General features: G+C 50.0%; 1 protein-coding gene across 2 annotated transcripts; it reads right to left on the bottom strand.

Annotated features, from left to right (window-relative positions):
- Positions 1-9,409: 9,409 nt before the first annotated feature.
- On the bottom strand, positions 9,410-55,433 carry ABCB9 (ATP binding cassette subfamily B member 9). 2 transcript variants are annotated; one of them, XM_020970196.2, is made up of 13 exons: positions 55,268-55,433; positions 47,918-47,953; positions 46,228-46,925; positions 33,646-33,760; positions 32,070-32,200; positions 30,013-30,218; positions 21,663-21,860; positions 17,208-17,336; positions 16,321-16,509; positions 14,813-14,986; positions 14,244-14,403; positions 12,472-12,608; positions 9,410-10,955 (listed from the first exon to the last, which is right to left on the bottom strand). In XM_020970196.2, the coding sequence occupies exons 3-13, from the start codon at positions 46,826-46,828 to the stop codon at positions 10,644-10,646; spliced, it is 2,352 nt and encodes a 783-aa protein (XP_020825855.1). In that variant the 5' UTR covers positions 46,829-46,925; positions 47,918-47,953; positions 55,268-55,433; the 3' UTR covers positions 9,410-10,643. The 2 variants fall into 2 exon arrangements, with proteins under 2 accessions (XP_020825855.1, XP_020825854.1); XM_020970195.2 differs by lacking the exon at positions 47,918-47,953.
- Positions 55,434-56,773: the final 1,340 nt, after the last annotated feature.

Below are 56,773 nucleotides of genomic sequence, written 5' to 3'. Positions count from 1 at the left end.
AGTTTATTTTATAGAAGGGGGTAGAGGCAGCTAGGTGGCTCAGTGGATAGAGTACTGGTCCTAGAGTCAGGAGGACCTGAGTTCAAATCTGGCCTCAGACACATAACACATACTAGCTGTGTGACCCTGGGCAAGTCATTTAACCCTACTGCCTAGCCAAAAAAAAAAGTCAAATATTTTATAGAAGTGGGTTTATTGTTGAGTGGTTACAGTTGTGTCCAACTCTCTGTGATCCCATTTTTGGGGTTTTCTTGGCAGAGATAGAGTGGTTTGCTGTTTCCTTCTCCAGCTTATTTTACAGATGTAGAAACTGAGGCAGAGTTAAGTGACTTGCTCAGGGTCACCCAGCTAGGAAGCGTCTGAAGCTGGATTTGAGCTAAGATCCTCCTGATTCCAGGTCTGGCACTCTGTCCACTGCCCTATAGATATAGGACTGAGGCCTAGAAAAGTGAGATAATTTGCCTGAGGTGGAAGAGGCAGGAAGTGGAATTCAAACCCAGGTCTTCTGTTCCCAAATCTCTAGCTCTCTATCCCCATGTGACACTGAACTTGGAGCCAAAACAATTGGGCTGTTTGGGGGAGGGGCTTGTGACTGGGCTCTCTGCCCCTCTCTTGGGGCCCATCTTCCCCTTTCAAACATCCACTGAGGCAGAGCCCGAAGGAGAATTCCAGGGCAAGGGGACTGTGGTTTCTAGAACCGTCATAGAGAGAAAGCATGCCCCCTGCATGTTAGCACTTGGGCAAAGCCCAGACTGTCCCACCCTTGTTGCAGTCTGTATGAAGAACGTTTAGCTGAGTCTCCAAGTTCCTTCTGGCTCTAATTTTCTATTGTTTTAAGAGCACTGTCCTTTCTCCCTTCTGGGAAGAACAGATCTTATCAATAAATATAGACTTCTGTAGCTGGTGGCTATAGCCTAGCCCTCTCTTTCAAGTCCTCTGCTACTGGTAGGAGTAGAAACCTCAGTCCCTGCCCTTAGCCAATTGACAAGCATTTATTAAGTGTCTACTGTGTACCAGATAGTGTGCAGATACAGCTGGGGATGCATAGAAAAAGCAAAAACAGTTCCTGCCCCCAAGGAGCTTACGCTGCAGAGGAGACAACATCTATATGTCAGGATAGACCAGCTAAAAGCAAAGCCACTAGGAGGTGACCTTAGAAGCAGATAGCATCTGCAGCTGGGGAGACCAGGAGAGGCCTCTGGAGAACACCTTACTTAAGCTGAATCTTAAGGGAGAAGGATTTGCCTTATAGCCCTTGAACAAAATAACAAACATAGGCAGAAAATAATGACATGTGAAACTGTGAGTGGTATAGACTCTAAACCTCTAAAGAGGAAGACATGGATGAGGATTCTTACAATGCCTTGTTGAGTGGTTACAGTTGTGTCCAAGCACCCCCTTCCCGTTCCCCCAGCTGCTATTGCCTAATCAATTAATACATTTGAATAAAGATTAATGCTAATCTCTCCCAAAACAACTCTGAATTTATTTTGTACCTGCTTATATGGGTGTATGTTACCTCCCCAGATAGAATGTAAGTTCCTTCTGAGTAGGGATTACAATTCCATTTGTTTTGTTTTGGTTTTGTATCCCCAGCACCTCCCTTAGCGCCTGTCAGTCATAGGCATTTAAAATGCTTGTTGATTAACTAGAGTGGTTAGGAAAGGCATTGTGGCGACAGAGACTTATGCTGAGCAGAAGAAGAATATGGATGTAAGCTCAGCAGGGCAAGAGAAAAAGGAATACTGATTTCTGAGTTGCTTTAATCAACACTGGGCAATATATTTCTGGAAGCACATGAAACAACCACTTCCATTCTTGGGGAAGACACTGACATGGCTCGATTCTGTGAAAGATGAAAACTGAGGAATCAAGGGGACCAAAACAAGAAAGAATGGTAACATCCTGGGCAGCAGAAACCACCTGCATGTCTGTCCAAGGTAGGACGCTGAGCTTCCCGAGGCCACAGCTGGCTTTGCTATTGTTTGGCGTATGATGAATACCTCAGGGCTCTGGTTATCCTTGGAAGCAACCACTGTAACTCTTGGCTTCTAATCAGATCAGCTGCCTGGCCCTAGCCAGCATCTCTCTAGGGCATCTGGGGCAAGAGGTTTGGAAAAACACATCAAAACACATCTGCCATCCTGGCAAATCACTATTTAATGCACCAATCAAGCTCCCAGGGCTGCCCCAGGAGAGGGAAGGGGTGAAGAAAGCAGTGAAAGCAACTGGAAGCAGACTCTAAGAGAGGAGATGTGTCTTTGGAGAAAGCTTGGGGGATTCAGCTACAAAAAGGCAATTTAGCAAAGAGAACGAAAGATGGGACTAGTCAATGCTGGAGGGGCTGAAGGAAGAGGGGCACACCGATACGCTGTTGCTGGAGCTGCCAATTGGTCCGATCATTTTGGAAAACAACGAAAACAATTTGGAATTATGCTTAGAAAATAACTAAAATGTTCCAGACTCCACAGCATGGCATCATGGACAGAATGCTGGCTCTTGGAATCAGGAAGTCCTGGACTTTCTCAGATACTTGCTAGCTTAGTCAAGTCATTGTGATTCTCTGGGTGTCAGTTACTCATATGTAAAATGAGAGGATTGTACTAGAAGTCCTTTAGGGTCTCTTCCAGCTCAAAATCTATTATCTATGAATGAATAAGTGAATTTTAAAAGCATTTATTAAGCATTTACTCTATATTAAGCACCATAAATGCAAATAGAAAAATCAAAGACTTTGTTCTCAGGAAGCTCACATTCTAATTGGGGGAGACCTCTGCAGGGCAGATGGCAAAACCCAGAAGTCTTAAATGTGCATTTGTGGGTCATGTGGCAAGGCCGGAAGGTCTTTAGTTTATGTAAGTATATCAATAAGTACTTCTGTGACCCTCTGATCTATTGATCCCGTTGGTAGGCATGTACCTGAAAAAGATGGAAGACGGAAAGAAAGGCTCCATCTATACCAAAATAATCACCTAGTACTTTTTGCAAAGAACAGCAAATGAAACAGATGTACGTTGATTGTGGAACGGCTAAACAAATAGAAGTACATGAATGAAGTGGAAGATCGATGTGCCTTTAAGAATTGATGAATGTGAGGAATTTGTAGAAGCATGGGAAGACTAATACGAATTGACGTAAAGTGAAGGCAAAGTAAATAGAAAGAGCAATAAAATGAAAATGAGCACCATGAAATTACGAGCATGGCCCCAGAGAAGTTGGGAAAATGCAGCCCCCTCCCTTCTTTGTAGAGGTGAGTGGCTATAGGTGTGGAGTATTGTGTCTATAGTTCTTGTGTTGTTTGACTTTGCTGTACCCCCTCATTTTATTCTTTTTTGTTCTTTGCTACAAGGGATAGTTTATTGGAAGGGGAGGCAGGAGACATCCTCAAAAATAAATATGATATAACAAAAATGGCATTAATAAAAGTAAAATTTTAAAAAATGATCAGTCAATTTATTGGCCTCTGGGTGGTTTAGTAGATAGAATACAGGGCCTGGAGTCAAGAAGATTCGAATCCAGCCTTACATACTCACTAACTGTGTGTCCCTGGGTAAGTCACTTAACTTCTGTTTACCTTAATCTACCAGAGAAGGAAATGGCAAGCCACTCCAGTATCCTTGCCAAGAAAACCTCATGGACAGTATTGGTGCGCCATGGTCCACAAAGAGTCAGACATGACTAGATAACTGAACAACAACAACGAAGCATTTATTAAGCACCTACTGTGTGCCAGGTACTCTCATAAGGAGCCACTGAATTGTACGAGAGTAGAACCAAGGAAGGGTGTGTGTGTGTGTGTGTGTGTGTGTGTGTGTGTGGCGAGGGGAGTGTTCCACTACAACCAGACTGAGAACTCCTTAAGGACAGGCATCATGCCATACTTCTGTATAGTGGATACAATATCTGATTTTAATCAGGAAGACCTGAGTTCAAGAATTCTCCAGAGGAAGTGCATATTTTATGGAGAGACAGACAGTACAGTACAGTGGTAAGTGAATCAGATTTGGGGTCAGTGAACCCGAGTTTGAATCCCGGCTCTGCCCTGTGTGACCTTGGCAAACCCCTCAACTTCTCTGAATCCAAGATCCCTCCTCTGCAAAATAGGGTTGATACTAGCACATACCCCAAGGCTGTTGTGAGGTTCAAATGAAATAAGATAAATAGGGAGGTTTGAAAAAAACCTGAAAATGCCATAAAAACGTTCTTTGTTTTCGGTCTGGACCTGTGATTTTTATCACAGGGAAATTACAGGGAGGGAAATTCCAAGATGGAAACTTTCTCCCTAGATTCCAACCTCAAATTCTCTGTAATTTATAGTCTGAGAAAAATGGCTTCAGACCACAAGTGACTAGCCCCACAGCCATTCTGTGCCAGAGATAGAGACCTGAACCCAGATTATGGAAATACCAAGGCTGTCCCTTCACCCACCGAGAAGCCACCGTGCCACTCATATAAATGTCAGGCCCTACTCTATCCCTCCGTGGCACTGGGGATGGGCCTGGGAAAGGCAGTCTGGACTGAGACAAAAGACTTGGGTCTGAATCCGGACTCCACTGCATTGCTTGTTACCCTCCTGGAGCCCTAGTTTCCTCAGCTCTGAAACAGGGATGATGTAAAGGAAGCTGGATGTGATTCGAACCCCTCTCCTGGCTCAGTGCATACAGCCATAGCCACAGAATGTAGTCACAGGGGATGAGGTTTTTTTTTGTTGTTGTTATTTTGTTTGTTTTGGAGGTGGGGATGAAGTTTTGATGTGTTAGCAAGATGTAACTTGCTACGAAAAGTGTATGAACACCATTCTGGCTGAGGCGTCTCAACCCTGGACTATAGCCACAGCTTTCTGATTTTCTCCCCGCCTAATCCACTGTAATCAGTCCTCCACTCAGCTGTCAAGCTGATCTTCAAGTGCTGGTCTGACCACGTCACCCACTGCTCAGTAAACTCCAGTGGGTCCTCCGGAATCAAACATACAATTCCCTGTCTGGTGTTCGAAGCCCTTCAGAACCTGGACCCTTTTTGGATTAGATGGCTGGGCACAGAGTTAGGAAGACTTGAGTTAAAACTTGGCCCCAGATACTTGCTAGCTGTGTGGCCCTGGGCAAGTCACTTAACTTCTGCTTGCCTCAGTTTCCTCAGCTGTAAAATGGGGGGTAATAAGAGCACCTATCACCCAAGGTTGTTGTGAGGAACAAAGTGCCTGGCATGGTGCCTGGCACACAGCAGGTGCAGAGACTCTCCCTTTCTCTTCTTACCCTTCCAGTCTTCTTATACCTTCCTCCGTCAGCCAGGCACTACCTCACTGCCCTCGTGATTTGGTGATACAACATGCACAGCTGTACCATCTCCCAACCCGGGCACTTTCACTGACTGTCCTCCATGCCATGGAATGCTCTCCTTTCCCTCATCTCCTCTCGTTGGCTTCCTTCAGGACTCCGCTCCCATCTTATCAGAAGTCTTTCCTGACCCTTCCCCACTCCTTGGAGCTAATGTCTTCTGGTTTGTTCATACTTACCTGGATGTGGTCTTCCCCATTAGACCATAAGCTCCAGGTCCAGTCTTTCGCCTTTCCTTTTTGTATCTCCACGGTTTGGTACAGTACCTGCCACGTAGTAGGTGTTTTAATAATGAACATGCTTCTTGACTCGATAAGGGGATCGACTTAATCGGCTGAGCAAACCTTAGCAATACCACTGGAGGCTTTAAATAGCTAAGCCCAGGGTGAATTTCAGTAGGCGCACTTGCAAGCCAGAACCCGTCCCGGAAGGATCATAAGATCATAAATTCAGACCTGGCCTTAGGAGACAGATCCCTGCAGGGGGAAGGAATGAATTTCTTTCTTCTTCCCATCCCCCACTCCCTCCATTGGTCATATAACTTTGAAGGGGAGCTAATAGATCAATAAAAGACAATGTATCCAGTGAGGAGGCAGACACAGATACAGAGTGGCAAGGGAGGCAGCTGCTTCAAGGAGCATGATCCCTGGCAGCCTAAGAAAAGAGCCAGCTATGGAAACAACTAGTCTCTGGGAACCCAGATGAGCAACCAGCCCAGCAGAGGCACTGTACCCAAGAGGAAGTGCATGAGGACTCTGTGAAGAGAGAAAAGCCTTCCAGGCCTTGGTGTACCAGGAGTTGAATTTCCTTTGCCATGCACATAAACTATGTCTGTGATCCACTACTGTTATATTCTGTTTGCTATCACCCTTCCTATGGGGGAGTGTGCCCAGATTTATGGTGGTTAGGGATATTGGGAGGCAGCACGGGCCAGGCAAGTCAAACCACCATCACCACCTTGGTCACCGTCTCCCCTCAGAACCTGATGGGGACTGCCCAGGACCCTGAACCTAAGAGCCTTGAGAATGGCAATGCTTCCTGCCCAGTACCCTCAGCCATCATCCTGGGAAACAACTCTGGCAGAGACACAGCCTGGTGATTGCTCCTGCAGGTGCTACAGTCCCAGCTACTTTCAGCTGCTCAATCAGTAAACATTTATTAAGCACCTACTGGGTGCCAACCACTGTGCTAAGTGCTGGGGATACAAAGAGAGGCAAAAGATCTCTGCCCTCGAGGAGCTCCCAGTGGCGAAAGATCACACAGAAACAGACAGAAAAGGAACTCTTTGCCCCCAAAGTCCTTGATACTGTGAGACGGTTCTACATCAAAAACTAACACACTTTCATCAGTGGAAATGACAGAGATATTGACATCTACATCTTAAAGACTGTGGAACCTTTCCATCAGACTTGCTGCAGAAACCTTCCTTAAGTGCGGTCTTCTTCGCTATTAGAATGGGAGCTCTTTCGGGACTTTTCTATTCCTGGTGCTTTACACTTAATAAGTGCTTAGTAAATGCTTCATTCATGCATATATCATCTTAGTAAATGCCTTTGCTAAGAGTTGAGTTTACGGAACATTGTTAATGGGAAGCACACCGGTGGGGACCCCTCAGCTATAATGTTAGAAATAGCCATGTACAGGGTACCCTAGTATTCAAATCTGGCCTCAGACGCTGGACACTTACTAGCTGTGTGACCCTGGGCAAGTCACTTAACCCTGATTGCCTCACCAAAAAAAAAAAGAAAAAAGAGTTAGTACAATTGCCCTAATTGTTGCTGGAGGCTGGTCGGAAATGAGCTCACATTAAAGGGATCCCTTTGTAAATTGTAAAGAGCAATAGATTTGTCAACTGGCATTTTTACTATTGCTTCCTCATTAATGTAACTTGCATGGAAAACTCATTTGCAGAGGAGAATGTGGGAGAATTTATTGTGGAAGGGAAAACACTCAAATATAAATAGCCTCAGGTCTGTTAAAAGGAAACTGGCCCAATCCTATTTCTGTGACTTTGGGTGATTGCTTAATCTCCCATGGGGGCCACAGTTCAGCCTCGGTGATCACCAGTCATCTCTCCATTCCACTTTGGGGAAGCACTCCCTCCTTGGGCCTCAGTTTCCCCAAATGTAAAATCAGGAGGCTGCTCTATTAGGCTTCCGCCAGCTCTAGAATTCTGACAGTTGGCATGGCCGGGGGTGGGGGGCAGTGAAGGATGACGTCAGATTCCTGTTACCGAGCAGGAAACTCTCCTGCCCTCCCTTCCTTGGCTTGAACAGCACAAAGCACACAGTTGTCTGGCACAGGCACCAGCACACACACAGAGGGCCTCTCTCTTCCCTCCAAGCTAGTATCTAATTCCCTTTTGACTAGTCTGGAGCACCGGGGCTCAGCATAACCCACCCATGTTTGCTAAGGGAAGGTCTATTCCACTGGCCTTGGTCCCACCTTCCCTCCAGGGAAGAGTGAGTCCCTGTAGGTGAGGACACAGCTCAGCTCAGCCCTGGTACTTCTCAGGAGGAAGGCCTGCTGATTGCATGGATCACAAACCCACATCCTGCCCAGCTCAGCAGCCTCTGCCCAGAGACATCAAGGCAACAGAAGGAAATTAAAAGGGGATTGGGGGGTGAGGGAGCGGTCAGTGCTTCTAGCTCAGGGAAGCTAGAGGAGAGAATGTCTGGCCAAATTCCAGAAAAAGGTGAAAAGGGTGGTGGGGGTGAGGAGGAATCTCATTATGTGGTAAGACAGAGATGTTTGGATAGCCAAGCCAGAGTCCCTAAGTCACGGGTTATGGCAGCTAAGTGGTACAACAGGAATCAGAAAGACCTGGATTCAAATCCTGCCTTGGACACTTCCTTAGCTGTGTGATCCTGGGTAAGTCACTTCCCCCCTCAGACCCAGGTCACTCATCTGTAAAATGGGGACAAGAGCACCTAATTCACAAGGTCCTTGTGAGGAAAGCACTAGGTAAATGTTCGCTCCAGGTACCAGCTCTGGGATATAGGGAGAGCCAGAGGGACCGGGGATCCAGCCTCTGCTACATAGAAAAGCAGTGTGTGACCTGGAGTAGGTTACTTCCGCTCTGCAGGCTTGTTTCCTTGTGTATAAAACGAAGGGCCGTGGATGGACTTTACGGTCCCTTTCAAACAGCTGGTGTTGCCTTTGGCCTCTGTTTACTTATCTGGAAAACAGAGAGGATGAGAGCACCCACAGGAAGGGAAAGGGCAGGGAAAATAAGCATTTATGTGTGCCAAGCTTGTGCTAAGTGCTTCACAAACATTATCTTATTGGACCCTCACAACATTGCCGTGTTATTATCCCATTTTACAGCTGAGGAAACTGAGGCAAACAGGGTGTAAGCTCAGGATCACGTGGCTAGTTAGTGTCTGAAGCTGGATTTGAACTCAGGTCTTCCTGACTCCAGGTCCAGGGCTCTAACCATAGCACCACCTGACTTAGCATATGGTCCCTTGGGAGCCTGCCAGGCTGAGTGTGGCTGCCAGGAGAAAGGCCCGGGCACAGGAGAGGGCAAGGCTGATGTGAAGGTCGGAGAAGTCTTAGGAATCCAAGGGCGTTCCAGGAACACCAAAGGGAAGGGGGCGGGGAAAGCTCCATGAAAGTTCCCTGTTTTATTAACAAACCCGAGTCTCATAGAGGCAGGCAGACCCACACCATCACATACACAACTGGAGCTAAAATGATGGGGAAGCCGCCAGCTGGCAGGGCCCTACCCAGGAAAGGCAGGCCTGGCACAGGATGCAGAGCCGAGGGTCCAGGGCCCTGTTCTCCTCAGCTTCTGAAGCCTTTGGGGATGGAAATGCTGTGGAGAGAAGGGGCCGGGGCGCTTCATAATCTCGCTCACAATGGGAAGAAGAATATCCCACTATGGCTCAGATGCCCTTGAGCTCCCCAGCAGAGAGTGCCCAGGCGTGACTGCCTTAATTCCAGGGAAACACACGAGGCCAGGGCCCAGGAGGCACCTGTGGAGCCCAGGGGAGGGCTGCTGGCCCCATCAGCCACCCCTCCAATCAGGAACCTACAGGGTGGAGCCGAGGCAGACGCAGAAGGCAGCTGGTGGCTAGAGGAACAGAGGTGTACTTTATTGAGAGGAGGGCTCCTCCAAGGGTTTGGAAAAAGCCCGGAACCAGGCCCAGCCTCCCCTGACCCTCCCAGCAACCCGACAAACAGAGAACAGAACATCACCACCAAAAGACCAGCAAACAGAGGAGAGCGAAGGAGGAGGGGAGGCTGCCAGCTGGCAGGGACAGGGAGCCTGAAGTGCTGGAGATGGGTGCCAGCCATCAAGGCAGTGCCATGGCCTGCCGTCTGGCCCCTCACTCCCCAGGATTAAGGTTCATTGTGGTTCACAGTGAGACTGGCTTGGCTTCAGCGGCACGGAAGGGAGGAAGACACTAAGGATTTCCCCCTTACTCCAGCCTGGCCCGACCCTGTGGCCCACCTCCTCTGACCCTCCTCTCCTTCACTCAACAGGCAGGGGGTAAGGGCATAAAGGGAGTAGAGCTGGCCCTCCGACCCTGAGGCGCCTGGGAGGGATTCAGCTAGCTGGGCCTCCTCTGCCATTTGAGGGCGGGGGTGGGCAGGTGGCAGACGCTAACTCTCCACAGCTACCACCGGCCTGTTTCCCAGCGGGGAGGATGAGTCACTCTCAGCTCCCAGGGGGAATGGAGGTTTGGGGAATTTCTCATAGGACTGCCCCGAGTCTTTCCTAGCTATTCGATGGAGAAATGATTTTTTTTTTTGAAGAACAATCAGAAGCTGCATGGGGCTACACTCGGCTGGACCCAAGGATTGAACCCCGGGGACAGCTCTGCTTCAGAATGGGTCTCTGACTCCCCAGGAAGCGCCTGCGCAGAGGGACCCGCCAGTGCAGCACTAGGTGGGCCGCCAGGGCGGAACTACACGGACCTGCCTCCTCCCCCAGTGACCCTAGGACTCAGGCAGGGATGCGGGCCGGGCCAGAGAGAAGAGGGGGGTGGCACTGCCTGGTAAGGGAGGGAGCACACCTCCGGCTTTCTGCTAGGAGCCCAGCCTCGAGGAGCCAGGAGGAGGAGGGGGCCTGTCTTCTGTAGAGGTGGGGAGGGGAGCATGAAGCGGTAATGTGCTCAACTAGTAAACAGGCTTTGCCCTCCAGGGCATGGTCTTGAGCCTCTGTCTTCAAGTGAGACGCGCCCCAGGTCCCAGCAGGCTCTGGGCTGGGCTGCCCGGGGCCTCCCTCCGGGGCTTCTGCCAGCTCAGGCATTGCAGCCCCGTTCCCAGCCTAGGCTGGGGATGGGGGGAAGAAGGAAGAGGGCTTCACGCCTTGTGCACCTCGTCGTGCCCGTCCGGGGGCTCCTTGCGGCTGGAGGGGAAGGGTTTCATCTCCTGTTGGCTGCCCCCACCCCCTCCACTGTCATCCTCTGTGTCCATTTCCAGTCCGAGGATCTGCCGCTGAACCAGCTTGGCGTAGAGACCGCCCTGGGTCAGCAGCTGCTTGTGGGTCCCCTGTTGCACCACACGCCCCTTGTCCAACACAATGATGCTGTGCGCCTTCTCCACGGTGCTCAGGCGGTGGGCAATGATCAGGACTGTGTGCTTCTGAAGGTTGCCGTGGATTGCCTGCTGGATCTGCAGGACAGAGAAGGGGATGGCGGGATGGGGCAGGATGGTGGGCACAGTGGGCACAGAGCTGCGATCCTGGCCCCGAGTTCACAAGCCACAAGATTGGGTTCCCTTCCCTGGACCTCACATCCATCACCTCTTCTCCTGGACCCCAGAATCCCAGAATCTGAGAATGGGAAAGAATCTCGGTGGCCCATGAACCCAACCCATGTCCAAAGGGCTCCCCTCGCTGGGATGTCCCCAGGAGATTCTCGCCAGCCTCTGTCCGAAGGCTTCCCGGCAGGAGGAGCCCCCCCCCCCCGCCCCGGAGGCAGGTCAGATCACTCCTGGACGGCTCTGACCTCTAGGAAGTTCTTCCTGCCTCAGTCTGACTCTGCAACCTTCCAGCACTGGGCTGGTTGTGTCCCTTAGGGCCGAGCAGCACAAGGTGCCTCCCTGCTCATGACGGCCTTTCAGATGTGTCCCTCCCCAGCGTCCCTAATCACGCCCAGATCCTTTAACCAATCCTCTCAGGCCACGCACCCAAGGTGCCACCCTGCTGGCCGTCCTCCTCTGGATGCTCTCCATCTTAGCAATCTCTTTATTAAGCAGTGGGGCCCAGAACAGAACACTCCAGCTGAGGTCTGGCAAGGGCAGAGGACAGTCGGACTAACCCCCTGCCTATTCCTAAAAGCTGTGCTACTCCTAATGCAACCCAAGAATAGACTTGCTTTTGGCCAATACCACTGGTTCATCTTGAGCCTGTGGTCCACTTAGACCCCAAGATCTTCAGAACTCTGGCACATCATTTCTCCCTTGTCCTATGCTTATGAAGCTGATTTTTTTTGGACCCAAGTACAAGACTTTACATTTATCGTTACTGAATTTCGTCTTCTTATATTCGGTCCAATCATCTAGCCTGTCGGTATCTTTTTGGATTTTAACTATCATCTACCGTATTAGCTATCCTCCAGGCCATTAAATGCCCTGTATTTAGAGCTGGAAGGGACTTTAGAGATCTGGTCCAACCCCTTCATTGTACAGAAGGGGAAACTGAGTTTAAGGGAAGCTGGGTAACTTAGGAGCACGGATCATGGATCTAACACTGGAATAACCCTCAGAACCATTTAATCCCATCATTTAACTCCTGAGGAAAGTGAGGCTCTAAGAGGTGAATGATTTGCTGAAGATCACAGAGCCAGCTGCATGTCAGAGGCGGGACCTGTCACGGTGTCTTCCAGATGCCAAGTTCAGCATCTATCTAGCACACCGTGCTGCCTCTCTTAGTCCCAACCCCCCCCCATGCCAAGCTCAGCACCTATCTAGCACACCATGCCGCCTCTCTTAATCCCTACCCCCCCATTTCACAGTTTGGGGAAACTGAGGCTCAGAGAGGTGAGGGACTTGTTCAGAGTCTCAGAGCAAGTCAAGGACCATCTTCTTCCAGCCCATCTAATTGCTAAGTGTCCCCAGGCAGGAGGGCCCGCCCCAGAGCAGCCTTCCTCCTGCTGACCTCCCAGCCCCACCCCCTGCTCCCACCTACCAGGTATTCGCTTTCTGCATCCAGGGCACTGGTGGCTTCATCCAGGATGAGGACAGGCGGGTTCCGGACCAGGGCTCTGGCCATGGCGACTCGCTGCTTTTGACCGCCGGACAGCTGGGCTCCCTTTTCTCCAGTCTCTGTGGCAGGCAATAAAGTTGGCTCAAGATGCAGGGAACAGATCAGGGCTTTCCCCACGGGGCTGGAGCAAACAGTGAAATCCTGACAGTGGCTGAGGGGTGGCCCCCGCTGTCTCTGTGACTCTCCCCGCCCACCACCACAGGCAGCAGCCTCCAGGAGTCCCTTCCAGAGAAGAAAGTGGCAAGTTAAAGCACCTTGATGGTCCCCCCCACCCCCTGCTCCCCCTCCTCTTGGGTGTTCACAAGAGGTCTGTGATCCACCTGACTGGGGAAGGGCTGAGTACATATGGTCCATCACTATGTTACTGCTGTACATGAGGAATTCAGAGAAGCATGGGAAGACTTAGATGAACGGATGCAGAGTGAAGAGAGTAGAGCCAGGAGCAACGCAATGACTAAAAAACGTACATGGAAAGGGCAGCATAAAACAGAATTCTGCCTAATTATGATGACCCAGCTTGGCCCCAGTGAAGAAGTGAGAAGATTCACCTCCAAACTGGAAAGACTTCTATGAACAGATACAGAGTGAAGCGAGCAGAACCAAGAGGACAATGTATACTCTGAAAGACTGAAGGACTCTGATCAGTGCAGTGACTAGCCATGATTAAAAAGATGGAGGATGAAGCAGAGAAGTGATGGACGCAGGCTGGAGAATGAAACAAATCTGGGGATGTGTCCAATATGCGAATTTGTTTTACTTGACTATGAACGTTTGTCATGAGGGCTTTTGAAGAGGGTTAGGGAGAGGAGAGAAGGAAGGAGAGGCGGAGGAGGAGGAGGAGAAGGAGAAGGAGGAGAAGGGAGGAAAGAAGAGGAGAGGAAGGAAAAAAGAAAAGAAAGCGGAAGAGAGAAAATATATACTCACTAACTGCAAAAAATTATAAAATTTAAATTTAAAAAATGAACATAAAAGACCAACATAAACAGCCCCAAATAAAAAACTTCAGCCGCACCCCTTTGCAGCAGTGGGGGGAGTAGGGGGAGAGGTGGAGAACACGACATACACTGTCAGATTCAGCTGATGGGTGGGGTAATTTTGCAGAACTGTTTTCCCCTCCTTTCTTAATTTTTGTTACAAGTGATGACCAGCTGGGTAAGGGAAAGGGAAGGCTATGTTCAGAAATGGAGATAGCATGAAAAAAGCCATAAATAGAAAAGCCAAGAAAAGAATTTGGCAAGAATAAGCCCAGCTGACATCTCTATGCTGCTTCTGGACATTATTTTGTTGGGTCTTTGTGACAATCCTATGAGGCAAGTGCTACAGGGTTATCCCGATTCACTGACCAAGAAACTAAGGCTCCAAAAAGTCAATTCAATGCAATAAACACCTAGTAAGTGTCCAGTGTGTGCCAGAGCCTGCGCCATGTGCTGAAGAGACACAAAGAGGCCAAAGACCATCCCTGCCCGCAGGGAGCTCACAGTTTGATGGATTGAGTCAAAAGACTTGCTCCTAGTCACACAGCTGGTGAGTGTCCAGGGCAGGATGTGAATGCAGCCCATACTCAGAGAAGTTCTACTGGGGAATCTCCAGTGTCAGGAGGGAAAATATTCTTTAGGCATGAAGGCGTTCTCGGCATGCTTTGTGTATGTGCGTGCGTGTGTGTGTGTGGCCTTGCCACCCCTCACGGACCATACCTGTGCCATAGCCATCCTGCAGCTCCATAATGAAATCATGAGCATTGGCCTTCTGGGCGGCCTCTACCACCAGCTCGAAGGGTACCGAGGGCAGCCCGTAGGAGATGTTGTCCGTGATGGAGCGAGCAAACAGAACGGGCTCCTGACTCACCAGGGAGATCTGCATGGGGGGGCAAGGGGGCAGCAGAGGAAGAAGAGATGAGGATGACAGACAGCTGAGTTGGAATCCCTCCATCCTATTCCATCCGACCAAAAACCGACTCCGGGGAGCTTGGAAAGCTTATAAACTGTAAGTCAACTCAAGCTGTCCCTAGTCTAACGGTTACGCCAATACATTAATTAATCAATAAGCATGTATTAGGCACCTACGATGTACCAGCAGCCAGACATACAGCTCACTCAGCAATTTAAGCCCTGCTCTGCGTTAGGCACTACACTACGTACTGAGGCTGCAGCGCCATAAACAAATCGGTCCTTGCCATCAAGAAGCTTGCTTTCCATCGAGCATCGCAAGGCCAAGGTCCTAGCAGCCCCGTTGGCCACTGCCCAGAGGACCCCAGCCTACCTACCACTCTGTGCAGGTACTTGTGTTCGTAGGAGCTGATGGGCTGCCCGTCCAGCAGCACCCGACCCTCATCCACAGGGTAAAAGTTCTCCAGAATATTGACACAGGAGCTCTTCCCACTCCCTGAGGGCCCCACGAGGGCAGTCACCTTCCCCGGGGAGAGGGTGAAGGAAACATTCTGTAGGAGACAGAGACACAGTGCTCAGGCTCTCCCCCTGCCCACTCTGACAAGCGGTCTTCCTGAGACTTCCAGGGATGAGCCTTTCCCAACCCTGAGGCATCCTGAGGCACTTCGGGGCGGCTCCCACTGTGCTTCCTGGCACCCAGCCTGAACTGGACGCTTCCCAGGCCCCACCAGTTGCTCCTGGTTCAGCCCTCTGGGGCCAAGCAGAACACCATTAACCTCTCCAATGCTTGAAGACGACTCTTGTGCCCCGCCCCTCCCACACCTATGTAGCCCCTTCTCTACGCTCAATGTCCCAGTTCTTTCAACGGTTTCTCACGTGGCAGATGTGAGACCCTTCTCCATCTGACCGTCCCCTGAATATTCTCCAGCTCGCTGCCCTTCTTAAACCGTGATGGCCAGAACTGAACATGACTCTAGATCTGGTCTGACCAGAGCAGAGAACAGTAAAATCACTGCCTTCTTGGGCCTCTTCACCACGACCCTCTCAATGCAGCCTGACTACCATAGCACACAACTAACTGAAACTGAGTGTGCGGGCCACTAAAACCCTGGGATCTTTTTCAGACAAACTGCTACCTAACCATGCCTCCCCATCTTGAACTTCTGACATTGGTTTTTTAAATCCAAGCTGAAGACTTGACCTTGATACTTGGTGAATTTGATTCCACTGGTTTAAGCCCAACGGTATAGCCTGGCATCCAGGGATAGCTCTTCCCTCCCAGTGCTGGGTCACTTTTAGGACCCTCAGTGCTTAGGAAATCTGGGAGCCTCTCTCCCTACTTCCCAACATCCCCCTCTCCCCAGGCCAATGTTTCTGAGCCCCCAGGCTCTCTAAGGTCTTGAAGGCCCAGGCCTCTTCATCATCAGCCAGAGGGCCCTGCTTCTGCCTGGGCGACACTGCTCTCTTCTGACTCTGCCCATCTCCTTCCTAGACAGGGGTGGCCAAACCGTGCAAAGTGCCGGGGCTGGAAGAGACCTCAGAGATTGTCTGGGCCATCCCTGTCATTTTCTGGAGGAGGAAAAGACCATCCAAACCAAGAAGCGTGCATTAAACACCGACTGTGTGTAAGGTGCTGAACTAGCTGCTAGGGATACAAAGATAGAGGGACAGATGGTCTTGTCCTGCTGGGGAGGGAAAGGTTACAACACAAAACAGACGTGCGGGAGAATTTGAGGTTGTCTAGGAGGGAAAAGGAACGGAGGCCACTGAAGCCCCCAACTTTCTGGGCACCTGCGATTCAGCCTCTCTCCCCACCCACCAGAAGGCCTGCCTGCCACGGTTGGCCTCCAGCCGGAACATTGCTGCCCTGAGGTCTCCCGCTCACCTGCAGGACTTGGGTGTGAGGACGGGTGTGGTAGGTAAAGGTGACATTCTCAAAGTCCACTCGACCCTCCAGGTGATCAGGGGCCAGGGTCCCATCATACACCATGGTTGGCTGCCGGTCAATGAACTCAAACACCTTCTCGGCTGCTCCTACCCCCTGCATCAAGCCACTGTAGACAGAGCCGACTGACTGCAGAGACACAAAGCATCCCCACCATTCCCTCCAAATTACTACCTAGTAACTTGTGGGAATCTCCTCCCCATGGGCCAAGAGAATACAGAGGCTGAGCACAGAGGATGAGAAGGGAAGGTCTGCCTCCCATCCCCGACCCCCACCCTGCAGAGAGATGGCATAGAGGCAAGGACCTTCCCAAAGAGCCTGGGGCGATCTGCTTCCCAGCAAGAGACTGTGCCCCATCAGCGTCCCCACCGGCTCCATCCCCCTTTCCTCAGGCACATTCTGGCTTTTTTTTAGCCTTGGAGAGCTGGGAGGGTCCTCAGCAGCCATTTCCTTTAGCTGCTCCCTGAATGAGAACCCTCACTACCATCTCTCTGACAAGTGGTGCTGAGGCCCTGCGTAAAGGCCTCCAGGGAGGAAGGCCGGCCCACCCCACAGTGGGACAGCTGTCATTGCTAGGAAGCACTTCTTGACACCGAGCCTCCGTCTCCTCTGGGAGCCCAGTGGAATGAGGCTGGTGCCTCCTCCCCGTGACCGGCCTTCAAACTCTGGAACGTGGCTCTTGCGTCCCTCTCACCGCTCCCCAAGGCTTCTCTTCTTCGCACCGAACATGCCCAGTCTCTGCAGCCCCCTCCCCATCCTTGGGTCATTCTGCTGCTCCACCCTGCCCATGGTTGTGCCGCAGCCCACTCTCCTCACCCCATGCTCACCTCCATACAGTCTCCCAGAACAAACTCATAGATGATAAAAGAGATGAGGTTCCCGCTGGTCATCTGGCCTGAAATGACGAGGTGGCCCCCGTAGTAGAGGATGCTGACCTGCACCACCAGCAGGGTGAGCTAGAGGCCCAGGGGACAAAGGGAAGTGGGATTTGGGTCAAAAGGTCCTGATTCAGGCTGTGCCCCACTAGCCTGACAGGGGACAGAGATGGGGGAGGGGGTATGTCAAGGGAGTCAGCGGAGAAAAACTCAGATTTGGGCAGGAATCCGCCTCCTGCACTCCCACTGGATCCTGGGACCACCCTCCCCAACTCCTCAGAGGCCATCTGGTCCGGCTGCAGGCCCCTCATTTTACAAATGAGGAAAGTGGGCCCCAGAGAGTCCTAGATGTAGAGGCCATTGGCCCGGGGAGTTCAAGGGAGTTTGCTCAGGGACCCACAGACAGAGAGCCAAAGGGGTCCTCTGACTACAGCCAGTGCATTTTCTCCTGTACGACACTGTACCGGCTCTCTGGTGAGGCACCAATATTAAAGGAGATTGCCTTCCTGCGCTCTGGAGAAAGGGAAAGGAGGAGGGCAAGAAGCTAAGACTTCCCGTTGGGGAGAATGCCCCTTCCACAAACAAACACACCATCTGTGACACAGGGGAGGAATCTACCCCCGTTACACAGACAAGGAAAACTGAGGCCAGAAAACTACTGCATAGCCACACCTCTCCCATATTGTCCTTGGGAGGCTGATTCTTTGAACCCGAGCAAAAGACTTCCCATGTTCTCGTTTCCTATCATTTCTTACCCACAGCTTGCGGCTATTTTCATTTTTCAGCACATGAGGGACGCAGCAGAGACTCACATCCAACCTCTGACCCACACAACCTACGTGACCCTGGGTAAGTCTCTGAATGTGTCCCAGAAAACCCTCTAGGTGTTTTTGTTCTTCTGCTTCAAACAGGAATCTAGGGTGGGGCCTTGTCTCACCTGACCAGCAGTGCCCAAGTGGCCTTCTCTTAATAAACACACATAAACCTTTCCCAATCTTTCCCTCCATCTTCTGGATCACCGCCTTGTCATGGTGGAGGGGCTTGCATAGCTCAATGAAACTCTGAGCTATGCCATGCAGAATTACTCAAGATGGATGGGTCATAGCAGAGAGCTCTGACAAAAAAAGGCAATCCACTGGAGAAGGGAATGGCAAACCATTCCAGTATCTTTGTCAAGAAAACCCCACAGACAGTACTAAAATGATGAAAAATATGACACCAGAAGACGAGCCCCTCAGGTCAGAAGGTCTCCAATACACTACTGGGGAAGAGTGGAGGACAACTCCAAGGAGCTCCAGAAAGATGTGGTCAAACAGGAGATGGAAAGATAAATATCGACACCTTGGGTGTCAGTGAACTGAAATGGATGGGAATGGGTGAATTTAATTCAGGGGATCACTATATCACGTATACTACTGTGGGCAAGAATCCCTTAGAAGAAATGGAGTAGCTTTCATAGGCAACAAAAGAGTGAGAAAAGCAGTACTAGAGTAGAATCTCAAAAATGACCAAATAATATCTGTTCCAATCCAAGGCAAATCATTCAGCATCACGGCAATACAAATCTATGCTCCAGCCACAGATGCCAAAGAGGCCAAAGCTGAGCAGTTCTACGAAAACCTACAATATCTTCTAGGAAGAATACTCCAAAAAGATGTCACATTCATCACAGGGGATTGGAATGCTAACGTAGGAAATTAAAGACAATTGGACCAACATGCAAGTTTGGCCTTGCAGCACAGAATGAAGCAGGGCATAGACACTCCTAGAGTTTGTCAAAGTAACTCGCTGGTCACAGCAAGCACTCTTTTCAACAACCCAAAAGGTGATCCTATACGTGGACATCACCACATGGTCAAAATCACAATCAGACTGATTCTATACTTTGCTGCCAAAGAGGGAGAAGCTCTATAGAGTCAATTAAAACAACACCTGAGCTGACTGTGGCTCAGATCATGAGCTGCTTATTGCAAAATTCAGGCAAACTGAAGACAGTAGGGAAAACCATAAGACAATGTTGGTATGACCTATGACTACGAAGTGGAGGTGATGAGTAGATTTAAGATGAATAGCTTAACATAAAAAAACCCCAACAACTAAGATCTTGGCAACTGGTCCCATCACTTCCTGGCAAATAGAGGCAGAGGAAATGAAAGCAGTGTGGGATTTAATATTCTTGGGCTCAAAGATCTCTGTAGATGGTGAATGAAACCATGAAATTAAAAGATTCTTGCTCTTTGGAAGGAAAACTGCAGCAGATCTGGACAGCACACTAAAAAGCAGACACGCCACCTTGCTGACAAATACCTAGTCAGAGCTACGGTCTGTCCAGCAGCAATATAAGGCTGTGAGGGTAGGACTATGAGGAAAGCTGAGCACCACAGAATCAATGACTTCAAGTTGTGGTGCTGGAGAAGACTTTGGAGAGTCCCTTGTTCAGCAGGGAGATCAAATCAGTCAATACTGAAATTAATTCAGATTAATCCAGATTCACTGGAAGGGTAAATACTAAAGCTGAAGCTTAAATAAGGCAGTTAGGTGGTGCAAGGATAGAGCGTGAGGCCTGGAGTCCAGAGGACTTGAGTTCCGATCTGGCCGCAGACACTGACTAGCTGGTGACGCTGGTCGAGTCACTTAACCTTGTTTGTCTCAGTTTCCTCATTTGTGAAATGAGCTGGAGAAGGAAATAGCAAACCGCTCCAGCATCTTTGCCAAGAAAACCCCATCTGGTGTCATGAAGTCATACACGGCTGAAACAAATGAACAACACCAACAAAGCTTAGATACTTTGGCCACACAATGAGAAGATGGGACTCATTGGGAAAGACCCTCGTGTTGGGAAAGATTAAAGGCAAAGGGAGAAGGGAATGGCAAAGGAGGAGACTGACAAACAGTGTCATGGAAGCAACAAACATGAGCTTGGACAGACTTTGGGAGATAGAGTAGGATAGAAGGGCTTGTGGCGCCACGGTTCCTGGGGTCAGAGAGACATGACTCAACGACAGATCTTTCCTCTAGTCCCTTCCCCTTTCCTGACCCCAACTGATCCTCCCTCTCTTGGGCCGAGCTTTGGCAGCAACTTGAATGACTTCATGAGGCTTTCTCATTCCTGGGGAAGAAGCTGGCCCAGCTCACAGCACAGGGTCAGGTGGTTCTCGTCCAGATCACAGTGCCCTGGGAGCAAGCTTTCAGGAGCTAGGTCATGTGGGTATGTGGAGTAGCTCTCTGGAGTTTGCCAGGCTGGCCCCAGGGATCCTGCATGACCACTGCAGAAGATGCCCTTGGGCTCCTAGCTCTTTGAAGGAAGCTCGAGTTCAAAGAAAGAGAACTTCAGCCCCCACTCCATGGCTTGAGAGAGAAGGACAAGGAGAACAAAGTGAGCACGCCAGGAGAGCCAGGTGTTATCAGCTTATTGTCATCTTAGAGGCAATGTGATGCAGGGAAATGGCACTGGATTTAGCATCAGAGGATCTGGGTTGAAATCCTGGCTGATGGGGCTGGACTAGATGGCCTTTAGAATGCAGTCTATGATTTCATGATCCTATTGCAAGGTACACTGCTCCTTTAAGACTGTTTCACCTGGAGCAGCTGACTGCTGAACGCCTTCAAACTGGATGTGGACAGACATTACTCTGCCCCTTTCTAACACTGAACTCTCCTACACACGTGCAAGTGAGGCACCATTCCACATCATTCACAAAGGGATTTATGTCTGCATTTTACACCACAGACCTTTTTTTCCTGTCCGAAACTGTCCAAATCCTGTCTGAAAGCCGCGTTTCTTTATGCAAACCTAACAGCAGTTTTTATTAAAACAACGTTCTCTTTCTAATCCAGTAAGGTACCAAAATGTCCATCTATAATAGCAGCAATATCTTGCATTGTTGCACAGTTGATACAGACCTTTCCCTTCACACCCTCCTTATCAAACGGGCCTTAAAGGACTGGTGCCCTCACCACTACCGTGAATACAAGGTGTTCTCAGTCTCTCCTGACACTGAGAATGCACTGATAGGGCCTGTCTCTAGGTCTTTCCCGTAAAGAACTAGCAATTCAGTTTCCTGGAACCCTATGAACTGTGGCTTATTTGTCAGCCTCTTGTTGAATCGGGCCCCTCTAGTCAGTACCTTCCCACCATGGATCCTTCCCTTCCTCTTCCTGGGATCTCTGGTCCATACAGGAAACAGAGACTAGAAGAGGACAGGGCTAGGGAGGAAGGGAAAAGAGGAAGCGCTGGTTCCCCAGGATCTCTGGCACATACGGGAAACAGGACAGAAATTGGTGGGGACGGATGGGAGAGGGGAAGTTCTACTTTCCAGGGACCCAACCAGCACAGATGTCTCTGCTGGGCCCTGGAGCTCGAGAAGCTAAGGGTTAGATGGGGGTAGGAGTGTGGGTGACACCTACCCCATTGCCCCACACGTAGTACGTATAGGCCATGGATGCCTTCCTGTTCAGCTTGTACACCTGCTGTAACTTCCGATAATACACCTCGGCCTCCTCGTCCTCATTGGCAAAGCTCCTGACCGTCTTCATAGCACTGATGGTCTCCTCGGCTGTATTGCTAGCCCTGGCCAGGGCATTCTGGACCTCTTTGGAAAGCCGCTACATCCAGGCCAACCCAAGAAGGAAAAGAAGAAGAAATGGCAAATTAGCATCATTTCAGAGCTTGTGTCCCCTATGTCCATTGTGCTTCCATGTCAGGTCTGAAGATTCCTCTACAGAGACCATAGAGAGCCTTTGGGGTTCTCTCCCTCTGTGGATGATACAAGCCAGATGATTTCACTGGTACTGGGAATTCCTATCTGTCAACACAGATGAACTCCTGCTCTGCGGTGTATAATCTTAGAGAGTTTTCTAGGTTAAGTGACTTGCCTACGGTCATACAGATAGTATGGGTCAGAGGTAGGGTTTGGGGGTGGCCTGGGTTTTCCTGACACCAAGACCAGCCAGTTCTCTATCCGCTATGTCCCTCATACCAAACATATTCAAGGGGCAGCAAGGTGGCACAGTGGATAGAGCACTGGCTCTGAAGTCAGGAGGACCTGAGTTCAAATCTGGCCTCAGACCAAACACTTGACACTTACTAGCTGTATGACCCTGGGCAAGTCAATTGCCTTAAAAAACAAAAAAATAAAGCAAAACAAAACAAAAAGCCCAACACATGAAAAACATAAATAGCTGCACGCCATGGATAAGAAACTATGGTAAATGGAGGACACATAAAATCTTCCACTTGGGTTCAAAGACCCAACATCCCAAGGACAAGACGGGAGAGATGTGGTTAGACAACAGACTGGGGAGTTTTGGTGGATTTCAAGCTCAATGTGAGTAAATGAATGAATATGTCAGCCAAGAATGCAATCTTAGGTCAAATTATAAAAGGCACCATGTTCAATTATAAGGAAGTGATCATTCCATCATACTCTGAACTGGTCAGACCACACCAGGAGCATCATGTTCAGTTCAGCCTAACCATCCACACAGGAAAAATCAACTGGATGAAAAAAATGCTTGTCATCTAGACAGCACTGCACCACGGGGTGGACAACCCATAAAGCTGCTCCATTAGCATATAAGTGTTGAGCAGATGTTACAGTTGGACTATAATGTGCGCCCAGAAATGGAACAGAGGGAAAAGCACAGGTTGGATCGCATTTGAGGAATTGTGCTACACCTTTTAACAACCCTAGGCTTCTCCCTGAAACTAAATCCTATCTTTTTCCCACTTCTATTCTTTCAGGGCTGCTATCTGTATGTGAATCATGGATTATCACAATCTCTGGGCAATCAAAATTGCAGATTTTCATGGGATCCTACTCCTAGAGCTGGGAAGGACCTCTGAGGCCAACTGGTCCCCCACCCACCCCCACATTGATCCAGGGAGGTCAAGTGACTTGCTCAAGGACACACTGACAGTGTAGATGAGGAAACTGAGGCACAGAGAAGTGAATTTAGTATTAAAAATATTTTATAAATTTGTATCAATACAATTGCATTCTTTTGTAATTCTATGCATTTAAAAGCCTTATTCTGCGGAGGGATCATAGGCTTCATCAGCATGCCTAAGGGAGTCTGGGACACAATTAAGATTAAGAAAGCCTCCTCTTGTGCAACTCCCTCATTTTCCAGATGAGGAAACAGGTTAAGACCTCACCTGAAGGGCAGTGAAGAGATGACGGATGGGCCAATTACCATAGCTGAACTGTGTGCGCAAAGCAACATAAAAGATATTATCAGAGAGACAGGAAAAGGAGGTGGGTCAGTCATGCAGTGAAAGCAAGAGATGGCAGATGGATGGCCTTTGAGATGTGCTGGGACCCACTTAATGTCAAGAAGCCTAGAGGAAGCCCTCCTGTCTGCCAACATGTCCATCCCAAAAGAAGGTTTAATAGAGGCCACGGACAAGAGTCACACAAGAGGAGAAGCAGTGGACAGGTTACTACCTGCAAGGCTAGAGGGAGGGGATGCCTCTATCCTGGAGATGACTGATACATTCAGTTCAACAAATGATATGAAGGCCTTAATAAGGAGAGGCCTTTCTGAACTACCCAAGGCCCTGATCAGTCAGCTAGAAATGCTCTGGCCCTGGCAGACAGGAGACTTGGGAACCTGCTAAGGCAGGCCCCCAGTGGCGGGCAGCCGCCAGGGGAGCCAAAGTGGATCCATGCAGAAGCAGAGATGCCCCATATCTGACACCAGAGTAGCCTTTCCATTGCCTGAGCTGTTTTGTGCCAGGTGTGACCTTGGGCAGATGCCATGACCCCTCTGCGCTTCAGTTTCCTCATCTGAGAAAGAACAAAGGTGCTGCTCTAGGCAAAGGGTTTGTGTGTGTGATTTCAAAATATTTTGGTAATAGTATTTCAATATAACTTGTAACCTTGTGTGTTTTATTTTATGCATTTAATAAATAATACTAATAGCTAGTATTTATATAGGGCTTTAAGGCTGAGGAATTGCTCTACAAATATTATCTCACAACAACCCCAGAGGTAAGTGCTATTCTTATCTCCATGTTACAGATGAGGAAACTGAGGCAGACAGAGGTAAAGTGACTTGCCCAGGGTCACACAGCTAATAAATGTCTGAAGCAGGGTTCGAACTCTAAGGCTAGTACACTGCACCTAGCGGCCAAACCAAATACACGATTCTAAGAAGGGGCCCACAGGTTTCACTAGTCTCTCATTCAGGTCCATCTCACACACACACACATTGTTAAGAACCCCTGGAATAAGGGACCTCCAAGCTCTTTAAAGACAGGGAATGATGCCTTTCGGTCCCCAGTGCCAAACCCGGGAACAAGGGAGGAATGGATTTATGATTTCACTGTTTTAGTCAGTTCCCAATATGGAGATGTCATCTACCAGGGCAGAGAGCATGGGGTTACCAAGAAGTGAACTGACTCGTTCAGGAGAAGGGAGCCAATACATGTCCAAGGCAGCACTTGAACCCAGGTCTTCCTGAGTCCCGAGCTGACACACTGAACACTATACCTGGCACACAGCAGGCAGCTAACTGTCGACTGACTGCTTGATCCTAAGACCCTCCTCCTGGGAGCCACCAAACCCCCGCGTCAATGCCGGCTCATGGGGATAAATGGAGTTGGGGGAAGAGGGGAAGGGAGGAGAGCACGAGGCGCTCAAACGCCTTCCTCTAAGTCCTCTGTTGTAGCGACATGGCACACCGGCGTCCTGGGAAGCTTTAGAGATGGTGGCTTGTGACAAGACCTGATGAGATGAGCGGGGTGCTCATCCTCGCAGCAACCCTGGGAGGGAGCTGCTAGGGCTAGCCCCATTTTTCACAGGAGGAAACAGAGGCTGAGAAAAGCTAAAGGTTTTGCCCAACGTCACCCAGCTAATAAATGTCTAAGGCAGGATTCAAACCCAGGTCTTCCTGACCCCAAGTCCAATTCTATCCTCTATGCCACTTTGTGGTAGTGTTCAATCGTTTTTCAGTCGTGTCCGACTCTTCATGACCCCACTCGGGTTTTCTTGGCAATGATACTGGAGTGGTTTACCACTTCCTTCTCTAGCTCATTTTACAGATGAGGAAACTGAGGCACACAAAGTAAAGTCCCTCTCCTGCTCAAGCACCTCACCTCTCTCTGGCTCTCCAGTGCCTCTAGGATCAGATTCACACTCCTCCTCTCTTTTGCCTAGAGCCCTTCACAGTCTGGTTCCAGGCTCCCCTTCCAGCCTTATGGCCTCCTTTACCTCCCAGGCCTCCTGACTTCCCAGCTGCTCATCTCCTGCATCTCTGCCCTAGTTATCCCCAGGCCTTGCCATTCAGCCTCAGCCGCAGGGTGTCCCCTAGGGGAGGCCTTTGCCGACCACCCCTTCCTCCACCCAACCCAGCACAGTATATGTACTTTATAAATATTCTATACTCACACTGTGAGCACACTGTGCTGTTACAATTGGTAGATTGTTAGCACCTCGAAGAGCTTAGCACAGTGCCTGGCACTTAGTAGGTGTTCAATAAATGCTTTGGATGGGCCTAGGGAAATGCAAAATGTGATTTGGCGCAAAGAGTGTTGATTTGAAGTCTGAGGACCTGGGTCCTGCTAGTTACTCGGTGTGTGTGTGTGTGTGTGTGTGTGTGTGTGTGTGTGTGTGTGAGAGAGAGAGAGAGAGAGAGAGAGACAGACAGACAGACAGACAGACAGAGACAGAGAGACAGAGACAGAGACAGAGATACCTTGGGCAAGTCACTTCCCTTCGTGTGACCTTGGTTTCTTCATCTGTAAAATAAGGGAGTTGGGCAGACCTCTGAGGTCCCTCCCAGCTCTAGAGCTATGACCCTAAAAGCTGTTCTGGGATCTGCTGAGTTTGGCTATTAAGGGGATGGGGGAACCAGAGAGGTGGGGGGTAGAGAGGCCCCAGGGGCTGCCAGGTGAGCCCCACCCATAGGCTCAGCCCACCACATTCAGTGTTTCCATTTGGCCAGGAAAAAGGATCCATGTGACCCAGGGGCTGGGCAGGGACCTCTAGGGTGGGACTGAGGAAACACATCAGGATCTGTTTTTAGGGGACTGATTCATTTCAGGAAAAGGGGGTGGGGAGGAATGGGAGGGAGGCCACGGCTGACCAGCCTGACACACAACCACGGCGCTCTCTTCTCTGTCCTGGCTTCTGCAAGAGGCAGTGGCTGGGGAGGGACGGGGAAGAGAAGCCCCAGGCTCACCTTGAGGCACAGGCCAGGGAGCTCCAAGTGGGCTGCCCAGCCATCGCTAAGGCCCCCCCTTAGTCTCCAATCCAATCAATCAATCAACAAGCATTGTTTGAATGCCACTAATGACACAGAGACAAAGAAGTAAGTGATCCCTAACTGGCACAGAGCTCACATTCTAATGGGAATTTCCATGGACCTCTCCAAGCAGATCTTGTATGCAAGGAGGCCTGGGCTGAAGTCTTGCCAAAGGCCCATGCTGCTGTATGCAGACGAAGTCACAGGCTTGAACCACACACCCCGAAATCCCAAACAGAAATATGGACAGATAGAGAGATGGGAGCAGGTCTAGGTGACAGCGAGACACAAACCTAGGCCAACGGGGGCACCTCCAGCCCGTGACCCTCTCACTGCCCCGCCCAGACACCCTGGAAGAGGAGCAGGAGTAACTGTAACCACCCGGACCTGGGCCTCATGTTCTCTGTTGTTGTTGTTATTGTTGCTGTTTTTTAAGACAATTGGGGTTAAGTGACTTGCCCAGGGTCACACAGCTAGCGAGTGTCAAGTGTTTGGTCTGAGGCAGGATTTGAACACAGGTCCTCCTGACTTCAGGGCCACCTAGCTGCCCCAGCCTCATGTTCTCTGCAACAAGCTTCTGGGAGGCTGAGGCCTCTCCCCTCTGCCCCACTGCTCTTCCCGAATCTCTCTCTGATGGGGTGCTCCGGCGCTTGTACTTGTGCCCCAATTTCTCCACTATCCAGGACAGTTTCTCCCCAGCCCGAGGACCCTGTGCCTGGCAGTTATTCATGCATGGGCCTCAGCACCACCCTCATCTCTGTCCCTGGTACAGCTACGCAGAGCTGGGCTGCTCAGGCCCCAGCCCTCCGATCAGGTCTCTGGAAGCCTCCCAATTCCTTAGTAGTTCCTGTCTTGTAAGAAAGCTTTCCTTTGTTGCAGAGCATTCATCAAGACAGAGGGAGAGGGGTGCCTCACCCAGCCCAAGGACTCTTCCTCCTGCCAGACTCCAAAGATCCATCCCCCTCCCTGTCCCGTATACTCCCTGTACTTTCCCATCCATAGCTCCTAAAGACACCTGCACCTTTGGATGACCTCATCAGTGTTCCTGGCATTTCTTGCCCATGCTCTTTTCCATATAAACCCTAGCGGCATTCTCAGTCTCTTGCAGGAATCCTTAAGAATCCTTGCCCGCTGAAAAGCGCAACAACAAATCTTTGCCACCTTGAATTAAAGAATGCTTGAGTCTGTGAATTTATTCCAGACGACGGTCTTTGAGGGGTCACAACCTCTCAACCTCTCACACCGCAACATCTCCTCCCCTGTGGTAACAGATGACTGGCCCAATAGATACAAACCATTGCTAACTCCCACCTCCTACTCTTTCATTCCCATCCTCCACAAACCGGCCCACTTCAGTGTGCCTCTGCAATTGCTGTTCCATAGTGAACAAACACCTCTCCATCTTTCCCTTTACTGGCCAGGGCTGGCAGGGAGAGTCTACACCCTGCTTCCCACGGCCACTGCCAGACTTTCCTTCCCCTCAATCCTCGGCAGCCTTTCCTCATCTGAAGGCCCTTCAGCCACACTATCGCATGCAGTCCCATCTGTGGCTCCCCAGCCCCTTTGTTCTTCTTTCCCAAGGAGCTCAGCCCCTGGCTCACCAGCTCCCCACCTGCCACCCTTACACCAGGGGGCTTCAACATTCGTGTCGGCACTCCCTCACCTTCTATGTCTTCAGCCTCCTTCAGTCTCAGGATCTTCATACAGGGGCGGTCACATGCACGCACACATCTCACCGCTACCCACACACATGTTCCACTTCTCCCGAGGCCTCCCCCTCCTACACCTGTCCCTAGCGCTGGCCCCACTCACTACTTCCTCAGGCTCCTCCCCAGCTCCTCCCGTCCCACATCATTCTGGCACTGACCCTGCTCACAGATCCTTCACTGGCCCCTGGCTGCTGCGCAGCCCTCGACAAACCTCAGCCTCACTTGTTTCCACCCTCCTCCTCCTCCTCTCTTCTCACTCACGGACACCCGCTGACGGCACAGGAGAAATTCTTACAACTGGGCCCCCCTTGCTGCAGATCCCTCCTTTTATTCCTCCTGGATTGATTCCTCATCTCACCCCCCAGCCCCAGGAGCAATTCCAAACCTTCTCTGCCTTCCTCAAGTGCCCTTGCTCCCCCCTCCCTCCCACACTCTCTCTCTGTCTCTTTTCTCTCTCTCTGTCTCTCCCTCCCTCTTCTCTCTCGCTCTCCCTCCCTCCTCCCTCTCTCTCTCCCCTGCCCCCTCATTCTCTCTCTCTCTCTCTCTCTCTCTCTCTCTCTCTCTCTCTCTCTCTCTCTCTCTCTCTCTCTCTCTCTCTCTCAGCGGAGGACCCTGCTTTACTTTCGCCAAGAAAATTGAGGCCATTCTATGTGAGCTCCCTGCTCTCCCACTCTCTTCCTGATCCTTCTCAGCGCCTCAAGTCTCTCCCCCTGCCAGGCTAGCTACATACCCAGCTGTCAGAGTGATTTTCCTTCACCACAGATGTGACTGTGTGATTCTCCTACTCAGTCAATGCCAGTGGTTCTTGTATAAGATAGAAGCTTGTCTGGTTAGCTCTGCAAAGCCCTGACACTGGCCCCCATCTATCTTTGCAGCCTCATTGTCCATTCCTCCTTGTCCCATACTCTGTGATCCCGCCAAACTGACCTCTTCCTGCTCCTCCCACATGACATGTCTTCTCCCATCTCCAAGCCTTTGCACTGGCCATGCCGCATGCTTAAAGTGCACTCCCTCCTTACTGATGCTTCATACAATCCCTGACTCTTGGACCATCTTCTATACTCAGTTTTCCTGATACCCACCAGCCGCTCTGTGTTGAACTACTTTGTACGTATTCACTTATACATATTCATACAGAACATATGTCCTGGTTGTCTCCCCCAGCGCAGTGTAAGTACCTGGAGAGCAGGGGATGTTTCAGTTATCCCCGGGCCTAGCACAAAGTAGGCCCTTAATAGATACACACACATGCTGGTTCCCCCCACCCATATACATGTGCCACACAGTTCCTGTCCCTAAGGGATATGTTCTGTTGGGAGGACAACCCAGCCAGAAGATGCCACACAGACACCAGACTGGACTTCCAACTTTTTGGAGGACCCAGGTTCCAGCAGGCCTGCAGCTAGCTCCCCTAGGGACCCAAGAAGCATGGGAGGATCTCAGCATCTGGGGCCCCCAGCACAGCCCCAGGTCTGGGGTGGAACTCTGGGAGAGTGGGTCAGGGCCAGATCTTGTAGGACTCGGGAAGAGCAGGGCAGGGGTCCAGCACCTGGAGGGAGCAAGGCCAGGGCCAGGGTCTGGTTCTAGGGAAGGGCAGGGCAGGGGCCCAACACCTGGAGGGAGCAAGGCCAGGGCCAGGGTCTGGTTCTAGGGAAGGGCAGGGCAGGGGCCCAGCACCTGGAGGGAGCAAGGCCAAGGCCAGGGTCTGGTTCTAGGGAAGGGCAGGGCAGGGGCCCAGCACCTGGAGGGAGCAAGGCCAGGGCCAGGGTCTGGTTCTAGGGAAGGGCAGGGCAGGGGCCTACCTTGTAGTACTTGCCGTAGATATCTGACACCATCATGATGATGGGGAAGCCCATGAAGGTAACCAGGGAGAGCTGCCAAGAGAGGCTGAACATGAAGACAACGACGCCGGTGACCTTGACTATATTTCGGAGAAAGATGTTGATGTTCTGGGAGACGAGATCACTGACCATGGTGGTGTCCGAGGTTAGGCGGGAGATGAGGTCCCCTGGAACACAGGCAGCTCAGCTCTGCACGGTGGCCAAGTGAGAGGGACAGTGGGAAAGGGAGGGGAGGGGACACTAAGGGGCTTCCTCAGCCAGACTGTCTCACCCACCCACAATCTTCACGGTCCAGGAGGCCTTGGGTGGTGACGCCCCACCCCATGCCACAGCAGGCTTCCCCACAGCCTTAGGAGACAAGAAAAGCATTTGCTAAGTGCCTACTATGTGCCAGGTGCCGTGATGGCTGCTGGAGATGCCAGGACAAGAATAAAATCATCCCTGCCCTCAAGGGGCTTCCAGCCTACTGGGAGAAACTGATCTTTCTGAGCTGGAGCACCCAACGTGCCCAGGGGGCCAAAGGGAGACAACAGGCGGCTCTACAGACAGAGGCTCTACACCCTCAAATGCTGCCTCCATCCTTCTTGTCTCCCTTGCCTTTCTCCAGAGGAGATGAGAACATCTGCTAAGCATTCCTACCTTCTCTCCTCTCCCACGCCCCTCCAAGGAGCTGACCACTGCCACTGAGATGCAGATGCCTCCCCCAGAGACAGTCAGATATGGTGGAGGGAGGTGGCGAAGGGCCCCGCCTTGGGAAATGCTCCACTGTCCACTATGGCAGGGATTCTTAACCTTCTTTGTGCCCTGGACACTTTGGGAAGTCTGGGAAAGCTCATGGACTCAGAATCAGGTTTTTTAACGCATAAAATAAAATGCACAGGATTACAAAGGAAAGCAATTATATTGAAATTCAGTTCATCAAAACATTGTTAAAAACAAGTTCCTGAGCCCCAGGTTAAGAACTCCTAATCAGGGGGACCCCTTGGCTAAGCCCTTGCACCTGACCCACCAGGCACTGTTTCTGACACTGCAAATGCTTCCTGTCCAAGGCTTGGAAGAGAGGGCAGACGCTGTACTAGCCATCCCTCTCCCAGGGGAAGGAAGAAATACGGCAATGTCCTTTCCTGCCCATTCCTTTTGCCTGCACTGCCGCCCTCTCAAGCCAAGCGGAGATGCCTGGGGCTTGGGGTTCTCGAGGACAAAGCCTGTTTTACTGGGAGTGGCCCTCTGCTACTCGCCCGCAAAGACACATCCTACCCAATGTGGTCTCCACACACTCCTTGGACAGTATAGGGAGGAGCCCAACATCCTGGCCTGGCCCTGGTCCCCAAGAATGACCACACAGAGGCATGGCCAGAAGCCCAAAGTTACCCTAACTTAGGCCTAAGGTTGTGACCAAAAACCTCAGCACGCAGGCCAGACCTCTAAGGACAGACAGTGGCCAGGACAGAACAGACCCGCTGGCTTCGTTTGCTTTCATACATCCCTCATCCCGGGGAACCAAGAAGATAAGACTGGGTATAGCCAAGGAAAGGGCCTAGAGACCCGGGGGGAGGGTCCTTTCTTCATCCACTCATCCATCTTCACTCATTCATTTATTCATTCATTCCTGGTCATTCATTCATTCCCTCAGTCCTCCTCATTCATTCCTTCAGTCCTCAGTCTTTCATTCCTCAGTCTTCCTCATTCCTTCATTCCCTCAGTCCTCCTCATTCATTCCTTCAGTCCTCAGTCTTTCATTCCTCAGTCTTCCTCATTCCTTCATTTTCTCAGTCCTCCTCATTCATTCCCTCAGTCCTCCTCATTCATTCCTTCAGTCCTCCTCATTCATTCCTTCAGTCCTCATTCCCTCAGTCTTCCTCATTCCTTCATTCCCTCAGTCCTCATTCATTCATTCCTTCACACCCCTCCCCCTCCCCATTCATTCATTACATAAATATTGTTTGTGTGACTAGCATATGGCACTCCCGACAGGCTCCAGGCCCAAAAAAGGAGTCAAGGGCCCTGGGGGCACCAACCTGTCCGGTTCTCGTCAAAGAAGCTCGTCTCCTGTAACACCAGGGAGCGGAAGAGGCAGTTACGGAGGCGGATGTTGAGTCTGGCAAAGATGAGTGAAAAAATGCCGCCCCGAATACCTGCGGCAAATGAGCTAATTGCAGATGAGAGATGTTAAAGGAAAAATGTCCATCCAGCACCGAGTTTCAGCAAACCCCGATGACACAGGGGAGTGGGGCCAGGCTAGTGCTCCCCCACCCCACTCCCCACAGGCAGGGTTGGGAGACCTCCTCGGGCTAAGGAGGCCTGGGCACTGTCCTCCCCAAACTTGGCACTCCCTCCAACCTTCTTGACTCTCTTGGGTTGCCCACCTCCCCTAAGAAACTCTCCGACTGAGTTTTCTAGTCTGTCCACCCAAATCACAGATGCAGAAGGATCTTGGAGAACCCTAGTCCAAACTGCTCATATTATAGATGAGAGGGGAATGATCTGCCCCAGATCATGCAGGCAATGAGTGGCTGGGCTGGGGCTGGAACCTGAGTCCTCTGACTTGAAGTCCAGGATTCCATAGTTTTGGAAGAACCTACGGGAAGCTGGAGGGATCACGAGATCATAGTCTGAAAGGACCTCAGACAGAGACCATTTGGTCTAATGTACTCATGTTTACAAATAAGAAAACTGAGGCTCAGAGAGAAGGGACCTGCCCAAAGTCACACACCTGTGGGAAGGAGCAGAGATAGACGTTGAACCTGGGGCCTCTGGCTCCAAAGCCAGGACTCTTTCCACAACCTCAGGACCGCAAGACTATTATCCCATAGGAAATTTTCTATGAAAACGGGCCTAGTCTGGGGAGCCAGTCCAGACTTGCTCTGATGCCAGCACCAAAGGCAGACACAGGTCATGCCCCATCCTTCCTTCAATCCCTTAGAACAAGACACATTGGCTACTTCCAGCAGGGGACAGGAAAGAGTATGGCCTAGACCTTGTGGGCTGGGTCCAGCCTCATGCTAGACCATTAATTCTGGACACAAGTATTTTGAGTTGGGAATAGTTTCTGCCTAGCCCATTTAATAAGCCATTTCTAAAGACTTCACTAAGGCTAACCAGAAAGTTAGCCTTTTTTTAGAAACGAGTCTAAGTCAGAGATTCTTAACCTTTTTGGAGTCCTGGACCTCTCTGCCAGTCTGGGGAAGTCTATGGGCCCCTTCTCAGAATAAGATTTTTAAATATATAGGGTTAAAAAAAGAAAGCCCTTAAATTGAAATACAGTTATCAAAATATTTTTTAAAAACAAGCTCATGAAAGCTAGGTTCAGAAACCCCGGTCTGAGCCTCGAGCTGTGGTGGATTTAATCCAATCCAATGGAAATCTCATTCACTGATTCTGTTCCTCCCCTCTCTCTCCCTCATCCAGGAGGGACCCACTTTAAAGTCACAGGTTAGATCTTTAAGCAGGTTCTCTCCATCTGACCCCACGTTTGGGCAATAGAGAACCCATCAAAGGGTTTCCTGGTCAAGGAGGTCCTACTCTTTCCATCCTAAAAACGAGAAGACCACAGGCTCTGGGGAGTGGGGTGGGGTGGGAGGGGGAGCCAGCTACCTGCCAAGAGCGAGGATGCACAGGATGACCACGGCCTTGGAGAACTGGTCCATGCTCTTCTGGATGACAATGCCATCGATGGCCCGGCCAGTGTAGTAGGGAAGGAATGTTTCTCCTGCCAGGAAAGGGGGATGGTCAGACAGGCCCAGCCTCCCCATGGTGAACAGGGTAGAAGGGCATTCGAACCAGCCAACAAGTGGCCTCTGTCATGCTTGTTCTCCCAGGACAGAGGATGCTTATTTTTTTTCCTATCATCTAGACCTTCAATTTCATTAGTATAAGATAGGATACAACTTAATGTAGCAGACAGGGCCCTGGACTTGGGACTAGGAAGATCTGGGTTCAAATCCCACCTCAGACTCTGTGAAAGTCACTTGACCTGTGTCTGCCTCAGTTTCCTAATCTGTAAAATGAAGGAGTTGGACTCAATGACTTCTATGTCCTCTCAGATCCTGGGAACTCCCAGTGAGGAAGTTCCCTCTACCAAAATAGGTTAGCATCTGTTCTGGGGAAGGGAAGGGAATAAGAATGAATTAAGTGCCCACTATGAGCTGGGCACTGTGCTAAGTGCTTCATAGACAGTACATCAAATTCCACAACTTTGACAGGGGAGCCCTGAGAGGCTCACACAGCCAGTCCTGACTCTGGCACTGGCTCTCTGCCTATTGCAGAGTCCTCTAGTGGGGGCCAAGGTCCTGAAGGCTGAAGCCAGGGAGCACTGTGGCTAAGGTTCCACACAGCTCCATCCTGGCCCTTCTTCCAGCACCCAAGCGCTCAGTCTGCATGGCATTAATTGTTCCTGGTATATCCAGCAAACTCATGTTTACCTCATAGGCAAGAATCAGGTATTCAGAAGACTCGACTTTCCCTGAGAGGAGGGGATGGCCCTCTTACTCCCACCAGCTAGGGATTACCAGCTATTTCCTGAACTCAACACCTCCAAGCATTTGCAGATGCCATCCACCACGCCTGGAATAAACTCTTCACTCTACCACTCAGAAGCCTTTAAGGCCCAGCTCAAGTGCCCTCTCCCCTGGTAAGCCTTCCCTGACTGTTAATGTTGTTAATGTTTCTTCTCTGTTTACAATGTAGTATACATAAGTATAAAGGAAGATCTTGAGGACAGAGCTTAGGTTCTACTTATGGGTCTGTGTCTCTGGTGCTTAGCTGACTACATGGCTTACAGTAGACATTTGATAACATTTTGGTGAACTGAGTCACATTCAACTGAGAATTATTAACAACCTGAATTTCCGGACTGTTGAATGACTGCAAAGCAACTTTTCTCCCCACATGATCTTGTGTTTCAGGTAGTAAGAAGAATATTATCCACACTTTACAGATGAGGCAATGCAGGGCTCAGAAGCAAATCCAAACAGCTGGTAAGTGGCAGGAGCCAGGACTTGAATCTGGTGCATTTACTTTAAAAGGATCGACAGCACACAGTGAAACACACTGAATGCTAAATGTCATACTGACTAGGGCCCAGTTTGTCCTTGCTACTGAGGATTCCCTACTGGTCCAGGACGGGAGTATCTTAGGCAGGCAAGGATGCTGGCCTCATCTTATGTGAGCCTCAGTCGTCACCACAGGAGTCTGGGCTGCACCTATCCTGATTCCACACCAATCGATCCACGTAGATTTGTTCTGTAAAATTTGGATCCAGTCAAAAGGCCACCCTTAAGAATCTAGAAGGCCACAGGTTCCCCACTCCTGTCTGGCACATAGTAATTAATAAATGCTTAGTGGTCAACTGACATGTCCTGGAAGCTGCTCTCTTGAGTTGTATCAAAGAGATAACGGATATATAAAGTACTGTATAAAGCTTAAAATATATCATAAATGTTAGCTATTATTATTATTGCCAAATATCATAGGAAAAAAGATACGTAGTTAGAAGAGACCTTATAAGGCATTTAGTCTATCCATTTGACAGATGAGGAAACTGAGGCCCATTGGGTTAAATGACTTTCCCAAGACAGGATTTGAGCCCAGGTCCTCTGACTCTGAGCCAATATTCTTTCTACTATGCCATGCTGTCGCCCCATCAACTTGTTTCCTCAGGGGGGTTTTCATTTCCTCTCTGGGTCTCAGTTTCCCCATCTATAAAATAAGTGGCTCCATTACATAGCCTCTGAGGTCCCTTCCTGTTCTGCATTCATGATCCTACATTTGATTTCAATGGGCAGGGAACTTCTAGGTATGGAAACCCCCTGCACACATGCAGGTTGGCAACCCATCTGCAATTCGAGTCCTAGAGAATTGTCTGGAAGTCCTGAGCACTGAAGTGTCTTTCCCAGGGAGATATGGCCAATATTAAGTCTGAGGTAGGATTTGAACCCAGGTCTTCCAGACTCCAAGCCTGATGCTCCAACCAGTCCACCACACATGAATGGGTTTACTTCTTTAACTGGAGATCAGAACATTGGAATTCTGGATAAATGAGGCTTTCTTTTACAGCCAGATCCAAAGCCATCCTCCTGAGTACTTTCTCTGTTGGCGTGAAAGCTCCTCACAGGCAGGCTGTGGGAAAAAAGGCCTGGGGCTGAATCAGCAAGAACTGGTTTCAGACTCCACCTTGGACATTTTTATCAACATGGCAGGTCACTTGACCCCTCATCTGTAAAATGGTTATAATAATACTTGCCTTGCTTACCTCACCAAGTTAGGTTGAAAGTTCTAGCTTTGGGAGGAATGTTGTAGTTAGACTGGAGGTATTTAATGCCAGGCTCACAGTGGGGAGCTGATTATGGGCTCTGAGCAGAGAGGGTGATATGGTCACACAGCAAGGGGTATGTATGAAATCAATCAACAGGACTAAATTAAGCACCTGCTATGAATCAATTAGAATGTATATTCCCTAAGGGCAGGAACTATGCTTTTCTTTTATCCCCAGAGCTTAACACAGTGCCTGGCACATAAGTACTTAGTAAATGCTTGGATCTAAAGACAAAATAAGAAAAAGTCTCTGTCCTCAGAGAACCTGGGTTTGAATCCAGTATGTCAGCACTTATTAGCTGTGTGACCATGGGAAAGACATTGGAACAAAAGCTCAGTTTCTTCATTAGAGGGCAGTTGTGAGAAGCTCAGATAACATGTAAAAGTACTTTGCAAATCTTAAAGACTATAGAAATGTCAGCTACTATTTATTCTTTCCTTTGTCTTGTGCCCCTTCTCCTTCCTCCCCCCACAGTGCCTAGGACAGGGCTCTGTCCTCAGAGGGGTGCTGGCTGGCTGGATGTCTTGTATTCTCCATGAGAGGTTCTAGCTGGGGAGGGGGCACTGGCAGCAAAGACATCACAACCAAGGCACCTCTCCGGGGTGACATTTCCCCCAGGGGCCCTCAACTCGAAGGGTCTGCTTCCTTGGGCTGGCATCATGCCTACCCAGGCCAAGCACCTCAAGGTGGCCAGGCCAGCTCCCAGCTTCAGGGCTTGGAGGCTTTCTCCTGGTCACTGCTGCCCTCTGCTGGTACTCTGGCCAGGCAATCACCAGCCTCCTCACAAAGGGAAAGTGACTTAGAATCATGGGGTCATAGATTGCAGCTGAGAGTACACTTAGAGAAGAAAACTGAGTCCCAGAGAGTTCAGTAACTTGCCTAAAGTCACACCTCCCTCATAAATGGCCATAACAAAATCCTGTGCTGAAAGCCCCGGCTTCCTGCATGGACCTGTGTGTCTCCCGCCTGGTCTGTGATGGAGGCTGGAAATGGGCAGACAGTGAACCTCCTTCAAATGAGTGGGCACATGCTGAGGGACGGACAGAGGTAAGCTTTTGTCATCAGCAGACCTACCCTCTAATTACGCTTTCTTTAGACTTTAAAAAAAAAAAAGGAAAAAAAAAGAAAGCTACCAGACGGCCAGCAAGGTGGAGATGGTTCCTTCTGGCTAGCTTTTTGTTTTTGGCCCAGACCTCCGAGTTCATCAATGGGACTGCTGGTGTGGAAACGCCATCCACCCATGTAAACAGACAAGTGCTCTATAATTTAGTCTGAGGAATTAGTTGCTTGGGGGCACGAAGAGGCCAAATGACTTGTTCATGAATGAAATAAATGAAAAAAAAAGTATTAAGCACTTACTGAATGCCAGGCACTGCACTAGGTCCAGAATCACCCAGCTAGTATAGATTAAGGGCAGGACTTTGAATCCAGCTCTTACTGTCTGGGTGTCCCCTTGGGCAAGTCACTTAGTCTCTCTGAACCTCAGTTTACTCATCTATAAAATAAGGGGGTTGGGCTCAATGGTCTCTAAGGTGCTTTGGCACTCTACACCTATGATCGCGATATGACATGAAGCCCGGACTTCTGTCTACTGTGCCACGTTGTCTGAATAAGAATATGAATAAGGGCGAGCTGTCAACAAGAATGGGAATTCCTTCTTTCATATGACGCTTCAGAAGGCACCTTAGAGCCCTGCAGGTCTGCCATTAAAAATATTAAAAATGGTGACCTGTGAGGACATAAGAAAGTCAGGTTACCAGAGCAGTCTGATTGACAGGCCCCCGGATAAATCAGTAAAGGTGGCTGGATTGGGAAGCCGAGGTCCTGGGTTCAAATCCCGACTCTGCTCCTTCCTCCCTATGTGACCTTAGACAAGTCTCTTAAGTTCTCTGGGCCTCAGTGACCTTACCTGCCAAGTGAGAAGGCTTGTTCTGATGGCCCCCGAGGAGCCTTGCAGCTTGGAATCTAAGACCCCAGCAATGCCTGCTACATTAGAGCATTCTCTAGAGCGCAGCAGAGTCTAGTTTAGGGAATCCTGTGTTACGGTCACCTTGGGAGACCTGGTGGACGCTTCTCAGGATCGTACTTTTGAATGCATAAAATAAATGCGCAAGATGACAAAGGAAGCCAATTATACTGAAATACAGTTATCAGAATACCTACAAAAAACCCAACTAATTTTTCTGTTGTTATTTGTTCAGTCATATCCGACTCTTGGTTACCCCATTTGCAGTTTGCTTGGCAAAGACACTGGAGTGGTTTGCCATTTCCTTCTCCAGCTCATTTTTACAGATGAGGAAACTGAGGCAAACAGGGTGAAGTGACCTGCCCAGGGTCACACAGCTAGTAAATGTCTGAGGCTGGATTTGAACTCAAGTCTTCCTGACTCCACTCATGGTGCTCTGTGACACCAGCTGCCCTTTTCACTGGTGGAAATCTTCATTGGTAGAAAGAATTCTCACCCTGGAAGTACCCCACATTGCTGAAATCCCAGCTCTTTTGTGTATTCATTCACACATAAGAAAGCTACATTCCCTTCATTCATATCAGGTGCTGGCTGGGCCAGAAGAATGTAGTCCAGCTTTATACACCTGTCTGCTCAGGGAGGAGGTGACAGCAGCTCTATCTCACCTCCCCCCACAAGAGTCACATGAAGAGTCAACCCAAAGTGTTACAGATTTGGGTGGAAGGATACGTGGGAGTGGGGGTCCCAGGTTCTACCACAGGCTGAAGAACACCCAAATCTGTTCCTGAAATACCTGCCTTCTTAGGGCCCCTCTGCACCTCAGCTTCCTCATCTGTAAAATGGGGATAACACCTACTTCACAGGCTATTGTGAGACTCAGAGGAGATCACATCTTCAGGTCACTTCTCTGCACTATGGAAGTATCAGCTATTATCTATTCTCCTTCCTCCCCCTACAGTGCCTAAGACAGGGCTCTGTCCTCAGAGGTGTTCTGGCTGGCTGGATGTCGTGTATTCTCCATGAGAGGTTCTAGCTGGGGAGGGGGCACTGGCAGCAAAGACATCACAACCAAGGTACCTCTAAGGGGTGACATTTCCCCCAGGGGCCCTCAACTCAAAGGGTCTGCTTCCTTGGGCTGGCATCATGCCTACCCAGGCCAAGCACCTCAAGGTGGCCAGACCAGCTCCCAGCTTCAGGGCTTGGAGGCTTTCCCCTGGTCACTGCTGCCCTCTGCTGGTACTCTGGTCTCCTGGCACTGGCCCCAGCCCATGCTGGGCACAGGGGTCTCCATCTGCCTTTGCTCAGATCCAAGGCCTTGCAAACCCCTTCCCCAAGGGCAGTAGAGTTCCAGCTCTGCCCCAGAATGGCCGTAGGAGACAGGAGCGCGCAGAGGCTTTGAGGAGCACAGAGCCAGCTACAGCTCAGGGCCCAAGAGGGTCACTCAAGGAGGGATTTGAGGGAGGGAGGTGGTGGGCATTGGCTGAAACTGCAGCCAACTTATGGGCTCGGGTAAGAGCATGGAGGTGGAGCTAATCAGATCAGGGGACCTGGACTTGGAAGGAGCTTTAGAGAGAGACAGGTTGGTGCAGGCTTAGGAGGGGCCGTGGTAAAGTGACTTAACCTCCTGGGGCCTCAGTCTCCTTATCTCTAAAAGGAGGTCCCTTCCAGCTCTAACTCCAAGGCCAGCCTCGTGCCCGCTCTGCCAGGCTGTCTCTCCAGTGCGTTTGCTAGTTGGGATGTGCTAACACACCTCACAGATAGAGGACCAACTTTCAAAGGATCGGCTATCGTTTAGACGATGATTCAGAGGGCACTTCGGGGCTCTTCAGTCACCATCAGGAGCATTACAAACAGTGCCCTGCAGAGGGCAGGAAACACTGGCCACTGGATCATTGTGGCTAGGGGTACACTGGCCTTCTCGGTGCCCCAGCAGCTCCCTGAGAGTAGAAACTAAATGGGAGGTGGGATCTGCGTCAGCAGAGGGAGCCAGGCTGTCCCTGTGCCTCCAAAGGGAGAGGTCTAGTAAAAGAGGGACAGACAGAGATAGACAGAGATGCAGAGAGACAGACAGGAAGACAGAGACACACAGACAGAGACACAGACAGACAGACAGAGAGTCAGAAACAAAGAGAAGCTTGCTCAGGGGCAGCATAGTAGAGCGGGATAGAGGATAAGCAGCCCCCTCATTATCCAGATAGGGAAACTGAGGCAGACCACAGCCTTGCTCAAGGTCACAGAGATAGTAAGGGCAGAGCTAGAATTTGTACTAGGGTCCACTGACCAGGGAGTAGAAGAGGAAGAGGGTATCTGGTTAAGATGGTGATGAGAAAGGCTGTCACAGAGCCGAGCTCACTGCATAAACCCCAACAACATCTGGGGGGGGGGAGGTGTACACATAGAGAGCTTTGATTTAAAAAAAGAGAAAGAGAGAAGCTAGAGAACAAAGAGAACTCACTTGGAGTCAGGAAGATCTGGGTTCAAATCCTACCTCCAACACTTAAATTTACACAGTGTAAATATGGCTATAAGACTTTAGGCTGCTTCCAAGAACTGCAGGTAGCACAGTGCCTGGAACACAGAAGGTGCTTAATAAATACTGGTCAGTTTGGTTGTCTTCTAAGTCATCAACAAGCATTTATGAAGCACCTACTGTGCTCCAGGCACTGTGCTAAGTGATAGGGATACAAAGAAAGGCAAAAGACAGTCCTTGCCCTCAAGGAGCTCTTAGTCTAATGGGAGAGAGAACATGAAAAACAACTATGGACAAACAAGATTTATAGGGATAAATTGGAAATAAAGAACAGAGGGAAGGTCCTTGACTGGAAAGGCTTCTGGCAGAAGTGGGAACTTTGGCTGGGGCTTGAAGGAGGCCACGGACGGCAGAAGGTGGAGCAGAGGAGAGAGCGCCTTCCCAGCGCGGAGTGCAGCCAGAGAGAACGCTCAGAATCTGGAGACGGAAGGTCCTGTGTGACGGACAGCCAGGAGGCCGCTGCTGTCGGACCCTGGAGCCTGCAGAGAGGAGGGGAAGGTGGGAGAAGTCTGGAAAGGCAGCAAGGGGCCAGGTCAGGGAGGGCGTTTTACACTTGGTCCTGGAGGCCAAGGGAGCCACTGGAATTGAATAAATGGAGGGTCGGGCTTTAGGAAGCTCAATTTGACAGATGAGTGGAATCAATATATTACTAATCTGTTCCCGTTGTACTCATCCTAAGGGCAGACACAGCTCTTCCTTTCCATCTCTGACCTCCCAGCGCCCAGCACTTAACCCAGCACGTGGTAAGGACCCAGTAAACGATGGTTGGATTAAACCATGTACTTCCTTAGCTTCTTTTGAAGCAGCTCGGGCCAGTGGGAAGAGTACAGGATATGAAGTCTGAGGAGATGGGGTGCAAATTTGCCTGTCATTTACCACCTGCAACACCCTGGAGAAGTCACTTGCCTTTCTGGGACTCATCTATAAAAGGATGGGGTTAGAAAAGAAGGCCTTTCAGGACTAGATCTGTAACCCTGTGGTCCTTCCAGCCTCAGCTTGGATGACACCTCCTCTGAGAAGTCTTCCCAAATTTCTCTCTCATCCTCAATTTTACCTTGTATTTCATTATCTGTACACAAATGGTATCCCCCAGTAGAATATAAGCTCCTTGAGAGCAGGCAGGGGCTGTTTTGTTTTTCTCTGTGTCCCCAAAACCTAGTGTAATTCCTAGCACACAGTAGGTAATTAACAAACATTTACTGAATATCTGAATCTGATATTTATTGACGGTGGCCCAACCCTTCATAAATGCCTCCTGAAAAGCCAAGGCCTTTGCTGGGCCCAACCTTTGTTCACTCCAATAGGACTCTGTGGGCCTTAATCTCATCAGAATTGGCTCAAAGAGGGAATAACATACACACTCAGTTGGGTATAGACATCTATCTTACCCTAGAAAAGTAAGAGGGAAAAGGGATAAGAGATGGGGGCAGGGTGATAGAAGGGAGGGCAGATTGGGGGAGGGAATAGTCAGAAGCAAAACACTTTTGAGGTGGGACAGAGTGTAAGGAGAGAGAAAATAGAACAAATGGGAGGGAACAAGACGGAGGGTAATACAATAGTATTTGTATTTGTACAATACGCACAATACGATAGTACAAAAGCAATAGTAACTGAAAAATTTTGAAGTCAGTTTCTCTGATAAAGGCCTCATTTCTCAAACATATAAAGAACTGAGTCAAATGTATAAAGATAAGAGCCATTCCCCAATTGATAAGTGATCAAAGGACATGAATGGTTTTCAGATGAAGCTATCTATAGCCATAAGAAAAAGTGCTCCAACTCACTATTGACTGGAGAAATGCAAATTAAAACAATTCTGAGGTACTACCTCATACCCATCAGATTGGCTAACAGGACAGAAAAGGAAAATGACAAATTGTTGGAGGGGATATGGGAAAAATGAGACATTAATGCACTGTTGGTGGAGCTGTGAACCAATTTAACCACTCTGTAGAGCAATTTGGAATTGCCCAAAGGGCTATAAAATCATGCATATCTAGCAATACCACTACTTGGTCTGTATCCCAAAAGAGATAAAAAACAAAAAGGAAAAGGACCTATATGTACAAAAATATTTATAGCAGCCCTTTTCTGGTGGCAAAGGAATTGGAAATTGAAGGGATGCCCATCAGTTGGGGAATGGCTGAACAAAAAGATTATGATGGAATTCTATTGTGTTATAAGAAATGATGAGCAGGATGCTCTCAGAAACAGACGTACATGAGCTGATGCAAAGTGAAATGTCCTGTGTCCAAAGTAACAGCAATATTGTAAGATGCTCAGCTACGAATGATTTAGCTCTTCTCAGCAATGCAATGATCCAAGACAATTCTAAAGGACTTACGATAAAAAAAAAAATGCTCTCCATCCCCAGAGAAAGAACTGATGGTATCTGAATACAGACTGAAGCATGGTTTTTTTTTTGGGGGGGGTGTCTATGTTTTCTTTCACAGCATGACTAATATGGAAGTGTTTTGCATGACTACACATGTATAACCTATATCAAATTGCTTGCTTTCTCAATGGGGTGAGGTGGGGAAAGAGGAAAGGAGATAATTTGGAATTCAAAGTTTTTATTTTTATTTTATTTATTTATTTATTTATTTTTGCAATTTCATTGACTGTAAGCCAATCCATTTAAACAATTTATTACCTTTAAAAAAGTAGAAGTTGGTAAGTACAGAGACATTGTTTCCATGATTTCTTAGGAAATTTTAAGTAATGAAGAGGCCCAAAGAGCACAGAAATATCCTGGGTCAAGAACATTTCAGATTTCATTATGAGACAGAACAATATGCCAGCCGAGTGCAACACTTGTTTAGAACATAAATTAATTTTTGAACCATTATTGAGAAGATGAAACAAATACCATCACCTCACAAAATAAATGAAAACTGATGAGGATTAAAGAGTCTTTTAAGGATCTTAGCTTGATATTCAATTAAATTTAAAAATTCCATTAGCATTTGTGGTGAAATCAGGAGGGCAACAAACAGATGTGAAATAGAATAGATCCGCCAATATTTTTAAAATAGCAGACTATTCTTATCAAGCACAACCAAATTTGGATTCTACCACATCAGTGTCCAAGAGTCACTGTCACTTAAAAAGATGAAACCAAGAAGAGAACTTAAAACTGGCTAGATACATACAAGATAAATTTGTATTGTATTGGGAATTCAAAGTTTTTAAAATGAATGTTAAAAACTGTTTTTAGATGTAACTGGGGAAAAATAAAATACTAAATGAATATTGGAAGGGACCAAATAAAAGCCAATGACTCCATAAGACAATAAGACATATTAAAACAAAATCAAAAGGATGAAAAAATAAAAGAAAATATAAGGTATCTCACAGCAAAGACAACTGACTTAGAAAACAGATCAAGGCGGGAAGCTCTGGCCTTGGAGTCAGGAGGACCTGAATTCAAATACAACCTTTGATACTTACTAGCTGTGTGACCCTGGGCAAGTTACTTAACCCTGATTGCATCACCAAAAAAAAAAAAAGATAACAGATCAAGGAAAGGAAAAATTTAAGAACCATTGGGCTTTCTGAATGTCATAAACAAACAAACAAACAAAAGAGCCTGGACATGATATTTCAAGAAATCTTAAAATAAAACTGTGTAGACTTCTTAAAACCAGGGGGCAAAGTGGAAATAGAATCTACCAGTCCCCTCCTGAATGAAGTCCCCAAATGAAAACTATCAGGAACATCATAGCTCAAACCCAGAATACCTAGGTCAAAGAAAAAATACTGCAAGCAGCCAGAAAGAAAGAATTCATGTACTGTGGATAACACAAGTCATAGTCAGGATCACATAGGATTTAGCAGCCACCACTTTTAAGGAACAGTGAGCCTGTAATATGTAATTCCAGAAAGCAAAGGATCTGGGCTTTCAGCCAAGAATAACTTTCCCAGCAAAACTCAGTATAATGCAACAGGAGGAAAAATGATCTTTAATGAATTAGAGGACTTCTAAGCATTCCTGATGACCAGAGCTGCAGAGAAACTTTGAAATTCAAACACAAGAGTTAAGAGAAGCATAAAAAGATAAATATGAGTGAGCATTCATAACAGACTAAACAACGATAAACTGTTTACATTCAAATATCACATGTGTCCCTTCTGATTCTTATTATCATCAGGGATCACTTCTCCTCTGGGAGTAGTTATGTCTTGGTGACCTTAAAACAAGAATGCAAAGAGAGAGGAAGAAGACACTGGGGGATAGGGGAACAGAAAGGAAGGCTAGGGAAATTTATCCTACAATATTATGGTTTGAAAGTAGACATCTATACAAACAAGAAGGAGGGTTGGGTGGGGAGTGGCTGACACTGGAACCTCACTCTCATCTGAAATGGTCAAAGGAGGGAAGAATACATATACGCACACAGAAAGGGTAGGGTAGAGAAAGCCATTTCACTCAACAAGGAAACTGGAGGGAAAGGGGAGAGGGTAAAAGGGGAAATTGGAAGAAGAGGTATATCAAGGGAGAGATTAATTCTAAGCAAAACAAACTCTAACTAGGGATATACAAAAATATTTATAGCAGCTCTTTTTTGTAGTGGCAAGGAATTGGAAACTGAAAAGATGCCTATCAATTGGGGAATGGCCAAACAAGTTATGGTAAACGAATGTGATGAAACACTATTGTGCTATAAAAAATGATGAAGAGGATGGTTTCAGAAAAACCTGGGGAGACTTATGCTAATTGATACAAACTGAAGTGAGCAGAACCAGAAGTTTATACAATATGCGATGACAATAATATGGTTATGATACAACTTTGAAAGAATTAGGCATTCTGATCAACACGATGACCAACCAGGATTCCAGAGGACTAATGATGAAGCCTGCTCCTCACCTCCTGATAGAGAGGTGAAGGACTCAGAGGGCACAATGAGCCAAGCTTTTTGGGACATGGCCAATTTGTTTTGCTTGATAATACATGTTGGTAACAGGTATTTTGTTTTTCATTCTCATTTGGAGAGGAACGGAGAGAAGGTAGATTTTGTTGATTAAAAAAATAAAAATAGAATTTTTTAAAAAAAGATACCATAAAGATGAAAATTTTGAAAGATTGAAGAACACTGATCAACACAATGACCAACCAACACAGGACTGCAAAGGACTCATGGTGAAGTGTGCTACCCCACTCCTGGCAGAATGGGGATGGACTCCGGGTACAGAACAGCATATCTGGATGTGGCCAATGAGCGAATGGTGCAGCTCGACTGTACATTTTATTAGAAGGATCTTATTCTCTCTCTCTCCAACGAGGAGGACTACCCAGTTGGACTCCTGCTATTGGCTGCACCCCATCCCTTGCACCCCAGCATGCCCCCATCCTCTCTTACTCACCAAGAGCTGCCACCACCAAGAAAAAGGAGGCAGCTACCAGGAAGGCCAGGTCAGGCTTAGTGTAGGAGAGCAGTTTCTGCAGCGTAGCCCCCGATGTCTCCTCCTGCTTTGGCTGCTCCTCTGTGGGGTAGCCCTCGCCCTCGCCTGGTGCCCCTGGTTCCAGTACCGTGTGGCCCGGACGCACAGTGGACAGCAGCCAGCAGAGAAAGAACGTGGCCCCGATGGAGGTATAGGTCCAGACAAAGAGGCCCCAGAACCAGGGGTCCCGGATGGGCTTGCGTACCTCAGAGAAGAGGAGCATCTTCACCATGGTGTAAATGCCCACAAAGAGGCACACCAGGATGATGAAGGACCAGGAGGCCCTAAGCCGCCGGGGGCCCAGGGCACTGTTCTTGGCCACGCCGATGGTGGCCCCCAGAAGCAGGCAGCTCCGGTACAGGCAGGCGGCCCAGAGGTCCAGCACCGAGTCGAAGATGTTGAAGTCTTTCAGGTCCTGCAGCACGCCCCGGTCCCGATGACTGAAGGCATAGAGCACCGTAGTGATGCCCACGTCCACACTCATGAAGACCCCCGTGACGGCCACAGCCTTCCAGACCCTCATCCTGGCGAACAGTGGGGGCGGTGAAGGGGCCTAGCAAGGGACCAGATCTTTAGCTCAGAGCAGAAGGGTTCATCGCTTCTAGGTGGACACTGGGTACCTGGAAGCCAAGAGGATGATGTCAGAAGATGGAGAGAAGATGATGTGGGGGAAGGGGACTGAAGTTTCCCACGTAAATCCCTGGGTCAGCCCTCGTCTGGCTCAGATATTAAGCTCTCAATCTGGAGTCGGAGGATCATAAAACTTAGAGGTGGAAGGGATCTCTGAGGTCATCTGGTCCAACCCCTTCATTGTACAGAGGAAGAAACTGAGGCCCCCAGAGGTTACAGGATCATAGCTGCAGGAGGGACCTCAGAGACAATGGAGCGCCACCCTCTCATTTTAGAGTCAATCAGACAGTCAATGAACACTCATTAGCACTTCCTGTGCCAGGCACCCCTGCTAAGAGCTAGGGACATACACAAACCCCCCCCCCAAAACCAAAAACTGACCTCAAGGAGCTCACGCTCTAATGAGAGAGACAACATCCAAACAATTGTATATCCTAGATCTATACTGATGGGGAAACTGAGGCCCAGAGAGCTATGGAATCATAGCGCCGAGACTGCATGAGACCTTAGAAAAAAAATCCAATCCCCCTTATTTTATAGATGAGGAAACTGAGGCCCAGAGAGGGGTCATGAAGGTAGGAAGCATCAGAGCTGGACTTGGAACCCAGGTCCTCTCAGAGTCCGGAGGTGCTTCCTCCCCCTTTCTAAGCCTCAGTTTCCTCATCTGTGCGTTGCTGGGTTTGGCCCGCCTTGGTCTCTGAAGTGCCTACTAGCTCTCCACTCCCTCTCCCCATCCTGGAGGCTGCTCAGGTTGGTCAGGGTCAGAGCCAGGATTCAAACCTAGGTCCCTGGGTCTGAAGGTCATGTTCCTTTCTCTGCAGTGCTCCCTGAACCATACTGGGGAATTGGGCGAGGGAGGTTGCAACCAATGACAGGATACACCAGAGTCAACGGCCACCCTCCCCCTTCCAACTCTCCCAGGGAGAGAAAGGAACCCCAAGCATTTACCCTCCCCCCAGAAGCGTCCAGAAACTCCACTTACCGTCCACGTGACTCTTTTGGGCCTCAGTTTCCTCCCCTGTAAAAGAAGGGAGTTGGACTACGACCCTATGACCTCCTCCTCCTCCATCCCCACCCTCTAAGTCACCTGGAGCCGATGTCTTCTCCCATTTCACCCTATGGACAGCTGGCTTCAGGGTGGGGGGAAGGGACCCTGTTGAGCCGTGTGGTTCAGAACACGCCCTGCAGGAAGAAGAAGGGGGAGGGATCCTCTGGCAGGGGGAAGCTCTAAGGGCGACCCAGGAAGTGGTCCTGACTGACCAGGGCTTGGCACCAGGCTGGCATTGGAGGGCTCTGCCACTGAGTTCTTGTTTAAAAAGGAGGAGTTGAGCCTCCAGCAGCCTGGGAACCAGTCAATCAGTATGCATTGATTAAGCACCCATGCATGCAATGAGAACTGGTTCTGTCACCAGCTCACTAATGGGTGAAAATCTGGCCACATCCCTTCTCTCATTTTGGTCTCAGTTCCCCTCACCTGAAAAATGAAGGAGAAAAGCCTGAAGCCTCTGCCTGGGCGGACTATTCATTCTAGAATCAGGTGCGTGGTGCAACGTGTAGAGTCAGGAAGACCTGAGCTCAAATCCAGCCTCAGCTACTTAATGGCTGTGTGAACCTGGGCAAGTCACTTAACCTCAATTTGCCCCAGTTTCCTCCTCTGTGAAATGGGGACAATAACAGTAACCACTTCCCAAGGCTGTTGTGTGGATCAAATGAGATGATGTTTGTACAGCACTTTGCACACCCCAAAGCACTCTATAAATGCACTGGAAGGAATCTTGGAGGCCACCGAGCCCCACCCAGACCCAGTCCTCTCTTGAACCCCCACCACTGTCTCGCTTTACTGTTTGCAGCACAGGGTTCAGCGCCCAGCATTTGGTAAATGCTTTTTTCATTTGCTTTTACAAATAAGTGAAATCCAATTCAATTCAACAAGTCTATTTCTTGACGGGGGACTGGGGAGAACAGGCATGCAGCAAGAAGGGCTCTGAGGAGCCATCCCATCTAACCGCCCCCGGCCCCTTCCCAGAGGAGGGAACTGAAGCTGAGCCATTGGAAAATGACCTCAGGACTGGCGAGCCCACGTTCAGCCCTTCAAGGTCAGTGATGTGATTTGAACCTGGCTCTGGCTCCCCAACCTTCCTTCTGAGCCCTCCTGTCACCAAGAACTCTTTCCAGCCCTCCGGATGTCCCAAGAGGTGACATTCTGCCCCCTCGCCAAAGCTGCTGCTGTCCTAATTCTTGGCACTCTGCTTCAGGCACTGCCCTTTCTGCCTGCCCCCCCGCTCCACGATAACCCAGCTGCATCTTGACCCCTCTAACCAGGATACTGTAATGACACTCCCGCCCCCAAACCTTTGCAAACCCAGAGCCAGGACACGACGTGACAATCTCCCCACCCCCGATGCCCAGAATAAGCCCAGCAACACAGAAGTCAGTACCAAGTCCTTTCTCCCTGCTCTGAAGGAGCCATAAGATTCATGCTGAAAAGCACTCCCCCCCTCCACGTTCAGTTCTCCAGTACTGAGGCTAAAACTAAGTCCTTAGGAGAGCAAGCAAGGCAGGGCCAAGAAGGTGAGATCTCAAAGCAACTTCCCCAGGGCTGTACATGGCAGCTCTCTCCTCCTTTGAACATCCCTGTTTGGAAACTGAACACAAATAGGAGCAAGGAGGCAGGAGAAGATGGGTACCCTGGCCAGGACGCCAGGGAAGGGATAGAGAGGTGGGGGGGGAGGATGGAAGGATGGGAGCAAGGCCCACTTGCCTGGGCAAGCCTGCACTGCTTGAACCCTGCCTTCCTGGGACCAGGCATCTGAAACGGGAGGGCGGCCATGAGCAGGATGGGCCCCTGCAGCACATACTTGAGTCAGCGTCTCTATCTATCTTCAGGGCCTTCCCAGAAGGCCAGGGAGGTGCAAGGGTGGCGACTGCATGTTGGGCCCTGGACCAGGAAGAGAAGAGGACGGAAGGCAGAAGGTGGGGAAAGGACTCCACCCCCACCTGCTCCTCTGGCCCCAGACCGAGCAGGCTCAGCCTTCCCGCTCTGCCTGCTGCAATGCAGAGCCCATGGTGAATGTGAGCGAGTGCCTGCCTGGGGCCCAGAGGAGAAGGAGGGCAGGCAAAGGCCCACCCCACCCCCTCCAAGCCTCCTGGGCTATATCCAGGGATCACAGGACCATCTCCCTGTGGCCAATATGAGGAGGGCCTTCTCTTGCCCTCTTAGGCTGCAATCATTCTTTGGAACGAGAATGAAGACCCGACCTTTCCTCTTTCCCTCAGGGCAAGGGGATGCTTCTGAGCCACAGGAAGGAGGCAGAAAGGGTATGTAAGGAGGCCATTCTGGCCAAAGTCCTGGAACTTGGACCACCTGGGGGCTGGCCTGGCTTTCAGGTTCTAAAGATCCTTAACCTTTATTTGTGTCCTGGACCTTTGGGGAGTCAGTCTGGTGAAGCCCAGGAACTCCTCAGAATGTTTTTAAATGCACAAAATAAAATACACAAGATTACAAAGCAAATTGATTATATGGAAATAGAAATCAAAACCCACGCTAAGAATTCTTGTCCAGGAGCCAAGAGGGTCTGTCTCATTTGAGATAACACTGGAAGGGCCTCAGAGAGTCTACCTCTCTCGTTTTATAGGTGAGTAAACTGAGGTACAAAGAGTTTGTGCCTTGCCTGGGCTCACACAACTAGAGTCTAAGGCAGGATTTGAAAGCAGATCTTACTGACTCTAAGGCCCAGAGTACTATTCACATCTGCCTTTTTGAGTTTAAATTCCTCATTTTACAGAGGAGGAAACTGAGGCCCCCAGAAGGCTTCAGGTTACTTGGTTAAGGCCAAGGAACCCAGGTCTCATTCCTAGCCAATACTCTTTTTTTTTTTCTTTTACACTATTCAGTCCTACTAGGATCACCTCCAAGTTTGAAGCTGAGTCTGCCCGACAGAGGTCAGGTTACGTACAGCTCCCAGGAGAGCAGAGACGCAGTTAAAAAAAAAAAAAGAGCATAGAAGTCTGGTGGTGACTGGCTGGCCCCAAAAGGCTGTATTTAGACTAAGTGATGTTCTTTGCAGATCCATGCCCCGATCCTGGGGACCCCCTACACACACCCACCCACAGCCCTGCCTCCTCTCCCCTGCTCTGCCAGCACACTCCCAATGACAGCCTGGAGTCGTGGCCAGGATGAAAGCACTCTTTGCAGACCTGGGCAGTTACAGGGTGAAGGGCATGCCAGGGTGGAGAAGAGGACTGCAGCACCTGGCCAAGGCACATCCTCTAAAGGGTGAGCCCAGAAGCCAGGATGCAAGCACAGGCCTGCACTCCAGGGTAGAGGTGAGAGCTGGCCCCACTCCACTCCCTTGGCCAGCCCTAAGGTGCTACCCATCTTTGCCTCACTCTTGGTTAAGGGGGAGGAGGAGAGGAAAATGAGAGATGATGACAATAACAACAATAAAATAAGAAACTGGAGTTTACTTAGCACCAGATTGATAACACTAGAGAAGAGATACCTCAATTTCTGTGGAATACCCCTAGATCTTGAGGGGGAGATGAAGCAACCTGACTCCTGGAACGTGAGCTGAGAGCACACGTAGCACACATGTATTGGCTCATTTGATCCTCACAATAGCCCTGTGAGGTAGGGACCATAATATCACATGGCTAGTAAGCAGGGGAGGATTTGAACTCAGTTCTTGCTGGCTCCAAGGTGAGCACTCTCCACCACACTGTGTGACCTTGGGACAGTTGTTAGCTTTCTGTAGACCTCATCTTCCTTATATGTTACAGGATGGGGGTGGGCCTAGATGGTCTCTGAGACCAAACAGGGAGAGCTGGGCGAAGGTCCTTTTGCTAGGGGCCTTCTGGGATCAGACTTGCTCTTCTGGGCTCTGGAGGGCATGGCCAGCATCAATGGATAGACGTGGTTAAGAGGCCCATGGAGCTTTATATCTGGAAGAACTTTGTCATAATTAGAGTAGCCCCAAGCTGGAAGAGGCCACTTCAGGAGGCGGTGGGGTTCCCCTCTTTGGATGTCTCCTGGGAGAGTCTGGGTGACCCCTGTCTAATAGGGAGTGGGGGTTCTCTTCTCATAGGAGCTGGACTGAACAGCCACCGAGTCTCTTCCAGCTCTCACATTCCAGGCTTCTGTTTGCTGATTTCCAAACTCACTTCCCATTTCGAGTCTAGAATGCTTGGCTCTAGAATGCAGTAACTCAGAACCTTTCCTCTTCCTTTGGATGAGTGCTGACTGACTGACTCAGCCTTGCCTCAGATACTTCTTAGATGTATAACCCTGACCAAATTCCTTAACCTCTTTCAGCCTCAGTTCATAAAATGGAGGGAAAACAATTGCACCTACTTCACAGGGTTCTTATGAGGACCCGGTAAGGTTGTTTATGTGAAACCCTTTGCAAACCTCCAGGTGCTATAGAAGTGTTAGCTATAATTACTGATGATTAAGTCAAGCCCCAGCTCAGCTGCTGCTTCTTCTGTTAAGTTTTCCCTGATCTAAGCACTAGACTTGGAGTCAGGAAGACCTGGGTTCAAATCTTACCTTGGACACTTACTAGCTGTGTGACCCTGAGCACATCACTTAATCTGCTCCCCTATAAAATGAAGGGGCTGGATTCAATGACCTCTATGGTTTTTCCTTGCTCTACATTTATGATTCTTTGATCTCAATTTTTTTCCCCCCAAGAGCACCTTGGCTACCCCTTTCCCCCATCACACCCTATCTTCTAATATATTTATATGGGTATATTTTCAATCTCCCCACCTCTCTTCCTCTATCAATAGAAGGTAAGCTCCCTAAGGACAGGGATTGTTCTGTTTTTGTTTTTTAATTAATTCCCCATTGCCTGCCTGGCACACAGTAAGCACTCTATAAATGTTAGCTAGTGTTGTTATTCCTTAAAAGGATCAGAAAGAAGGCTGAGATATTCTGAACAACCTGACTAAATATCCCAGGTTGCCCCTCTGTGCCTCAGTTTGGTATTTTTCATTTAAATTAATCCCAACATGAATCTATTAAGCACTTCCTATGTGCCAGGTACTGTGTAAGGCCCCAAAATACAAAGACAAAAAGGAATCGGGGGGCAGCTACGTGGCGCAGTAGATAGAGCACCAGCCCTGGATTCAGGAGGACCTGAGTTCAAATCTGACCTCAGACACATAAGAATTACTAGCTGTGTGACCCTGAGCAAGTCACTTAACCCCAATTGCCTCACCAAAAAGCAAAAAACTAAAAGGAATCGGTTTCTGTCCTCCAGTAGTTTATATTCCACTGGGAGGAGGAGAGAGGGAATGCCATCACTTCCACAAGCCTCTTTCCCTTTGGGTCTATAAGGTCATTTGGCCTGGCTTCTCTCCTTCACTTCTGGTCCCTGGCCCTGGTGCCTTCCATATCTCTCTCGTGTCAGCCATACCTGGGGGGGGGCAGGAGGAGAGGCAGGAAAATTAGCAAAGCTGGCACAGATAAGGAACGCCTCACATGTACTAAGCTTCTTGGAAAAATTAAACAGCATGACAAGGCGAGCCAGATAAGAGTCGCTGGGGAGGCCGTCTGCCAGCTGAGGTAGAGCTAGGACAGAAGAAGCATGGGGCACGTTCTGTGTGATCTGAAAAGAAACTCCCAGCTTCACTCCTCTCCCTTCCTTTGATCAGGTACAACCTGGAAAGAAGGGTACCTTGTCATCTGTTGGGATATGTCCCACTAGCCTGACATAGATGAGATGCCCTATGTCCAGGAAGCAGGGCCATAAGGAGAGATCCATTTGGGTCAGAGCATCCTGAAGTCATTCACCACCCCCATCCCAGAGGCATCTGAGAGACACTGACTTCCACATCACCAGCCCTGCCCAGGAAAACTGTTTAATCTCCCTTACATTTGAGATTGAGACTAGGCCAGTTGTCACTGTCCCCAGATGACATCCAGAGGGTAGAAAGCCAATCTAGGTCAGTGTGTGGGCCTGCCAGAACCTAATCTATTGCCAAGACCTCTGGGGTCTCTTCCCCTCAAGACCCAGGGAAGCAGCATGTCCCAAGAGAGAGGTACTAGGAGAAAGCTTTAGGATTATGGTAAAGTGAAACATAGCTCCTGCATTAGTGAGGCATTTTCACGTTCATTATCTCATTTGAACTGCCTAATATTCCAGGAGTTATGCAAGGCAAAATACTTCTCCCCTTTTGACAGACAGGGAAACTGAGGCCTAGAGGGGAAATTTGAGGCTTCAATTAAGTGATCTGTCAAAGGTGAAAAATAGAGTTACTGACAGATCTGGAACCAGAACTTGGGTCTCTTGACCCTAACCTCCATTCACTACTCTACAGTGCCACGAGAGGGATGGGTAGAACCCAGACACAGAACCTGAGCTGTGGTTTGGGGCTGGAGTAGGAAGGATTAGGAGCTCCAGATAAGTGGACCAGTAAAGTGCTCAGAAGAATTCTGAACAGACCCAGCTGTGATGGAAAGAATGGCTTTTCCTCTTTCCCCCTTTCCTTGAGGTCTTAACAGGGCTCTTGGCCTCCCTATTCTTCCCTCACCTGGGACTGTGGAGCCTCAAGAGTTAAAAATAATTGCAACATTAAACCGCAAGCTCAGCCCTCCTAGACCTGCAAGGGATGCTGCAGAGGGAGGGAGAGAAAGAGAAGGAGAGGGAGGGAGAGAAGGAGAAGGAGAGAGAGGGACCGAACAGTATCCTCTCCTCTCCTCTCCCTCCTGGCTAGGAAGGGAAGGCATGAGGACCGAGGGATGCAGGACCACAAATGATGGACCGGTGAGGGGAGACAGCAGACCCCTCTGCCTGGCCCACCTGGAGCTGTTTGCTTTGGCGGTTATCGGAGAGGGGGGTTGCCAGTGCCTGAGGACAGGTGCTGGAGGGAGACCCCAGCCTCTCCCTCCCCTGCCAAGGTGGAAGCTCACCCAGAGGGCCCCTCGCAGCTCCCCACGGGGCGGGGGGAGGGTTATTGCCTTGGCGGTAAACAAAGTTCCAGAGGCCAGCCCGCCCCCTCCACCCTCGCCGACGGTTTGGGGCTGCCAGCAAACGATGTCCCTAGCAGACCGAGGGGGCAGCCAGAAGGCACAAGTGTCGGGAGTCGGGGGTCTCCCCGGCGCTCACATTGACCTCATTTTTCCCTAGATATACCCTGTGGGGGAAGTCCAGCCCCGCAAGGCCAGTCGGTGCCGGAGGAGAGAGGCCCCGCCAGGCAGCAGCAGCAGCTGCCGAGGGCACCGGGGGTGGGCCAGCTCCCCACCAGCCTCCGCGCCTCCATCCTCCAAGGCTCCCGGCGCCCCATGGAGAAGGAGGGTCCCGGGACCCTGCCAGCGCTAGGCCCACCTTACCTGTTACCTGGCGCCAGGTGGGCCGGGGCTGGTCTGGGCTGCGCTGCACTCCGCTCGGCGCGGCTCATGGGCACCGACTGCCTACCACCCAGCCGCTGGGGCGCCGCCGCCGCAGCCGCTGCAAGGTCGCACTGAGGGAGGCGGGGCCTCCCCGGCTGACGTGAAGCCGCCCCTACCCTGGGCCCCGCCCTCTCCCCATAGCCCGGCCCATCCAGAGGCCCCACCCAAAGATAGGCCCCGCCCCAGATGGCTTCTGCCCCTCCGTTCCGCCCCCAAAGACCGCCCCATACTGAGGCTCCGCCCATAAGCGAGGCTCCGCCCCAGTCACATCTGCGGCTCCGCCCCGACCCCACAGCACGTCCCTTCCAGAGGCCCCTCCTACCCAGTGACTTGCTCTGCCCGAGGGCCACCCCGTCCTGAGTGTCCCGTCTCCTTCCTACCCACACCGACCTCCCCCACCTCCGCTAGGGGCGAGGCTCCGCCTCCCTCCGCCCCCCCCACCGTCACCTAGGCATCACCCCTAGCGGCCTCGTCTGGGACACGCCCCTACACCGGCCATCGTTCCCGCCCCAGGGCACGCCCCTCGATTTTACGCCGGGCCACTGTCCCCCCCATTCTCCCTTCTACTCGGCCTCCTCCCCTCCACCCCTCCACCTGCCCCCGCCTATGACCTGCCCCATCACTTGGCCCATCCTACCCCCAGCCGCTCGACCCGTCCTGAGGCCCCGCCTCTAAAGGATAGACTCTGCCCCCACGACCTCTGTGGCTCCTCCCCTCGCCCTTATTTGGGAGGGGGAGCCTGAGTCCCCGCTCCAGAGCCTATCCAGTCCCTCGACCCCACTCAGAGGTTGACCCTGCCCCTGGACACGCCCCCAGTCAGCCTGCCCCGCCCCCGCTCCAGGATATTCCTCCAATCCCCGTTCTGCGCTCCCCACGCCCTTCTCTGCTCGGCCTCCCCTCGGCCGCAGCTCCACCTCTCCCCATTGGCCCCGCCCCCACGGCGGGCTCGCGGTGCTCTGACACGCCCACAAGCCGGCCTTTACGGTTCCTTCCGGCCAGGCCCCGCCCCACCCCCTCCCAAAGCCTCACCCCGCCCCGCCCCCCCCGCTGGGGGGATTCTCTCCTGCACCCTGGCCCACCCCCCCTTCCTCCCCAGGAGATGGCGGGGTCCCACCTTGGGAGGATTCTAGGATGCTTCATGTGCTGGCTGTGGACTTCCCCCTCCCTCCCCACCCCCAGAATGGAAGCTCCTTGAGGGCAGGGACTGTTTCATCTTCATCTTGGTACACCCGGTGCAGGCCCCCGTGGGCTTGATAAATTCTTGTTGCTCGCTTGCTTGCACGTTGGCAGGCAGGAAGGAAACGAGCATTTATTAAGGACTTACATGGTCCAAGCACGTGCTAAGGATGCAGTCTTAGGAGCACAAATTCAGAGCTGGAAGGAGCCTTAGGTCATTTTAAAGGGGACAGGACTGAGGCCCAGAGGGTAAAAGGATCCTAGGACTCA

Source organism: Phascolarctos cinereus, unplaced genomic scaffold, assembly GCF_003287225.1.
Source record: "Phascolarctos cinereus isolate Bilbo 61053 unplaced genomic scaffold, phaCin_HiC Scaffold_4;HRSCAF=312, whole genome shotgun sequence".
Classification (NCBI taxonomy): Eukaryota; Metazoa; Chordata; class Mammalia; order Diprotodontia; family Phascolarctidae; genus Phascolarctos; species Phascolarctos cinereus.
The sequence above is the reverse complement of the archived record's forward strand: the minus strand, read 5'-3'. Positions and strand labels throughout refer to the sequence as shown.

Coding starts and splice junctions, on each gene's coding strand:
- ABCB9 (XM_020970196.2), bottom strand. CDS start 46,828: ATGAGGGTCTGGAAGGCTGTGGCCGTCACGGGGGTCTTCATGAGTGTG. Junction 32,201..33,645: donor TGCATCCTCGCTCTTGGCAG/GTAGCTGGCTCC, acceptor ATCTGCAATTAG/CTCATTTGCCGCAGGTATTC. Junction 14,404..14,812: donor ACAAGTACCTGCACAGAGTG/GTAGGTAGGCTG, acceptor CCCCCCATGCAG/ATCTCCCTGGTGAGTCAGGA.